This window comes from Oncorhynchus clarkii, chromosome 3 (genome assembly GCF_045791955.1).
Source record: "Oncorhynchus clarkii lewisi isolate Uvic-CL-2024 chromosome 3, UVic_Ocla_1.0, whole genome shotgun sequence".
Classification (NCBI taxonomy): Eukaryota; Metazoa; Chordata; class Actinopteri; order Salmoniformes; family Salmonidae; genus Oncorhynchus; species Oncorhynchus clarkii.
Window position 1 is genome coordinate 72233303 of NC_092149.1, and position 72089 is coordinate 72305391.

Below are 72089 nucleotides of genomic sequence, written 5' to 3' on the forward strand. Positions count from 1 at the left end.
TTAACGAGACGTGGTGTGATCATAACAACAAGTCAAGTCCTTCTGTTCACCTGACTTAGAATTCCTCACAATCAAATGCCGAACGCATTATCTACCTAGAGAATTCTCTTCAATTATATTCACAGCCGCATCCATTTAAAGGGATATCAACCAGATTCCCCATGGTCAACCAGCTTCCCTATGGTGTGGCTTTTATTTGAGCGAGAAAGATCACATTGCGTCATTGTATGCCTGGGTGCCAGCAGCGTTTTGTATGCGCAACAGCTTGGAGCAGCCATTTTCTCTCTCCTATTGAAGAAGCTACATTCCCGGTTGATATATTATCGATTATATATTGTAAAAACAACCTGAGGATTGAATATAAAAAATGAAAATTAAAAATTAAATATTTTTAGTAATTTAATTTGAATTTGGCGCTCTGCAATTCAGAGGTGGTTGACGAAAATGATCCCGCTAACGGGATGGGTGCATCAAGAAGATATTAAACAGCCATCACTAACATTGAGTGGCTGCTGCCAACATACTGACTCAACTCCAGCCACTTTAATAATGGAAAATTGATGTAATAAATGTATCACTAGCCACTTTAAACAATGCCACTTCATATAATGTTTACATACCCTACATTACTCATCTCATATGTATATACTGTACTCTATACCATCTACTGCATCTTGCCATCTTGGTGTAATGTATCACTAGCCACTTTAAACAATGACACTTTTATATGTTTACATACCCTACATTACTCATCTCATATGTATATACTGTACTCTATACCATCCACTGCATCTTGCCTATGCCGTTCTATACCATCACTCATTCATATATTTTTTTATGTACATATTCTTATTCATTCCTTTACACTTGTGTGTATAAGGTAGTTGTTGTGAAATTGTTAGGTTAGATTACTCGTTGGATATTACTGCATTGTCGGAACTAGAAGCACAAGCATTTTCACTACACTCGCATTAACATCTGCTAACCATGTGTATGTGACAAATAAAATTTGATTTGAAATTCACCCAACTTATTGTGGGAAGCTTGTGGAAGGCTACCTGATACGTTTGACCCAAGTTAAACAATTTAATGGCAATGCTACCAAATACTAATTGAGTGTATGTAAACTTCTGACTCACTGGGAATGTGATGATAGAAATAAAAGCTGATAAATCATTCTCTCTACTATTATTCTGACATCTCACATTCTTAAAATGAAGTGGCGATCCTACCTGACCTAGGAATGTTTACTAGGATTACATGTCAGGAATTGTGAAAAACTGAGGTTAAATGTCTTCGTCTAAGGTGCATGTAATCTTCCGACTTCAACTGTATATCTGCGCAGCAGAAATACCCATTATAGTAGGCACATACTAAGCCTGTTACCCTGTTAGTGCTCAAGCCTTCTTCCTTCTCTCTCCTGCCGGCATATCCTGAATCATGATCACTGTACTTGGGCTACTCGTTCATTCACATGAATGGGTTTGGAACCAGGGAGGTTGGATTGCATACCAGAGAACTGTCAGCTCGCTTCTAGTTTTTTTTTTTTACTCGAGTGTGAGTGTTTGTGACCATTGTCAACTCTCTCTTCTCTTGTGTGCGGTAGAACCCTGTGTGTGTATCTTTGTTTTAATGTTTTTTTTTCTCCCACTAGCTGACCTTGGATGATGATATCTTATGTGAATGTTTGTTTGTACTTGAACACACATACCCCCCCTTAAAAAATAACCCTTTTGTGCACTAACACTCACACTTGACTCCCCTTACTAGCTCTGCCTTTGCTACTTTATTGAGGAAACGTACTATGGCTGAGATATGTGTTAGTCCCACCTTCAGAAAGTATTCATACCCATAGACTTATTCCACATTTTGTTGTTACAGCTTGAACTCAAAATGGATTACATTTAGCTCAATTTGGAGTGTCATAGCAAAGGGTGTAAATACTTACAGCACCAGTCAAATGTTGGGACACACCTACTCATTTCAGGATTTTTCTTTATTTTTATTAGTCTTATTTTCTTTACTTTATTTTAAATACATTTTCAAAAAAATCTAAACATGTTTTCACTTTAGTTATGGGGTATTGTGTGTAGATGGGTGAGAAAATACATCTATTTAATCCGTTTTGAATTCAGGCTGGAACACAACAAAATGTAGAATATGTCAAGGGATATGAGAACTTTCTGAATGCGCCTGCTATCTTAAAGGGATAATCCACCCCAAACCACAAATTATTCTGATTAACAGTTAAATAGCACTATGTGAAAAATGTTAAACAAATGTTTCCTTTTGTCGTTATAACAAGGTTGGTACAAACATGTGAAAACTGTTGCAGCTCAGGTCTAATTATTATTTCATTTTTTTAAACCATGCAATGCCCTCCCCCTCTGGGCTGGCTTGCTGGCTAGCTACGTAGAAAACAAAGCTACACACAATAATACCAAAGTCAATATCAGTATGTGAAGTAGCTAGCTAGTTAGCTGTAAAATTGCCTTAACAAACTGCATCAATTTGGGAGTCTTACTCACAGAGTTCAACTTGCAGTCCGTCTCTGCCCAGAGCGAGAGCAGGGAAACGTTGCTTTCCCACAGAGATATTTGGGGAAACTCCATTAGATTCGAATTAACGCCCATTGTGTACATTGCCCATAAGTCATGCATTCTGGGTGATTCTGGGACAAGGAGAGCTTTCCTTCAATGAATGAATGGGAGTCAATTGTACAACGTTGCAAATATTTTCCAAGATGGGAGATAATTAATATACTTAATGTTGTATAGCTTTGGAATCGTGACATTACGTACGTTCAAGGAAAATAAGTAGGCTTCTCAAGTCTTACTTTGAGATGGGATTATGTGACGATTAGCTTAGCATCCGCGTGATGCAGCATGACGATGTGAATGCGATGGGTCGACAGTCAGGTCCAGTGTTTTTCCATTCATTGTCCAATGGGATTCCTCTCTCCTCCTCTGTTTCCCACAGACACAGGGCACATTTCAACAAGGTACTTGAAGCAGAAACGGAGTGGAATAATTTGGTACACTGTTTAGATTGAGCACGTCTAAGCGAAATATATAATTTTAGAAAAAAAAGGAGGAAGGGAAGCGCTGCTAAGGTACACAATAGTCGATTTTGGTTGACAGAAGGTGCTCTTTGGTAAAAGGGGTAAATTGGTTATCAAAAATAAAGAAATCTACCTTTCTGATGCTTCTAGCCTTGAGTTGTATTTTTGATAACATATCTTTAGTATTTCACTTTTGAATGTGTATAGTATTGCTTACTTGGTGTTGTCCAATAAATTCTGTAACCACTCCCTCTTCAAATCAGGGTTCATTGGAAAAAGCTGTTCAAAAGAGGACATTGTATTATCATATCTTTGTTCTCCTGGACTGTCACTGCTGTTGAAGGCTGAGGACCAAGGTGCAGCGTGGTGGGCGTACATTTTCTTTATTTTAAGCAAAATGACACCAAACAAAACAATAAACACTACCCAAAGCTGCGGACTCCGGCCACAAAACCTAAACCTATAGGGGAGGGTCTGGGTGGGCATCTATCCGCAGTGGCGGCTCTGGTGCGGGACGTGGACCCCGCTCCACTTCAGGCTTGGCCCACTTAGGTGCCGACCCCGGACTGGGCACCATCGCAGCGGGCCCCGGACAGGAGGGCGACTCTGGCAGCTCCGGACAGGAGGGCGACTCTGGCAGCTCCGGACAGGAGGGCGACTCTGGCAGCTCCGGACAGGAGGGCGACTCTGGCAGCTCCGGACAGAACTGTGTGCCTCCCCCCAAAATAATTTTGGGGCTGCCTCTCGGGCTTCCTTGCCAGCCGTGTTCCCTCGTAATGTTGCCGCTCAGCCTTAGCTGCCTCCAGTTCCTCCTGTGGATGGAGATACTCCCCTGCCTGCCTCCATGGTCCCTTCCCATCCAGGATCTCCTCCCATGTCCAGGATGTCCATTACACCACGCTGCTTGGTCCTTTGGTGGTGGGATGTTCTGTCACGGCTGTTGAAGGATGAGGACCAAGGTGCAGCGTGGTGAGCGTACATTTTCTTTATTTTAAGAAAAATGACACCAAACAAAACAATAAACACTACAAAAACAAACCGTGAAGCTCACAAGAAAAGTGCTCTAAACAGAGACAACCTCCCACACACACAGGTGGGAAAAGGGTACCTAAGTATGGTTCCCAATCAGAGACAACGATAGACAACTATCCCTGATTGAGAACCATACCCGGCCAAACACAAAGAAATAGAAAACATAGAACACAAAACATAGAATGCCCACCCCAACTCACAACCCTGACCAAACCAAAACAGAGACATATAAAGGATCTCTAAGGTCAGGGCGTGACACTGACGAAGGCCATGCAGCTGAAACGCATCTGAGTTTTAAACTTTATTTCCATTGAACATGACATACAAATAAAGTTATTTTAATGAATTATATGAGGAGTGCCTTGGTCCTTTATTTTTGATAAAATATATACTTTGGCATGATGTAATTGTTTTAAAAGCATTATGAAATGTGATAGTGTGTTATCCTCTATCTCCAGTAACTATAATTATATAGCTTAGAAGTTAAATCATGGGGAATTGTTTTATTTTACCCACTGACAGAACATAGACTTTCACCAAATTGACAGGAGTTTTATGATTTCTATTTCTGGGCCTGGATTATCCCTTTCAAATTAAATAAAACTTTATTAGTCACATGCGCCGAATACAACAGGTGTCGACCTTACAGTAAAATGCTTACTTACGAGCCCCTAACCAACAATGCAGTTTAAAAAAAATACGGATAAGAATAATAAATAAAAGTAACAAGTAATTAAAGGGCAGCAGTAAAATAACAATAGTGAGACTATATACAGGGGGGGGAGGCAATGCAAATAGTCTGGGTAGCCATTTGATTATGTGTTCAGGAGTCTTATGGCTTGGGGGGTAGAAGCTGTTTAGAAGCCTCTTGGACCTAGACTTGGCGCTCCGGTACCGCTTGCCGTGCGGTAGCAGAGAGAACAGTCTATGACTAGGGTGGCTGGAGTCTTTGACAATTTTTAGGGTCTTCCTCTGACACCGCATGGTATAGAGGTCCTGGATGGCAGGAAGCTTGGCCCCAGTGATGTACTGGGCCGTTCGCACTACCCTCTGTAGTGCCTTGCGGTCGGAGGCCGAGTAGTTGCCATACCAGGCAGTGATGCAACCTGTCAGGATGCTCTCGATGGTGCAGATATAGAACCTTTTTGAGGATCTGAGGACCCATGCCAAATCTTTTCAGTCTCCTGAGGGGAATAGGTTTTGTCGTGCCCTCTTCACGACTGTCTTGGTGTGCTTGGACCATGATAGTTTGTTGGTGATGTCGACACCAAGGAACTTGAAGCTCTCAACCTGATCCACTTCAGCCCCGTTGATGAGAATGGGGGCCTGCTCGGTCCTCTTTTTCCTGTAGTCCACAATCATCTCCTTTGTATTGATCACGTTGAGGGAGAGGGTGTTGTCCTGGCACCACACAGCCAGGTCTCTGACCTCCTCCCTATAGGCTGTCTCGTCGTTGTCGGGGATCAGGCCTACCACAATTGTGTCATCGGCAAACTTAATGATGGTGTTGGAGTCGTGCATGGTCGTGCAGTCATGAGTGAACAGGGAGTACGGGAGGGGACTGAGCACGCACCCCTGAGTGGCCCCTATGTTGAGGATCAGCATGGCGGATGTGTTGTTACCTACCATTACCACCTGGGGGCGGCCCGTCAGGAAGTCCAGAATCCAGTTGCAGAGGGAGGTGTTTATTCCCAGGGCCCTTAGCTTATTGATGAGCTTTGAGGGTACTATGGTGTTGAACACCAAGCTGTAGTCAATTAACAGCATTCTCACATAGGTGTTCCTTTTGTTCAGATGGGAAGGGCAGTGTTGAGTGCAATAGAGATTGCATCATCTGTTGGGGCGGTATGCAAATTCAAGTGGGTAAAGTGTTTCTGGGATAGTGATGTTGATGTGAGCCATGACCAGCCTTTCAAAGCACTTCATGGCTACAGAGGTGAGTGCTACGGGTCAGTAGTCGTTTAGACAGGTTACCTTAAGTGTTCTTGGGCACAGGCACTATCGTGGTCTGCTTAAAACATGTTGGTATTACAGACTCGGACAGGGACAGGTTGAAATGTCAGTGAAGACATTTGCCAGTTGGTCAGCGCATGCTCGCACTACACATCCTGGTTATCCTTGTGAATTTTGACCTGTTTAAAGGTCTTACTCACATCAGCTGCGTTGAGCATGACCACACAGTCTTCCAGAACAGCTGGTTCTCTCATGCATGTTTCAGTGTTATTTCCCTCAAAGTGAGCATAGAAGTAGTTTAGCTCGTCTGGTACGCTCGTGTCACTGGGCGTCTCTCGGCTGTGCTTCCCTTTTGTAGTCTGTAATGGTTTGCAAGCCCTGCCACATCCAACGAGGGTCAGAGCCGGTGTAGTACGATTCGATCTTAGTCCTGTATTGAAGCTTTGCCTGCTTGATGATTAGTCTGAGGGCATAGCGGGATTTCTTATAAGCATCCAGGATAGAGTCCCGTTCCTTGAAAGCGGCAGCTCTAGCCTTTAGCTCAGTGTGGTTAAGTTGAATGCTCTGGATAAGATGACTAAAGTGTAATGATTTGAGTCATCATGCATTATGGGATCTTAACCAGATCAATGAATGGCTCAATACTTATTGGAGGAACACAAACACACACCATACGCATGTCACATGTTGCCATTTACAGTCTCAGCTGTACAGCCTCTATCTAAGCTGTATATGTGTAAACGCTCATGTTCTGCCTTGAGTGGATTTATTTGACTCCTACTTTTAATGAACCCACACTGTCAGACATGTCTGGCTTTACCAGGCAGTGTTCACAACACAAGCTGCAGGGTCACCTCATAAATAATGTGAACTCTTACTGGTTCCCCATACCGCCCAAAGGCCCCCTTGTGTGTGTGTGTGTGTGTGTGTGTGTGTGTGTGTGTGTGTGTGTGTGTGTGTGTGTGTGTGTGTGTGTGTGTGTGTGTGTGTGTGTGTGTGTGTGTGTACATGCGACGTGTGTGGGTGCGCTTCAGTATTGTGTTAATCAACAGCTATTCTAGGATTATCTCTTGTCAATGGACAGATTGATCTCTTTATAAAGCACTGCTGAGGTTCTCTGTCACCATTTTATTTAATTTCCAACAGACTTAAACAGACTTACTTGACACATTCTATCTACAGTATTTGTGCGTATGCATTCAGTTTGTGTGTTCCTGTATCAGGCTCTTTGCCTTTGTGTCTGTCTGTGTTATTTGTTGTTAATAACTGTGTGTCTTTATGTTTACGTTGTCTTTCATCACATATGTTGTTTGTCGCCCATGTGAATACAGTACGTATCTTTGTGTTTGTGGTGGTGACTAGGCACATGTGTGTTAAACTGCTAAACAAACAAAAATACCATAACACGTGCTAAATCCCTGGCATAGCATGGCATTTTGCCACCATCAGGGCATTCTGAGGGAGAGGAGGGTGGCTAATAGATTGGGTGAGGAAGGGCACAGTGTGGATGCCATGGGAACCAGGGATCCCTGCAGGATAGGTTAATCTGTGCCACACAGGCTGCTGGCAGGCTGCGTTCAACTGAATGTGTTGGCCTTGCTGATCACACAACGCCCTTCCCCTCTACCCTGTTTATGGGCCAAATGACTCTACAGCTGGGTCAAATGAGTACAAAGAGACATACAGTATACACACACATGTTTTAGGCGACACACACACACACACACACACAGCACATCATTATTGTAGGGAAAAGTTTATACAGAGTGGCCTAACTGACCTTTCATACTGTCTATGTCTCTCTCATGACTGTAATTCTTCCATAGACTTCTCTTTAAGACAAAGTCATGCTTTTAATGTTATTAGTATGGAAGTATGCATCTCTGAGGATGCTATAATAAGCATGTCTATACTCCTGGCTTGACTGGCTCCCTGACCTGAGTCTCGGTTCACATCCTAGATAAACAGCCTAATGAGTGTTTATGTAACGTTAGTTTCACTTACTGATCTCAAGACTGTCTCCCCATTCCACTAAACCACAACAGCATACAGAAATGTCATTATAGAAAATATATTTATCCATATATGGTGTATTTCACACGTATGTACTTCCAGTGTATGCCCTACATACATTTTAAGATGCGTTACTGAATTCTAAGGATGCATATAAAGACAGACAGCTGTCACACTCATTGTTATTTCAGTAGGCTGTATTCATGTTCAGTGTTTAACGCGTTGGTTTGTAACTGATAGTTTGTCTTGCCTATAGGCTGTGATTTTCCACATGACCCGGTTGGCTATACCTCTTTATGTTGACTCTTGGATGACTGGCTGACTTTTCTAAGGGAGATTGCTGCCCCACATACCACTGTGTGCACACGCACGCGCACACACACACACACACACACACACACACACACACATACACACACACACACACACACACACACACACACACACACACACACACACACACACACACACACACACACACACACACACACACACACACACACACACACACACACACACGTGAAGGCAACAGCGCTCCAGGGGTTAAAGCCTTGCATTTGGTGTGTGTGTGACAGAGAGAGAAAGGGGACTATGTGAGAGTGATGAATATGAGAAGGGAGTGCTTATGTACTCTTAAGCCTATGATTCACTCACAGTTCCAACATGCCTTCCTCTGCTTGCTCACGCGCTCTCTCTCTCTCTTACACACATCATTATTATTGCAATCCACAGGGAGCCTTATGCTTCTGTTGTTACCAAGGCAACAGTAGACACTTTAATTCTGGTTGCTCTTTCTCCCTCTCACTGGGGTTAGAATTTGATACTGGAGTAATGTTAGCCCTAGAAGGTGTTTGTCGTTCCTACCCTTTTTCACTCGTTCATGTATTTTACAAAGAATTCCTGGTATGCTTGTGTTTTTATTTAGAAACCCTCACATTTCTTGGGTTACAGGCACAATGCAGATGCTTTCAGCTGCTGTCATTGTATCATATATCTGGAGTCCTTACATTCCTCAGCTAGCCTCATGCTAAAAACATACAGGTAACACTAAATCCTTCAAAATTATTTTTTGAGCTGGACAGTGGGCTTGGCATTGCAACCCATATACAGCAGTCATCATAATATAATGATCACTGTTATACTCAATGAACCAAGAGCAGATATTCACACATATACCATAACACTGGATTTGCATGCACATTTGCTTAGTGTGCTATTTGGGTGTTTGTGTCCTATTGGTCAGGCAGATCATTTATAAGTGTAGTTATATTTGCATAATGCTGAGATGAGGGAGTGGTGATTGGCAGGGGGTCATTGGGGCAACTGCATTGCCTGGAGCATGGATCACACCAGAGTCAGGCATGACGGGGTGTAACGACCCCTGTCTGGAGCATGGATCACACCAGAGCTGAGGATTAGAGGGTTACAGTATGTGGCTAGCTGCTGCCTCCAGTTTTGGGGGGTGAGAATAAGGGGCAATGTATTTTTGTCGGGGTTGATACGTTTTTCATATGGGAAAATCAAGTCTGAAATTACAAGGTTCAGAAGCCTTTTTAAACCTCATGTGAAAGTTATCCTGCAACAGGGTGATCAAATGAAGATCCTATATATGTATGTGTGTGCCTGTGAGACAGTGTGTGTTTCATCACAGAGGATCAAGCTGTCTGGTCTATGATTTGAGGACCTGATGTACCTTCCTTGATGATGGGATTGGGCTTCAGATCATGACTGTGTCACCCTTTACCGTAATCCTCAGATCACCTACTGTAGCTTTTAGAATAATGAAATGGAGAATAACTCACTTAATGTTCTGTCTCCCTGGCAGTCTATCACTGTAACACAGTCGCCTCTAAGTCCAACCGGTACGGCTGGCACATAACTCTTTAGTTTGCCTTACTTTTAGCTTTACCTGCTGTGTACTCTGTGAATAGGCCTCTGGTAGCAAGCGCAGATCTGAGCTGTATATTTAATTGATAACAGACCTGTCTGTCTCTCTTTCTGTCTCTGTTTCTCACAGGTCAATATGTCTACAAAAGGACATCTACAGGTTTGTCAACATAGATCCCTGATGTTTTCAGTCTGCTGCCAGTCTGTTTAGTCAGTTAACCCACCTCTTCTTGGATCAGACCACCCCGCTAATCACCCTGACACCCCCTCAGACACCTGGCCAATCGCTGGCTCTGAACAGAGTTGCCATGGACACTGAGTCTATCCAGTCTGGCTACTCCAGCCACTCCAACAGATCCAACAGACATGGGTAAGACATGATTTCGCCACTCACACTCACTCGCACTCTTACACACACACACACACACACCCCATCAGGGAGAGGCTTATGTCTCAATCTGCTGCAGAGCAAGTGGATGCCTGTTGTCCCCACTGTATTTTGTTTGTCATTTAAGGCTAGCTACATGTCGGTTGTTGGAAAACAAATAACAGGGATTGTTCTGCCATTGTAATCCTTGGGCAGGTCACCTAAGTCCAAACAGTGTAAAAAAAAAATCATATATGTAGTACACTTGTAACAGCGTTCTTCGGTAGAAGGAGAGTCGGACCAAAATGCAGCGTGTAGATTTTGATCCATGTTTAATAACACAACGTAAACATGAATCAATACAAAAACTACAAAACAATAAACGGAACGAAAACCGAAACAGCCTTCTCGTGCTCATAAATACAGACATAAGGACAATCACCCACGACAAACTCAAAGAATATGGCTGCCTAAATATGGTTCCCAATCAGAGACAACGATAAACACCTGCCTCTGATTGAGAACCACTCCAGACAGCCATAGACTTTGCTAGATCACCCCACTAGCTACAATCCCAATACAGACACACCAAAACCCCAAGACAAAACACACCACAATACAAAAACCCCATGCCACACCCTGGCCTGACCCAATACATGAAGATAAACACAAAATACTTCGACCAGGGCGTGACAACACTGAACAGAAATATAAACGCAACATGTAAAGTGTAGGTCCCATGTTTCATGAGCTGAAATTATCCATCCACCTGTCAGGTGTGGCATATCAAGAAGCTGATTAAACAGCATGATCATTACACAGATGCACCTTGTGCTGGGGACAATAAAAGACCACTTTAAAATGTGCAGTTTTGTCACACAATGCCACAGCCGTCTCAAGTTTAGTTTAGAGGGAGCGTGCAATTGGCATGCTGACTGCAGGAATGTCCACCAGAGCTGTTGCCAGAGAATTGAATGTTCATTTCTATCATCATTTTAGAGAATTTGGCAGTACGTCCAACCGGCCTCACAAACTCAGACCACGTGTAACCACACCAGCCCAGGACTTCCACATCCAGCTTCTTCACGTGTGGGGTGGGGAGTATTTCGGTCTCTAATAAAGCCCTTATGTGGGGGAAAACCCCAGTGGGTGGGCATGGCTGCCAAGTGGGTGGCCTATGCCCACCCATGGCTGCACCCCTGCCCAGTCATGTGAAATCCATAGATTAGGGCCTAATTTATTTATTTAAATTGACTAATTTACATATTTGAACTGTAACTTAGTAAAATCGTTGAAATTGTTGCATGTTGTGCAAAGCTGTCATCAAGGCAAAGGGTGGCTACTTTGAAGAATCAAAAAAATAAAATATATTTTGATTTGTTTAACACTTTTTTGGTTACTACATGATTCCATATGTGTTATTTCATAGTTTTGATGTCTTCACTATTATTCTACATGTATAACATAACATAACAAAACCCTTGAATGAGTAGGTGTGTCTTTTGACTGGTACTGTACATGCATGTATCCATACATATTCATTTTCGGGATGGAAAAAATGCTTTAAGTGTAAATTTAAACGACTAAAACCAAATTATAAAGTATGTAGAAAAGATAATGGAACTATATTATCTTTGAGAAGTAGATAACAATCATGAAAATAAAAGCTAGACAGTCAGGGAGAATAAAAAATTCCCAAAACTATCAATTTAGCATGATTTATTTTATTATGTTTGAGCAAAAGAGCACAGCATAATCTATGGCAAATTGCAAGAAACTAGATTCAAACAAATGTTTTCTCTCAGCTCCATGCCATAATATTGTATGCAGAATCTCAGGAAATTAGCTTTAAAGCTGCAAACTTCTCTCTCAGCTGCATGGCAAAATGTGTAGAATTGCAGGAAATTGACTTCTAAAATGTAGCCGTGCCGATGGCCAATCTTGCTCATTGCCACACCCCCTGCCACCCCCACCAACTAAGCCCCTTTTTGATCCCAAAAGAAACCCTGAAATGATGGCGGGAGAGAGATGAGACGGGTGAAGCTAGTGGATTATTGTCGTCACATCCTTCAACCTATTTCTCTGATTCACTCTGACTTGTTCTGTAAATGAGAGAGGGAGTGTGAGAGACTATTAAAGGAATTTGGCATTCTTCTCTTTCATCCCAACACTCATCCGCTTGTCAGTTTCAGTATTCTTAGTGTGTGTGTTCTCTGTAGGGAGCAGAGTCGGCGTGAGCATCGTAAGCTTAGCAGTAAGGACAGTAGCCGGTCGGAGAGGTCTGTCATCAACACCCCCGACGGGCCCACTCAGGCCTCCCCCACCCACAACAATGAGCCCCTGCTGAAAGACCCCATCTCTGTGACTGTAGACGAGGCTCCGAGCCTCCAGGTAAGCTCCAACACATCAGAAGTCACACAAACCATGGTTGAGAGATTCAGAAAGCCCTGCACAGCTACAGTATACTGTACAAAACAGAACCTGCTTACAGTAACCCTGCACACAAGCAATCATCAGCCAACCAATCTCGTTCTGGGTGGCAGGGTAGCCTAGTGGTTAGAGTGGTGGACTAGTAACCAGAAGGTTACAAGTTCAAACCCCTGAGCAATCTGTCGTTCTGCCCCTGAACAGGCAGTTAACAAACTGTTCCTAGGCAGTCATTGAAAATAAGAATTTGTTCTTAAGTGACTTGCAGAGTTAAATAAAGGTAAAATTAAAATTCTCTCAGAGTCAAACAGAACCCTTACAGGGACCCAGCTGGTAGTGTGTCACATGATGCAGGACTGAGGCTTCGGGATGTAGTGGAAGGCGATGGGAATGTCTTTGTCCTTCTGTCCCCTGTGATACACACACACATTTCAACCTCTAGCCATACCAGTGAGGTTCCAGTGAATGGCATTGCTCTTTTGTCTAGTATTCCCATGTGACACACGCACACAGATGTCAGAATGACCTTCAATCATATCAGTGAGGCTCCTTTGTGTGTCGGGTTAGTAGATTACTGTATGTGTCTGAGCAAAGCCTGTTAGTCAGTCTGTGTTAGTGTGTGTTGTTGTGCTTTGTTATAGTGTGTAACAGGACTAACCAGGGCTCTGAATAATCTATATTCACCCTCTGCCAGAAGAGAGGGCTGCCAAGCAGGTATCAAACACCACCCACTCTCTCTCTCTCCCTTTCTCTCTCTCACTCCCTTTCTCTCTCTCCCTTTCTCTCTCTCTCTCCCTTTCTCCCTGTCTCTTTCTCTCTGTCTCTCTCAAATTGTTCAGGGTGAATTTATATTTGTTTCTGACATCTGTTTTTTGGGGGGGGAAATCATGATTTTCATTTAATTTTTTACTGCCAGGGCTCAATTATGGAAATATTGCTGTAGAATATTAAGGTTCTGTTGAATACCTTCTTTGGTTGGTGATCGAAGTACCAAGTCATCAGCATATAGCAGGTATTTTACCTCAGTGTCAAGTAGTGTGAGTCCTGGGGCTGGAGAATGGTCCATGTCTGCTAATTCATTGATATAAATGTTGAAAAGATTTGGACTCAAACTGCAGCCTTGTCTCACACCTCAACGTTATGAAAGGAATTATGTTCTTTGGTTGTTGTTTTTTGTTGCACACTTGTTTTCTGGGTACATACATTTTATGAAGTCATACACCTTACCATCAAGCCCACCTTGGAGAATTTTGGAGAATAGCCCTTCATGCCAAATAGAATCGAATGCTTTTTTAAAGTCAAAAAAGCAAGCAAGGATTTTGCCCTCTTTTTTTTGGAGGACGTGTTTATTAACTAGTATCTGTAAGGTGTGTGTGTGTGTGTGTGTGTGTGTGTGTGTGTGTGTGTGTGTGTGTGTGTGTGTGTGTGTGTGTGTGTGTGTGTGTGTGTGTGTGTGTGTGTGTGTGTGTGTGTGTGTGTGTGTGTGTGTGTGTGTGTGTGTGTGTGTTTTTATTTATTTATTATTTATTTATTTTTTATTTCACCTTTATTTAACCAGGTAGGCAAGTTGAGAACAAGTTCTCATTTACAATTGCGACCTGGCCAAGATAAAGCAAAGCAGTTCGACACATACAACGACACAGAGTTACACATGGAGTAAAACAAACATACAGTCAATAATACAGTATAATCAAGTCTATATACGATGTGAGCAAATTAGGTGAGATAAGGGAGGTAAAGGCAAAAAAGGCCATGGTGGCAAAGTACAATATAGCAAGTAAAACACTGGAATGGGAGATTTGCAATGGGAGAAAGTGCAAAGTAGAAATAAAAATAATGGGGTGCAAAGGAGCAAAATAAATAAATTAATTAAATACAGTAGGGAAAGAGGTAGTTGTTTGGGCTAAATTATAGGTAGGCTATGTACAGGTGCAGTATTCTGTGAGCTGCTCTGACACTTGGTGCTTAAAGCTAGTGAGGGAGATAAGTGTTTCCAGTTTCAGAGATTTTTGTAGTTCGTTCCAGTCATTGGCAGCAGAGAACTGGAAGGAGAGGCGGCCAAAGAAAGAATTGGTTTTGGGGGTGACTAGAGAGATATACCTGCTGGAGCGTGTGCTACAGGTGGGAGATGCAATGGTGACCAGCGAGCTGAGATACGGGGGGACTTTACCTAGCAGGGTCTTGTAGATGACATGGAGCCAGTGGGTTTGGCGACGAGTATGAAGCGAGGGCCAGCCAACGAGAGCGTACAGGTCGCAATGGTGGGTAGTATATGGGGCTTTGGTGACAAAACGGATTGCACTGTGATAGACTGCATCCAATTTGTTGAGTGGGGTATTGGAGGCTATTTTGTAAATGACATCGGCAAAGTCGAGGATTGGTAGGATAGTCAGTTTTACAAGGGTATGTTTGGCAGCATGAGTGAAGGATGCTTTGTTGCGAAATAGGAAGCCAATTCTAGATTTAACTTTGGATTGGAGATGTTTGATATGGGTCTGGAAGGAGAGTTTACAGTCTAACCAGACACCTAAGTCTTTGTAGTTGTCCACGTATTCTAAGTCAGAGCCGTCCAGAGTAGTAATGTTGGACAGGCGGGTAGGTACAGGTAGCGATCGGTTGAAGAGCATGCATTTAGTTTTACTTGTATTTAAGAGCAATTGGAGGCCACGGAAGGAGAGTTGTATGGCATTGAAGCTTGCCTGGAGGGTTGTTAACACAGTGTCCAAAGAAGGGCCAGAAGTATACAGAATGGTGTCGTCTGCGTAGATGTGGATCAGAGACTCACCAGCAACAAGAGCGACCTCATTGATGTATACAGAGAAGAGAGTCGGTCCAAGAATTGAACCCTGTGGCACCCCCATAGAGACTGCCAGAGGTCCGGACAGCAGACCCTCCGATTTGACACACTGAACTCTATCAGAGAAGTAGTTGGTGAACCAGGCGAGGCAATCATTTGAGAAACCAAGGCTGTCGAGTCTGCCGATGAGGATGTGGTGATTGACAGAGTCGAAAGCCTTGGCCAGATCAATGAATACGGCTGCACAGTAATGTTTCTTATCGATGGCGGTTAAGATATCATTTAGGACCTTGAGCGTGGCTGAGGTGCACCCATGACCAGCTCTGAAACCAGATTGCATAGCAGAGAAGGTATGGTGAGATTCGAAATGGTCGGTAATCTGTTTGTTGACTTGGCTTTCGAAGACCTTAGAAAGGCATGGTAGGATAGATATAGGTCTGTAGCAGTTTGGGTCAAGAGTGTCACCCCCTTTGAAGAGGGGGATGACCGCAGCTGCTTTCCAATCTTTGGGAATCTCAGACGACACGAAAGAGAGGTTGAACAGGCTAGTAATAGGGGTGGCAACAATTTCGGCAGATAATTTTAGAAAGAAAGGGTCCAGATTGTCTAGCCCGGCTGATTTGTAGGGGTCCAGATTTTGCAGCTCATTCAGAACATCAGCTGAGCAGATTTGGGAGAAGGAGAAATGGGGAAGGCTTGTGTGTGTGTGTGTGTGTGTGTGTGTGTGTGTGTGTGTGTGTGTGTGTGTGTGTGTGTGGTCAGTAGTGCGATGGTTGGGGAGAAATAAGTACAAGTCTGTCTGTGGCAGGGTCTACAGTCAATCACGGACTACAGGAAGAAACCCAGCCCAGTCACGGACCAGGATGTCTTGCTCCCAGGCAGACTAAATAACTTTTTTGCCCGCTTTGAGGACAATACAGTGCCACTGACACGGCCTGCAACGAAAACATGCGGTCTCTCCTTCACTGCAGCCGAGGTGAGTAAGACATTTAAACGTGTTAACCCTCGCAAGGCTGCAGGCCCAGATGGCATCCCCAGCCGCGCCCTCAGAGCATGCGCAGACCAGCTGGCCGGTGTGTTTACGGACATATTCAATCAATCCCTATACCAGTCTGCTGTTCCCACATGCTTCAAGAGGGCCACCATTGTTCCTGTTCCCAAGAAAGCTAAGGTAACTGAGCTAAACGACTACCGCCCCGTAGCACTCACATCCGTCATCATGAAGTGCTTTGAGAGACTAGTCAAGGACCATATCACCTCCACCCTACCTGACACCCTAGACCCACTCCAATTTGCTTACCGCCCAAATAGGTCTACAGACGATGCAATCTCAACCACACTGCACACTGCCCTAACCCATCTGGACAAGAGGAATACCTATGTGAGAATGCTGTTCATCGACTACAGCTCGGCATTCAACACCATAGTACCCTCCAAGCTCGTCATCAAGCTCGAGACCCTGGGTCTCGACCCCGCCCTGTGCAACTGGGTACTGGACTTCCTGACGGGCCGCCCCCAGGTGGTGAGGGTAGGCAACAACATCTCCTCCCCGCTGATCCTCAACACTGGGGCCCCACAAGGTTGCGTTCTGAGCCCTCTCCTGTACTCCCTGTTCACCCACGACTGCGTGGCCACGCACGCCTCCAACTCAATCATCAAGTTTGCGGACGACACAACAGTGGTAGGCTTGATTACCAACAACGATGAGACGGCCTACAGGGAGGAGGTGAGGGCCCTCGGAGTGTGGTGTCAGGAAAACAACCTCACACTCAACGTCAACAAAACTAAGGAGATGATTGTGGACTTCAGGAAACAGCAGAGGGAACACCCCCCTATCCACATCGATGGAACAGTAGTGGAGAGGGTAGCAAGTTTTAAGTTCCTCGGCATACACATCACAGACAAACTGAATTGGTCCACTCACACAGACAGCATCGTGAAGAAGGCGCAGCAGCGCCTCTTCAACCTCAGGAGGCTGAAGAAATTCGGCTTGTCACCAAAAGCACTCACAAACTTCTACAGATGCACAATCGAGAGCATCCTGGCGGGCTGTATCACCGCCTGGTATGGCAACTGCACCGCCCTCAACCGTAAGGCTCTCCAGAGGGTAGTGAGGTCTGCACAACGCATCACCGGGGGCAAACTACCTGCCCTCCAGGACACCTACACCACCCGATGTCACAGGAAGGCCATAAAGATCATCAAGGACATCAACCACCCGAGCCACTGCTGTTTACCCCGCTATCATCCAGAAGGCGAGGTCAGTACAGGTGCATCAAAGCTGGGACCGAGAGACTGAAAAACAGCTTCTATCTCAAGGCCATCAGACTGTTAAACAGCCACCACTAACACTGAGTGGCTGCTGCCAACACACTGACACTGACTCAACTCCAGCCACTTTAATAATGGGAATTGATGGGAAATTATGTAAATATATCACTAGCCACTTTAAACAATGCTACCTTATATAAATGTTACTTACCCTACATTATTCATCTCATATGCATACGTATATACTGTACTCTATATCATCGACGGTATCCTTATGTAATACATGTATCACTAGCCACTTTATACTATACTATGCCACTTTGTTTACATACTCATCTCATTTGTACATACTGTACCCGATACCATCTACTGTATCTTGCCTATGCTGCTCTGTACCATCACTCATTCATATATCCTTATGTACATATTATTTTTCCCCTTACACTGTGTACAAGACAGTAGTTTTGGAATTGTTAGTTAGATTACTTGTTATTACTGCATTGTCGGAACTAGAAGCACAAGCATTTCGCTACACTCGCATTAACATCTGCTAACCATGTGTATGTGACAAATAAAATTTGATTTGATTTGATTTGATTTGTCTGTGTCTCTGTCTGTCTGTGTCTCTGTCTGTCTGTCTGTCTGTCTGTCTGTCTGTCTGTCTGTCTGTGTCTCTCTGTCTGTGTCTGCGTCTCTCTGTGTCTGTCTGTCTGTCTCTCTGTCTGTCTCTCTGTCTGTGTCTCTCTGTCTGTGTCTGCGTCTGCGTCTCTCTGTGTCTGTCTGTGTCTGTCTCTCTCTCTCTCTCTCTCTCTGTGTGTCTGTCTGTCTGTCTGTCTGTCTGTCTGTCTGTCTGTCTGTCTGTCTGTCTGTGTGTGCCTCTCCCTCTCGCTGTCTGTCTGTCTGTCTGTCTGTCTGTCTGTCTGTCTGTCTGTGTCTCTTTCTGTCGGTCTCTCCCTGTTGATCTCTCCCTGTCGGTCTTTCCCTGTCGGTCTCTCTCTGTCTGTCTGTCTCACACTCTCTCTGCTGTATTCCTTCTCTTTGGAGTCTATTCATGGATGCCAAGGGAAGCCAGGCTTCCCAAAACAATTGACTCCAGAATTATTATTTCGTCCCTGTGTTTCAGAATTATCTTTCAATTCGCAAGAGGCTGAATGTATCTCACTGGAGAAAGTATCCAAGTGAGTGAAACAGCGCCCTTCTCTACCCTCTGTATGTATAGGCCTGATGCTGTCTGGTCCTAAAGAGTATGACATTGTTGCCGCCCATAGCATTGAATGCAAGGGAAGCCAGGGAGCATGTTGGCTCCCTTGATAAAGCAAAGTATAAAATAATAGACAATCAGCGTCGAGCAAAACTGAGTGAGCTCAACTGTGAATTGTCCTGGGAAGCCAGTTTGGATTTGGCGTCACTCCTATCAAATCACATTAAGAGCATACGTCATTGATAGAGACAATTAGAATTTTTGTGTTGTCCTCCAGTGGCTACCTAGCAAAAATTGTCCCTTTCCTTAATGGATGGAGATAGGGATTTGGACTTGGACTTAATGCTTCGTACTGGCCATCGATTATAACGGCGATTCTGATCCAACCATAAATTCATACATTGTGCCCCTGGCCTGAGAGGATGTAAGTTCAATATGTAGCTAGATGTAGTAGGCTAATGTTAACTAGCTGGCTCATCGTTGCCCATGAGAGGAAGTTAGGCTAGCTAGCAAGCATTTTAGCCAGGTAGCCTAGGACAACAATAACTAAAATGATGTACTGTATCAGAGTGATAGACCGTTTCATCAACAGGAAAGAGGAAGATGGCATTGGCGTTTCTCTACAAGTAGGATGAGTCAACATGGTTTTTCTACTTACACACACATCAGTATCATAGACAGCCACATCATATTTAGCTTACATTGATTGGACTAAATCAATTTTTGTATCTTTTAGCTGTCACTGTATTAGACTAAGCATAGGTGATTTGATTATGAAATGTTGATGATGAAATGGTGCTGGAATAGTGGAGGCAGCTCCTGTTTCCTTTGCGACTTGCTGTAACTCTGTGATTCTTAATCAATAGTTGTTTTGTGGTCCTAAAATGTCGGAAACATTAAAGTGCATTCAGAAGGTATTCAGACCACTTGGGGTATTGTGTGTAGATTGATGAGGGGGAAAAAACTATTGAATCCATTTTAGAATAAGGCTGTAACGTAACAGAATGTGGAAAAAGTCAAGGGGTCTGAATACTTTCCGAATGCACTGTAACTTGCTTACAGTACACACAATTCTCTATCTGTCTGTCTCACTTTCCCTCTCTGTCCTTCTCTGTCCCCTCTTCTCTCCCTCTCTTTGCCATTCTGTTTGTATGCCAGGGTGAACTCTTAGTGTTTGGTTAATCTGTCAGTGTAAATGGAGAGGGTTTAGCCTGTATTTGTTCTAGCATTACTACAGAGAGACTCTATAGTTGTATTTACCATGCTTTAAGGAGATGTTGGATTATGTATAGCAGAGTGCCCCAACTGACTGCCCTGGGGACTGACTGCCCAATTTGGCATGCATGTGTTTTTATTTGGCCCAAGACCAATATTTAAAAAATATATATATTTGTTTTTTTATGTGTCATTGTTGGACAAAAACGACTGTAAAAAAGAAATGAGCTCCAGGTGATTTTAGTTGTGAAATCTGTTCCCAAGTATTCCCATACATAATAGAGAGATGTGATCGTTTACAATGTAAGCAAGGTTTGAAATGATTGTGTATAAGTCAAATATTAGATCTGTTTGGGCTTCTTGCGGTCAATTTGCAGTCTATAAATGATTTGTAATTATGTTCTGGCCCCCCCGACCATCTACTCAAGAAAACAATCAGCCCGCAGCTGAATCTAGTTGATGATCCCTGATCTTTATCATTGAGGAGAGTAAGAGCACATTAAGATGTAACAATGGGAGAGGACAGTTATGTGACGACCTAATAGATGAATGGAGATGTGATAGGCTGATTAAGATGATATTGAAAGAGCTGATCCTCCTGTGACATCCCTCTCTCAAATAGGGGTCATTGGGTTAATGTTCCTCTCCACTCTGTCTCTCTCTCTCTATTGCTCTCTTTTTCTAACCTTCTGTGTTTTTCTCTCACCCCTCTCTTTTTCTAACCTTCTGTTTTTCTCTCACCCCTCTCTTTTTCTAACCTTCTGTGTTTTTCTCTCACCCCTCTCTTTTTCTAACCTTCTGTGTTTTTCTCTCACCCCTATCTTTTTCTCCCCCTCTCTCCTCTCCTGTTTGGCATAAATCAATTAAAGGAAGGGGATGAGGGTGTGGAGGCTAGATCAGTGAACCTTGACACAGTTTCCTAGACACACCCACCCACACACACACTGGTTTACCACGCAACCTGCAGCCCTCGGGGGGCGGCATGTCATGCCAAATAGTGTCCCCCTACCAAAAAAGTGTGTCCCCTGTGTCACAATGGGATTCACTAACCTATTAGCATACATTGCTATATCAATGGTGTCATGAGCTAATGTGAAATTTGAGATCATGACAGCCAAAATGAAGTTATCTTAATTCCCGGTATGTATACATACAAAGTTGTTTAAACAAGTTTTGTTTAGCTAATAAAATGAAAACATTACTTTAGCATGTCAATCTTGGTGGGTCAAACTCAAAAAAATGTATCCATGCCAGCAATGCCACTACACAACAGTATACAATACATTAATTGCATTATAACGGCGACAAGCGGTGCCCACAAACTGTTAGGGCCTTCATAAAGATGTCCCAACAACAGAGCATTATTTTCAGCACCATGGAGTGTGACGACAGGCGCAGGAATACATAATAGGGTTTTTTATTTCTCCACCCAAATAAAGTATGTCATGAAAACGACAGGGATGAAGCCCAAAACAAACACGTGTATATAGAGTTGACATTTAATCATGGTCAACATTACCTGTCTTAGGTCAGTTAGGAACACCACTTTATTTTAAGAATGTGAAATGTCGAGCTGACAGTTCTCTGGTATGCAATCCAACCTCCCTGGTTCCAAACCCATTCATGTGAATGAACGAGTAGCCCAAGTACAGTGATCATGATTCAGGATATGCCGGCAGAAGAGAGACGGAAGAAGGCTTGAGCACTAACAGGGTAACAGGCTTAGTATGTGCCTACTATAATGGGTATTTCTGCTGCGCAGATATACAGTTGAAGTCGGAAGATTACATGCACCTTAGACGAAGACATTTAACCTCAGTTTTTCACAATTCCTGACATGTAATCCTAGTAAACATTCCTAGGTCAGGTAGGATCGCCACTTCATTTTAAGAATGTGAGATGTCAGAATAATAGTAGAGAGAATGATTTATTTCAGCTTTAATTTCTTTCATCACATTCCCAGTGGGTCAGAAGTTTACATACACTCAATTAGTATTTGGTAGCATTGCCTTTATATTGTTTAACTTGGGTCAAACTTTTCGGGTAGCCTTCCACAAGCTTCCCACAATAAGTTGGGTGAATTTTGGCCCATTCCTCCTGACAGAGCTGGTGTAACAGAGTCAGGTTTGTAGGCCTCCTTGCTCGCACACGCTTTTTCAGTTCTGCCCACACATTTTCTATGGGATTGAGGTCAGGGCTTTGTGATGGCTTTTTTAAAGTCAATACCTTGGCTTTGTTGTCCTTAAGCCATTTTGCCACAACTTTGGAGTATGCTTGGGGTTATTGTCCATTTGGAAGACCTATTTCTGACCAAGCTTTCAAATCAAATCAAAGTTTGTAAACCTTACAGTGAAATGCTTACTTACAGGCTCTAACCAATAGTGCAGGAAAAAAAGGTATGTGTGTCTGTGTGTGTGTGTGTGTGTGTGTAGGTAGGTAAGTAAAGAAATAAAACAACAGTAAAAAGACATTTAAAAAAAAGAGTAGCAAGGCTATATACAGACACCTGTTAGTCAGGCTTATTGAGGTAGTATGTACATGTAGGTATCGTTAAAGTGACTATGCATATATGATGAACAGAGAGTAGCAGAAGCTTCAATATATCCACATACTTTTCCTGCCTCATGATGCCATATATTTTGTGACGTGCACCAGTCCCTCCTGCAGCAAAGCACCCCCACAACGTGATGCTGCCACCCCCGTGCTTCACTGTTGGGATGGTGTTCTTCGGCTTGCAAGCATCCCCCTATTTCCTCCAAATTTAACGATGGTCATTATGCCCAAACAGTTCTATTTTTGTTTCATCAGACCAGAGGACATTTCTCCAAAAAGTATGATCTTTCTCCATGTGCAGTTGCAACCCGTAGTCTGGCTTTTTAATGATGGGTTTGGAGCAGTGGCTTCTTCCTTGCTGAGCGGCTTTTCGGGTTATGTCAATATAGGACTCGTTTTACTGTGGAAATAGATAGATAGTTTTGTACCTGTTTCCTTCAGCATCTTCACAAGCTCCTTTGCTGTTGTTCTGGGATTTATTTGCACTTTTCGCACCAAAGTACGTTCATCTCTAGGAGACAGAACACCTCTCCTTCCTGAGCAGTGTTGTGTCTTTGGCATCATTAAAACTGAAGACTTATTTATCAAGGAACTCTCTGTAATTATTATTATGTGATTAAACTAATTAATCATGTAACTGTAATTAACTAGGAAGTCGGGGCACCAAGGAAAATATTCGGATTACAAAGTTATAATTTTCCTAATATAACTTTCAGTTATTTTAATATCTGATCAATTAGTCTTCGAATAATGAATTATTATTTACCTCACATTAGTCTCATTCCAAATGTTCTAAATTGTTGGTTATCTGCACAAACCCAGTCTTCACTATAAGTCATCCATACAACAATTGTCTTAAAATAATTGATTTACTAACTAAGTAATTCACAGAAATGCATAACAAACAGTGGATATGGTTACAAGGAAATGATAGGAGAATGTGCCCTAGTGGGCTAAACCGGCATGGCGGCTTGTTAGACAATAGGGAATGGGGGGGTCAGCTGAGGAGACACTACAGAGTTTAATATTATCACAATTGAAATGCTAATCCTTTGCACATGAAGGCTCACTCATTCGGGAACAATTGCAATCGATATACAGTGCCTTGCGAAAGTATTCGGCCCCCTTGAACTTTGCGACCTTTTGCCACATTTCAGGCTTCAAACATAAAGATATAAAACTTTATTTTTTTGTGAAGAATCAACAACAAGTGGGACACAATCATGAAGTGGAACGACATTTATTGGATATTTCAAACTTTTTTAACAGATCAAAAACTGAAAAATTGGGCGTGCAAAATTATTCAGCCCCTTTACTTTCAGTGCAGCAAACTCTCCAGAAGAAACTCAACTCTCTTCTTCACCACGCTGTCTGTGTGGGTGGACCATTTCAGTTTGTCCGTGATGTGTACGCCGAGGAACTTAACTTTCCACCTTCTCCACTACTGTCCCGTCGATGTGGATAGGGGGGTACTCCCTCTGCTCTTTCCTGAAGTCCGCAATCATCTCCTTTGTTTTGCTGATGTTGAGTGTGAGGTTATTTTCCTGACACCACACTCCGAGGGCCCTCACCTCCTCCCTGTAGGCCGTATTGTCGTTGTTGGTAATCAAGCCTACCACTGAAAACTTGATGATTGAGTTGGAGGCGTGCATGGCCACGCAGTCATGGGTGAACAGGGAGTACAGGAGAGGGCTGAGAACGCACCCTTGTGGGGCCCCAGTGTTGAGGATCAGCGGGGTGGAGATGTTGTTTCCTACCCTCACCACCTGGGGGCAGCCCGTCAGAAAGTCCAGGACCCAGTTGCACAGAGCGGAGTCGAGACCCAGGATCTCGAGCTTAATGACGAGTTTGGAGGGTACTATGGTGTTAAATGCTGAGCTGTAATCGATGAACAGCATTCTTACATAGGGTGGGTTAGGGCAGTGTGCAGTGTGATTGCGATTGCGTTGTCTGTGGACCTATTGGGGTGGAAAGCAAATTGGAGTGGGTCTAGGGTTTCAGGTAGGGTGGAGGTGATATGATCCTTGACTAGTCTCTCAAAGCACTTCATGATGACGGAAGTGAGTGCTATGGGGCGATAGTCATTTGGGAACAGCAGACTGGGATAGGGATTGATTGAATATGTCCATAAACACACCAGCCAGCTGGTCTGCGCATGCGCTGAGGACGTGGCTAGGGATGCCATCTGTGCCGACTGCCTTGTGAGGGTTAACACGTTTAAATGTTGTACTCACATTGGCTGCGGTGAAGGAGAGCCCACAGGTTTTGGTAGTGGGCCGTGTGGGTTGCACTGTATTGTCCTCAAAGCGGGCAAAGAAGTTGTTTAGTTTGTCTGGGAGCAAGACATGCTGGTCCGCGACGGGGCAGGTTTTCTTTTTGTAATCCATGATTGACTGTAGACCATGCCACATACCTCTCGTGTCTGAGCCGTTGAATTGCGTCTCTACTTTGTCTCTATACTGACGCTTAGCTTGTTTGATTGCTTTGCGGAGGGAATAGCTACACTGTTTGTATTCGGTCATGTTTCCGGTCGCCTTGCCCTGATTAAAAGCAGTGGTTCGCGCTTTCAGTTTTGAGCGAATGCTGCCATCAATCCACGGTTTCTGGTTGGAGTAGGTTATAATGGTCGCCGTAGGTACAACATCACCGATGCACTTGCTAATAAACTCACTCACCGAATCAGAGTATACATCAATGTTGTTGTTCGACGCTATCCGGAACAGATCCCAGTCCACGTGATCGAAGCAATCTTGAAGTGTGGAATCAGATGGGTCGGCCAAGCGTTGAACAGACCTGAGCAAGGGCGTTTCCTGTTTTAGTTTCTGTCTATATGCTGGGAGCAACAAAATGGAGTCGTGGTCAGATTTGCCGAAAGGAGGGCGAGGAAGGCTTTGTATGCATCGCAGAAGTTAGAGTAACAATGGTCCAGAATTTTGCCAGCCCGGGTCGCGCATTCAATATGCTGATCAAATTTAGGGAGCCTTGTTTTCAGATTAGCCTTGTTAAAATCCCCAGCTACAATAAATGCAGCCTCATGATATGTGGTTCCCAGTTTCCAGAGTCCAATGAAGTTCTTTCAGAGCCGCCAAGGTGTCTGCTTGGGGGGGATATACACGACTGTGATTATAATTGAAGAGAAATCTCTTGGTAGATAATGCGGGCGGCATTTGATTGTAAGGAATTCTAGGTCAGGTGAACAAAATGACTTGAGTTCCCGTATGTTGTTATGATCTCACCACGACTCGTTAATCATTAGGCATACACCTCCGCCCTTCTTCTTACCAGAGAGATGTTTGTTTCTGTCATGCAATGCGTCACGAATCCAGATGGCTGTACCGACTCTGATAACGTATCCCGAGTGAGTCATGCTTCCGTGAAACAGAGAATGTTACAATCTCTGATGTCTCTCTGGAAGGCAACCTTTGCTCGGATTTCGTCTACCTTGTTGTCAAGAGACTGGACATTGGTGAGTAGTATACTCGGGAGCGGTGGGCGATGTGCAGCTTTATAACCCCCCATAGAGGGTTATAATTAAAGCTGATTTTATTCAGCAATCACAATGAGGATTTCTCTCTCCCCCTATTTCTCTCCCTCTCTCTCCCAGTGTAATTTCCTAATGGCATGTCAGGTGGTGTGTCCATCTGGCAAGGGATGACGTTTTAGGGGTGTCGTGTGGGTTAGTGTTTGCTAATTGTGTGTGTGCTGACACAAGAAGAGGGGCTGCGGTATTCAAATCCACACACACACACACTCTGTTCCCAGCTCCTTACCAGACAGACATTGAGAGAACAAAGCTCCGTGCAGCAGGCACAGAAAGAGTGAGTAAGGGAGAAAATGAACAGAGAAATACATAGCTGAATAATTGACAGAGAAATGCTCTCTTCAGCAGACAGGTATTTTAATCAGTGTCTCACTGTGCTCTTTCCTCCTCGGGCACATTTATTATAAACTGTATCCTGAGCTGGGAGACGAGATTTGACTCTAATTTGCAATGATAGGCCTGAATAACATCAGCCGTGTGCGTGTGTCATCCCTACCTGGTCATTATGAGCAGTCTGACTGTGTACTGTCAATGTCATCCTATGTGGATCAGTGGGGAGCTGAAAGCCTGTCACAGTAACACAGAACTCCAGGAAACCAAAGGCCTCTTTTAATAGAATGATGGATGGGATGTTTGCAATAAACCTCAAAGGATTTAGTCAGTGTGTCTCCAATCTGTCTGGCTTTGTATGTACAAGGGACAGAGACTGGAATCACACCAGAATGTCTACCAGTGTGTGTTTGTCACTTTGGCTTGTCTCTCACAGAGTATTTATGTCCTTTTCTATCTTATCTTATCTATCAGTCAGAGATGATCAACCTTATGCTAAGTTTTAATATATTTTAATCTCTCCTCTCTCCCGCTGTCCTCCTCTCTTTCTTTCTTTCTTTCTTTCTTTCTTTCTTTCTTTCTTTCTTTCTTTATTTCTTTCTTTCTTTCTTCTCTCTCCCCCCCTCTCTCAGGATGATAACTGGGGGGAGACCACCACGGCGGTGACCGGCACCTCAGAGCTCAGTCTATCCCAGGAGGAGGTGGTTGGTCTGTGGAAGGTACCGGACGACGGCCAGAGGCAGGGCTGTCAGCTCTACACTCCCCTGATTCTGGGCATCTGTGTGGGGCTAGTGGTCCTGGCCACCCCCCTGGCCTTCCTGGTCCTCCCGGCAGTGTTGTGGCCAGCCAGGCTGCAGTCCTGTGGCTCTGCCTGTGAGGGCCTCTTCCTCTCTGTGTCCTGTAAACTCCTCATTCTCCTGCTTGCTGTATGGGCTATCTTCCTGCGCCAGGCCAGTGCCAGCCTGCCCAGAGTGTGTGTGTATCGAGCCCTCCTGGCCACGCTCACGCTGCTGCTCACACTCTCCTACTGGCTGTTCTATGGGGTCCGCATCCTCGACTCACAGGTGTGTATGCTTCATAATTTTGTGTGTGTGTGTGTGTGTGTGTGTGTGTGTGTGTGTGTGTGTGTGTGTGTGTGTGTGTGTGTGTGTGTGTGTGTGTGTGTGTGTGTGTGTGTGTGTGTGTGTGTGTTGATCCTGTGTTGTGTATTCTCCAGGATGAGGACTACCAAGGTATCGTCCAGTTTGCTGTGTCTCTGGTGGACTCTCTGCTGTTTGTCCACTACCTGGCCATCGTGCTGCTGGAGATCAGACAGATCCAGCCATGCTACAGCCTGTGTGTTATACGCTCCACTGACGGGGAGACAAGCTGCTACAACCTGGGACAGCTCAGGTAATACACACAACAATCTCTTGCTAAAATGTTGCTGCTGACCGTAGTGACATCATTCTTCTACCAGCAATATAAAGATGAAGATCACTTTATTCACATTAAGGTCAGACCGAAATGTTCATTCTGCTTGAACTCAGTCTGTATACAACAAGGAGGGAACTGAATGGTGTGGCCCAGATGAATTGAGAAACCATGTTGTGTCCACTGATGCCAGTAAACAAAAGCCAGTCAGCTGATCACTCAGATAGCAGAAACATTTACAGAAAATCAGACTATTAGAGAATGCCTTTAGAATGCCCTCACCCCAACGCACCCACCCACACCCGACTGCCCTGTTGAACTGTGGGTAATTGAAGACTCGTGTTCAGGGGGAAGCGTAGCAGTAATTTAGTTACTAAATCACCCAGAATGCTCCAGTCCAGTCTTTTTGCTCTAGGGTGCTATTCTGGTAATTAGGTGGGCTGGGCCTGAGAAAGAGGAGCTATGATGCAGTATGATGAACTTACCTTCCAGATACTGATCTACAGTCGGATTTGGCATTTTCTTCATAACTGTTCAGGCTAGGATTTATGGCTAGTAAACTGATCGTAGATCTGTGCCTTAGGAGAACTTAGGACAACCCAGAGCTGTCTCTCTTATCAAAAGCATATGGTTTAAAGGCCCAGCGCAATCAAAAACATGATTTTTCTCTATTTATGTACAGTACCAGTTAAAAGTTTGGACACACCTACTCATTTTTTTTCAAAACTATGAAATAACATATATGGATATTCTCTATTTTATACCATCTATTGCGTCTTGCCTATGCCGCTCTGTCATTGCTCATTCATATATTCATATGTACACTACTGTTCAAAAGTTTAGGGTCACTTAGAAATGTCCTTTCCTTGTTTTTTAAAGAAAAGCAAAAATGTTTGCCCATTTAAAATAACATCAAATTGATCAGAAATACAGTGTAGACATTTTTAATGTTGTAGATGACTATTGTAGCTGGAAAAGCTGCTTTTTAATGGAATATCTACATAGGTGTACAGAGTGAAGAGGTGACTCAGGGATGCTGGCCTTCTAGGCAGATTTGCAAAGAAAAAGCCATATATCGAAACTATAAGCACAAGCGTTTTGCTACACTCACAATAACATCTGCTGACCATGTGTATGTGACATATAAAATTGTATTTTATTTGATATGGAATCATGTAGTAGCACGTTTTTTTAACATATCAAAATATATTTGATGTTTGAGATTCTTCAAAGTAGCCACCCTTTGCCTTGATGACAGCTTTGCACACTCTCAACCAGCTTCATGAGGAATGCTTCTTCAATATCCAATACAAAAGTTCCCACATATGCTGAGCACTTGTTGGCTGCTTTTCCTTTACTCTGCGGTCCAACTCATTCCAATCCATCTCAATTGGGTTGAGGTCGGGTAATTGTGGAGGCCAGGTCATCTGATGCAGCACTCCATCACTCTCCTTGGTCAAATAGCCCTCCTTTGTCAAATAGCCCTTCACAGCCTGGAGGTGTGTTTTGGGTCATTGTCCTGTTAAAAAGCTAATTATAGTCCTACTAAGCGCAAACCCGATGGGATGGTGTATCGCTGCAGAATACTGTGGTAGCAATGCTGGTTAAGTGTGCCTTGAATTCTAAATAAATCATTGACAGTGTCACCAGAAAAGCAGCATCACACCTCTTCCTCCATGCTTCACGGTGGGAACCACACATGCGGAGATCATCCGTTCATCTACTCTGCGTCTCTCAAAGACACGGCGGTTGGAAACAAAAATCTCATTTGGACTCATCAGACCAAAGGACAGATTTCCACCAGTCGAATGTTTTTTGCTTGTATTTCTTGGCCCAAGCAAGTCTCTTCTTATTGGTGTCCTTTAGTAGTGGTTTCTTTGCAGCAATTTGACCATGGAGGCCTGATTCACTTAGTCTCCTCTGAACTGTTGATGTTGAGATGTGTCTGTTACTTGATCTCTGTGAAGCATTTATTTGGGCTGCAATTTATGAGGCTGGTAACTCTAATGAACTTATCCTCTGCCGCAGAGGTAACTCTGGGTCTTCCTTTCCTGCGATCCTCATGAGAGCCAGTTTCATCACAGTGCTTGATGGTTTTTACGACTGCACTTGAAGAAACTTTAAACGTTCTTGAAATTTTCCAGATTGACTGACCTTCATGCCTTAAAGTAATGATGGACTGTTGTTTCTCTTTGCTTATTTGAGCTGTTCTTGCCATAATATGGACTTAGTCTTTTACCAAATAGGGCTTCTGTATACCACCCTTACCTTGTCACAGCGCAATTGATTGGCTGAAATGCTTTAAGAAGAAAAGAAGTTCCACAAATTAACTTTTAACAAGGCACACCTGTTAATTTAAATGCATTCCAGGTGACTCCTCATGAAGCTGGTTGAGAGAATGCCAAGTGTGAAAAGTTGTCATTAAGGCGAAGGATAGCTACTTTGAAGAATCTCAAATATAAAATACATTTTGATTTGTTTAACACTTTCTTGGTTACGACATGATTCCATATGTGTTATTTCATCGTTTTGATGTCTTCACTATTATACTACAATGTAGAAAATAGTACAAATAAAGGTAAACCCTGGAATGAGTAGGTGTCTAAACTTTTGACTGGTACTGTATATTTCCACACTATGGGGGGGAAAAATCACTGTTCGAATGGTATCATACATTTTTGTTGGATATTAAAAAAGCAGATGGACTGAGCGACACCAAGGAAACTCTGCTCCAACCAAGACTAGCTAACTTGTAGCAGCCACAACGTTATTTATCATCCCATATAACAGTGTCTGTCTTGACAAGAGTGTCCTAGAGAAGCTTTTAAGCTAAGCTAGCCAACTATAGCTAGCCAGGCTAATTGAGGCCACATGCTAAGCTTCTCCCCAACCCCATTCAGATAAAACAGCCTACCTGTTGGTTGCTCATTGTAGCCTACTCCTTCTCATTTCGCTAACTTTTAATTCTGTCATTTTATTCCATCTTGCATTGCATTAGTGAACTCTCACTACACATTGAGCCTCTCTGACGCTTTGATTGGCCAACATAAACAAAAAGCTACAGACGTGAAGGCTACTGGTCGGCTACCGCTTCTTTTTATGGGGAGCACTGTGCACTTTGTTTTATTAAATTAATAATTTGAAATGTCATTGTATATCCTTGTATGTAACAATGTCACATGGATATTTACATTTAATTTAGTAAAGGCGTTTTCATTGTTAAGGTAGGCCTGTAATTTTTTATGCTCACAACAATTAATACTCACACAAGTATTTGAATACTAACATCCATTCAGATATTTCAATAACCGTGCTGATCCCTTGCAGAAAGGTTAGCTAAGTGTACGTAGACTTGACATTGATACAGTATATGCATGGTGCTGTCTCTCTATGCTGCCTCACCTCTAAATCAAATCAAATCAAATCAAATGTATTTATATAGCCCTTCGTACATCAGCTGATATCTCAAAGTGCTGTACAGAAACCCAGCCTAAAACCCCAAACAGCAAGCAATGCAGGTGTAGAAGCACGGTGGCTAGAAAAAACTCCCTAGAAAGGCCAAAACCTAGGAAGAAACCTAGAGAGGAACCAGGCTATGTGGGGTGGCCAGTCCTCTTCTGGCTGTGCCGGGTGGAGATTATAACAGAACATGGCCAAGATGTTCAAATGTTCATAAATGACCCGCATGGTCGAATAATAATAAGGCAGAACAGTTGAAACTGGAGCAGCAGCACGGCCAGGTGGACTGGGGACAGCAAGGAGTCATCATGTCAGGTAGTCCTGGGGCATGGTCCTAGGGCTCAGGTCCTCCGAGAGAGAGAAAGAAAGAGAGAATTAGAGAGAGCACATGTGGGGTGGCCAGTCCTCTTCTGGCTGTGCCGGGTGGAGATTATAACAGAACATGGCCAAGATGTTCAAATGTTCATAAATGACCAGCATGGTCGAATAATGATAAGGCAGAACAGTTGAAACTGGAGCAGCAGCACGGCCAGGTGGACTGGGGACAGCAAGGAGTTATCATGTCAGGTAGTCCTGGGGCATGGTCCTAGGGCTCAGGTCAGTTGAAACTGGAGCAGCAGCACTGCCAGGTGGACTGGGGACAGCAAGGAGTCATCATGTCAGGTAGTCCTCTAGCCTCTCTGTCTGATACTGACTGATCTCCTGTAGAAAGGCCTGAGGCTGGAGGACAGTTTAAAGCAGGGAACGCTGTATAACGTGGCCCTGGTCTGCAGTAGTCTGGTCTGGGGGAGTAGTGTAGATATGAGGCATGCTGCTCAGTAAGAGCTATTTTATCAGGTGAATCAAATCAGCAGGGACAATAATGGACTTCATTCCCGACCTTCTTTTATAATACATCCATCTGTTTTCTCTACCTCCTACTACTTTATGGCCTTTTTTCTTACCCTATCTCTCTCTCCCATCGTTCTCTCTCTCCCTCTGCCCCTCTCTCTCTCCCATCGTTCTCTCTCTCCCTCTGCCCCTCTCTCTCTCCCATCGTTCTCTCCCTCCCTCTGTCCCTCTCTCTCTCCCATCGTTCTCTCCCTCCCTCTGTCCCTCTCTCTCTCCCATCGTTCTCTCCCTCCCTCTCTTGCCCCTCTTTTGCTTTTTTTCTCTCTCTCCCTCTGTCTCTGTCTGTGTCAGTATTCAGAGGGCAGCTCTGTCTCTGCTAGAGTTCTACTACAGAGACTTTCCTCTTCATAACCCCGCCCTTCTCTCCGCCTCCAAGCACCGTGCCGCCAAGCACCTGGCTGGCCTCAAGGTCTACTCCGTGGATGGTTAGTATAGCTACAGATTCAGTGGTTCTTCAATGGTTACATTGGATTTGTCTCCCTATATGTGTCGTCCACCTTCCAAGCATCTCTTTTCCTCTTTGTAACTGCATCATAAAGTGAAACTCTTTCTCTTTCTCGCTCTACCTGTCTCTCCATCTGTCAGCTGTCTGTCCAACGTATTTGTCCATGTATGTGCTTCGTTGTGATGCTGTCTCTCCGTATACCTTCCCATGCCACCCTAAGCAACATTTAAAGCTAAACTGAGAGCTTACCTTTTAGACAATGACAGTAAGTAAAGCTGGGTAATAATCTCTTCTGTGTGTCCTCACTCTTTTTACAAGTTTACTCTACTAACCTAGTGTACATTACTAACCTCATTCATCACTTCCCTTCCCTCACCCACAATGTTTGCACTGCTTCGACGCCTTCACACACAGATACATACCAATCTAACCACCCCTTTCATTCACCAGATATTCTACACAGACACACAGGCACCGACTGCCAAAGGAGTACTTGGGCCTTCCCAACTCAGTGCAGATTTTATGGGTTTTCTCTATGGTCTTTGTAGTGGAGTTCGGTAGAGGAGTATGCTGGTACGGTTCCTCACAGAACCCTCCCACCCTCCCCTTGTCAAAGTATGAAATGGGAGGGAGAGAGGGCTTCAGAGGTTTGGCATTTCTGCCTTTCAATAATTCATCACAGTAGCTTTCAGCCTTACACATGCGTGCGCACACACACACACACACACACACACACACACACACACACACACATACACATACACATACACATGCGTGCGCACACACACACAAACACACGCACACACACACACACATACAGTACACACCTTGGTGTTAATGATTCATTGCTTAATCTCTCCTGACCTGTATCTGCCGGGATTACTGTACTGAACTCCCCTCATATCCACATATCCCTCATGAATATGTACCAGATTCCACTACTCCATATTCATATCCCCCAGGAACTAAAATGTATACTTTTACTACTTCTGGGTTAGTTATTGGTATTCACCATAGAGAGATGTGAATTATATGATCAAACTGGTATTGTCTTTTATTTGATGAATATTTACTAGCCTGGTAGCCAGATGTTAGTTTCAACTTTGACTAACTCTGTTTTCATTTGGCAGATGGCTAAACCACATAGTCAGCTGTAGCTACCAGACTGAATATTTCATCAGTCTCATCAGATTTTTAGATTTAGAATCCTCACTGAGATCTGTGTTTTCCCCGGGTTGCTGTTGATATGCTGATTGGGCCACAGTGACCTTCCCATCATGCCTCTGTGATTCCTGTTCAAAGGCCCAGGGAACCCGGCGGAGCCGGTAGAGGGGTCGGGGGGACTGTCGGTGGGGGGCAAGTCTCGGACCATGATCTCTGCAGCAGCCAGGCACAAAAACACATCTCATAACGAGCTATACTACGAAGAGGCAGACAATGACAGACGGGTCTGCAAACACAGAGCCAGGTGAGTGAGTGAGAGAGAGAAAGAACACTCTTGAGTGAATAGGAAGGTGAATATTTGGGTTAAAAAGAAATAAATGAGTGAAGAAAGAAGGATGAAAGATACATAGGTGGCAGTGCCTTCAGAAAGTATTCATACCCCTAGACTTAACCACATTTTGTTGTTACCTGAATTCAAAATGAATTAAATATATTTTCTCACCTATCTTCACAATACCCCATAACAATAAGGTGAAAACATGTTTTTAGGAATCTTAGCAAATGTATTGAAAATGAAAACAGCAATATCTCATTTAGGTAAGTACAAATGTAAAACAAATATATAATAAGTATTTACACCCCTGAGTCAATACTACCATTTGGCAGTGATTACAGTTGTGAGTCTTTCTGGCTAAGATTTTAAGAGCTTTGAACACCTGGATTGGATTGTACAATATTTGCACATAATTTTTTAATTTTATTATTCTAGCTCTGTCAAGTTGGTTGATCATTATTAGACACACATGTTCAAGTCTTGCCATACATTTTCAAGACGATTTAAGTCAAAATTGTAACTAGGCCAGTCAGGAACATTCAATGTCGTTTTGGTAAGCCACTTGGTAAGCCACTATGTATATTTGGCCCTGCATTTTAGGTTATTGTCCTGCTGAAAGGTGAATTTGTCCCTCAGTGTCTGTTGGAAATTCTCTAGGATTTTGTCTGTGCTTAGCTCTATTCTGTTTATTTTTATCCTAAAAAACTCCCTATGACAAGCATACCCATAACATGATGCAGCCACAACCATGCTTGAAGATATGAAGAGTGGCTCTCGGTAACGTGTTCTGTTGGTTTTCCCCAAACAACGCTTTGTATTTAGGACATAAAGTTTTTTGCAGTTTTACTTTAGTACTTGTAGCAAACAGGATGCATTTTTATTCTGTACACCCTTCCTTCTTTTCACTCTGTCATTTAGGTTAAAATTGAGGAGTAACTACAATGTTGTTGATCCGTCCTCAGTTTTCTCCTATCACAGCTATTAAACTCTGTACAGTATCTGTTTTAAAGTCACCATTGGCCTCATGTTGATATCCCTGAGTGATTTCCTTCCTCTCCGGCAACTGAGTTAGGAAGGACACCTGTATCTTTGTAGTGACTGGGTGTATTGATACACCATCTAAAGTGTAATTAATAACTTCAACATGCTCAAAGGGATATTAAATGTCTGCATTTTTTGCTTGTTATTTTATTTTTACCCATCTACCAATAGGTGCCCTCTTTGTGAGGCATTGGAAAATCTCCCTGGTCTTTGTGGTTGAATTTCACTCCTCGACTGACAGACCTTACAATTATCTGTATGTGTTGGGTACAGAGATGAGGTAGTCACTCAAAACTTATTGCACACAGTAAGTCCTTGCAACTTATTATGTGACTTATTTAAGCTTTCCATAACAAATGGGTTGAATATTTGATTCAAGATATTTCAGCTTTTCATTTAATTCATTTGTTAAAGAAATTCTAAAAACATAATTCCACTTTGACATTATGGATATTGTCTGTTGGCCAGTGACAAAAAAATCTCAATTTAATCAATTATACATTTGGTCTGTAAAGACAATAAAATGTGAAAAAAGTCAAGGGCTGTGTGTTCTTTCTGTATGCACTGTATGATGCCTAATGCAAGGATTTAAAATATAGATCAGGATTTACATAAATGGACTTAAGAATAGATACAGTAGGGTACATTGTCTTGTGTTTTTCTAACTTGTAGGATGTAAGAACAGATGTAAGAACAATATACAGTAGTATACTGAATGTTGTGTGTACATTGCTGTAATAGATGTTTTATTGCCACACACCGGATAGGTACAGAGAAATTCCTTGTTTTACAGGGTCAGGCCAAGTATTACGGCTCCCCTAGAGCAAATTAGAGTAAGTGCCTTCCTCAAGGTCACATCGACAGATTTTTCACTTTGTCGGCTCGGATATTCGAACCATCGACCTTTCGGTTACTGGACCAACGTTAGGATAGTAACTTTAGGGTATAAGAAAATATGAATGTACAGTATACTGAATGTTGTGTCTGTGTGTACATTACTTTAACGTTAGGCTAGTGGTGGCTGTGGAGGAGGCCTTCATGCATGTGAGGAGGATGCATCAGGAGGAGCAGAAAGTGTCCTCCGGGGATGTGATGGATGTACGGGAGGCAGCCTCGGCCATCTTCCCCTCCATGGCCCGCGCCCTGCAGAAATACCTCCGAACCACCAGGAGGCAGCACTGCCACAACATGGACAGCATCCAGAGACACCTGGCCTTCTGCCTCACACACAACATGAGCCCCAAGGTAAGCAAGAATGAACCCATTAGCCCTACTCTAGTGCCAAGTCAGTCCCCGTACCCTAACACAATACTCTTTATTATGTCCTTACGATACTGTCAGCAATTCTGAAATATGTTGTGTATTTCCGTGTCTGTCTCTGTCTGTCTGTCTGTCTGTCTGTCTGTCTGTCTGTCTGTGTGTGTGTGTGTTCAGGCATTCCTGGAGGCCTACCTGTCCCCTGGTCCTACGCTGCAGTACGGTCAAGAGCGCTGGATGGCCGATCAGTGGACTTTGGTCAGCGAGGCTGCAGTCACCAGCGGTCTAAAGGACGGCATGGTCTTCTCCCTTAGGTGTCTAGACTTCAGCCTAGTGGTCAAGGTCAAGTCCATCCCCTACATTCGAATGACCGAGGAGTACGTTGACCCCAAGTCACACAAGTTTACCCTGTGTCTCCAATCTGAAACATCAGTCTAACAGACACGGAAAACTGTGGCTATTCTAGAATTACAGTATCTTACCATTTTGGTATGTTTTTTGTGTTATGTTTCTTAAACCCTTTTCTACTTTGATATGCTCGTATTTTGTGTCTCTTAAATTATTTAAATTACTGTTTTTTCTAAAGATTGTTTTGGCTGCTTTGCAATTTTTAAATGTTTAATTGTATGTGTTTTTATGAACAGATGCACATGGGATATTGCAAGAGGAAGTGTTAGCATAGTTAATAAACCCTATGGATCCCCAGCATATAGCTCCTTTGCAGTGAAGATGAGAGACATAGTAAGAGATGGGCAATATGCTCTTGATTTCTATTGTCCTAAGGCAAACTGGAACACTGAATTATGTCAAGTTTTTTTCTATGCACTGTAGATGATCCCTGCAACATTTTTGTTCTCTGTGTGTGTGTGTGTGTGTGTGTGTGTGTGTGTGTGTGTGTGTGTGTGTGTGTGTGTGTGTGTGTGTGTGTGTGTGTGTGTGTGTGTGTGTGTGTGTGTGTGTGTGTGTGTGTGTGTGTGTACAAGCTGCATCTACACACAATCTGGCTCTACATGTACCTGTCTCTGGATCCTCCCTAGGGTTGCTATAGCAACAGTGAGTATTTTCATATCGTCTGCCCTACTAATATGAATGAAATACTACCTAATCACCAACAGTTCAGGTTCAGTTGTCTCATTGTAAAGACTGCTTGTCTTTACCGCCAATGGATTGTACATGTGTTTGTATTTATTTAAACGTGTGGGTTATTTCCATTTAATTGATAAGTGTCTGACTGCCCACAGTTATGTTCAGTCATTGTACTACCCAGGATTCCTAGACATATCTGTAAGAGAATCTGTTGTACTCAAACCCAAAGCGGACTATTGCTAGATACTGTCCTCTAACCATGAACTCACAGTTGAGAAAACAAACAGGGTGGGAGGGAGAGAGAGCATTTATACAGACATATTCTATACTTTTGGCATGTAATGAGAAGACATATGCAATAGATTTGTGTCTTATCTCTAGATGAAATAAATCTATTATTACATTTCTACAGAATTAACCCTTAAAGCTAAGTGAAAAAGGTTGAGGCTCAAGTTTTTCCATCTTCAGATATAAGAGAAAACAAGTAGCTGTGGTAATGTATTTTGTTCCAGACATGACTGACTGATCTGATACCACTAATCAATATCCCATTTTTTATTGGTCACATACACGTATTTAGAATATGTTATAGCGGGTGTCGTGAAATGCTTGTCTATCTCCAGGACTGCATGCACATATGTACATGTCCTGGAACTGATTCCAATAGGCTCAGGTGATACATTTCTATTGTCTTTTTTTTAAACATTTGGATATTGGACACGGTATATTCCTCAGTATTGATGTGCAGACAACAGTCTCCTCATAGTGAGGGATCTCTACATTCACAACAGAAGCTGTAGTGCCATCTAGCCACAACTAGTAGTACTACCACTGCTATGGGATTTTTATACTAATCTGTGGACAGTATTTATTTATTTTTATATTGAATTGTTTTTATCCAAATCTTCCCTATTACATGTGCTTATTTTTCAAGACTATGATAATTCAATTGTTAGCAATTGTATTATCATTGTTGTCACTAAAAAGTTAAATGTTGAGGATTTTATAGTGTTGAAATCATGGTTGTGAATTTTGTTTGAATACTGTTCGAATTCATCCTTTATTCCTTGTTTTCTTGAGGTAATCTCAAGTCATAAGTGTTGGATAGATCAAAGCAAGATTGCCTACCAATGCTTTCCTTCATACAACCAATTCAGATATGCAACTACTTCAAGGAAGGGAGAAAGGAAGTATTTGAATGGGGCCTTTGTCTCCTGTTATGTATCCTTCACTACAAAGGTGCCTATGTTTTGAAACACATATGATGTATGCTCAACTTGTTTGTGTTATTGTATGCAATAATTTTCGTCCAATAGAGAGAGTGTGTGTGTGTGTGTGTGTGTGTGTGTGTGTGCGCGCCAGGCACCCTAGATTTCATACTGACAAATTCAGTCTTAGGTTTTTGCTTTAAGATTACAGATATGGAATTAGAAAAACTGTATCAAGATTCACATTTGTAAAATAAATATTTGTATGAACATTTTCAACATATTCTCATACTGTATGACTTATTTTTGGAACGCAAGTGTGTGTGCGTGTGTGTGCTGCAGTGTATTTGTCTTGTGTACTATACAGTATGTGAGAAGGCGGAGAGAGAGCGAGCGAGAGAGTTAGTGGTTGTAATATGAAGGTTGAGTATAGACATTGAGTTAATATCTGAAGCCCCCTTCCCCCTACTGTGCCCTGGTCCTACAGAACACTGAGAACTCTCTCCTGCCACTACACATCTCCTCTTCTAATAGCCCACGGAAGGAGGGTGAGAACGAGCAATGAGTCAAGGAGGGAAAGAGACAGAAAGATGAAGAGAACGAAACATGGAGAGAGAATATATTAGAGAAATTGAGACTTGAGGAATTTGCATTTAAATAGGCTTTCCTCTCCCATCTGGGTGTGTAATGCTGATATTATCTCACTTTGCAGCTGTTGCATACTCAAACACACATGAATACAGAGATGGAGAGGAGGAGGAGATGAAAGGAGAGAAAGTGTTGTGGAAATTGGAAAGTGTCAATAGTAATAACAAAGATCTAGCCCCTGGGAAAGGGAGAGACAGGTGTGTATTTGCACTGAATCCAGGAAGTAGAACCTAAAATGCAATTATCTACACACAGAGTATATAATAGAGGGCACAGAAAAGCACACAAAGATGCCAACCTTTTCAGTGACTTCAGTGAGGTTTAGGATGGTGTACAGCAGCACTTCATTGATCAAACTAAAGTTAGATTGATGTATTTGTCGTGGTTGCCAGTCATTGTTATAAATTAGTAGAATTAAGGGAAGGATGGAACTGTTTGGGGTTTTCTGAAGTATCTCTGTTGGTCAACATATTGTTACTTCTCTCTTTCAGATAGATTTCAGTTTATCTACAGTATTTTTATCAGATTCTTGAAAAACAAAATCTGTTGATGGGTTTTCTTCTAATGCAGAAAGGTTGATTTTGGCTAGTGATGTACACATTGTACAAAATATTTTATAAAAGCATATAGATCTATTCCTCTCTCCCTGAACTCGTTCACTTTGATGATAGTACAGTGAAGAGACTATACAACAATGTTATGAATTTTGGATTACAAATTTGTAGTTTTTTAATTATTCATCATCGTCATCATCTTCGTCGTCGTCATCATCGTTATCATCTTCGTCATCATCGTTATCATCGTCATCATCTTCGTCATCATCTTCGTCATCATCTTCGTTATCGTCTTCGTCATCTTCGTCATCATCATCGTTGTCATCATCATCATCATCCTCGGTGTTGACCTTGCCAGACAGGACGTCCTCTATCCAATCCTCCAGCTCCTGGGCTGTGGGCAGGTCCTGTTCGTCTATCTCCAGCCAGATGCTGTCAGCCTGTCCAGAGGGAGGGAGCGAGAAAGAGAGGTCAAAGGTCAGGGGCCAACGTGTTCGATCTGAGTTTCACAATTCCGGACAGGTTGCCAGATATTTCTTATGCTGTACTGGAGCTGTTAGGGGACTCACATCAGTAACGTTGACCACTCCGATCTGAGGCTTGAACAGGTCCACGTGGAATGTCTTCTCCCAGTAGGGGATCAGCTGAGGAGGGAGGGAGAACACACTGTGAGACCTGAGAACTGTAGGGACTTGTAGAAGAGTTCCTTTAGCCCTGTCTGTCTGTCTCTGTATGTGTGGCTCACCAGGGGGAAGTCATCAGGGTCGATCCAGATGATGCTGAGACCAGGGTGGTGGGTATTGTCTCTGGCCACCTCCTTCAACAGCTCCAGGAACTCATAACCATCTGAACAACGCATCAAGAAGGTTTGTCTGTGTTTTATCAATCCCTGAGAAGTTTGTTGAATTTCCTGGAAGCTATGATCCATTTCAGTGATTCTCAGGTTCAGATGAGACTGATACAAAGCCTACAGAAAGTATTCACACCCCTTGACTTTTTACACGTTTTGTTGTGTTACAGGCTGAATTTAAAATTACATTTAGAATTTAAGTCAGTGATCTGACATAATGTCAAAGTGGAATTATGTTTTATAATAAAAAATCTAAACCTGAAATGTCTTAAGTCAATAACTATTCAACGCCTTTGTCATGGCAAGCCTAAATAACTTCAAGAGTAAAAATGTGCTTAACAGGTCAGACAATAAGTTGCATGGACTAACTCTGTGCGCAATAATGGTATTTAACATTATTTTTGATTGACTACCCAATCTCTGTACACCACATACAATTATCTGTAAGGTCCATCAGTCGAGCAGTGAATTTCAAGCACAGATTCAACCACAAAGACCAGAGAGGTTTTCCAATGCCTCACAAAGAAGGGCACCTATTGGTAGATGGGTAAAAAAAAAACAGACATTGAATATCCCTTTGAGGATGGTGAAGTTATGAATTACACTTTGCACTTTGGATAGTGTATCAATACACCCAGTCACTACAAAGATATGGGCATCCTTTCTAACTCATTTGAGAGGAAGGAAACCGCTCAGGGATTTCACAATGAGGCCAATGGTGATTTAAAACCAGTTTCAGAGTTAAATGGCTGTGAAAAGTGAGGATGGATTGACAACATTGTACTGACACTAAATGACAGTGAAGAGAAGGAAGCCTGTACAGAATATAAATATTCCAAAACATGCATCCTGTTTCCAATAAAGCGCTAAAGTAATACTGCAAAGAAATGTACTTTAAGTCCTGAATACAAAGCATTATGTTTGGGGCCAACACAACACATCACTGAGTACCACTCTTTATATTTTCAAGCATGGCTGCATCATGTTATGGGTGTGCTTGTCATCAGCAAGGACTAGGGAGTTTTTTTAATAAAAAAAAGAGCTAAGAGCTAGACACTGGCAAAATCCTAGAGGTAAACCTGGTTCAGTCTGCTTTCCAACAGACACTGGGAGATAAATCCACCTTTCAGCAGGACAATAACCTACAACACAAGTCATAAAATATACACTGGAGTTACTTATGAAGAGTGGCTAGTTACAGTTTTGACTTAAATCTGACTTAAATATATGGTAAGACTTGAAAATGGCTGTCAGCAATGATCAACAACCAACTTGACAGAACAAGAAGAGTTTTTTACATGTTTAATGGGCCAGGTTTGCAAAGCTCTTAGCGATTTACCCAGAAACACTCACAGCTGTAATCGCTGCCAAAGGTGATTCTAAGATGTATTGACTCAGGGGGGTTGATTGAATACTTATCTAATTAAAATATATTTAATTAATAAAACATATATTTGTCATAATTTTTCTTTATCCTTGACATTACAGAGTATTTTGTATTGATTGTTGACAAAAAATGACAAATCAATTTTAATCCCACCAATCCCACGTTTAAACACAACACAATATGAAAAAAGTCAAGGGGTGTGAATACATTCTGAAGCAATGTGTATGAGGTTGCTCTTTTAAAAGCTATGTCACGTTCATCTCCTCGGGAACCTGTACTGCAGAGCTAAGTTTATTTATACTAATGTCTGCCTTGCTCAGTGCTAAAATTGGGTAATGATATTGATATAATGGCTTTTACCAGGGTCCTCCTCCTCTGCGAAGGCCACCACATGGATCCCCTCCAAATCGTCCTCCTGAGAATAACAGAAACAACATCATGAGAAGCTGTCCCAGGATTAAGGCAAGTAAAGCAAGATTGCATATCAAATACTTCTATGTATGTTGTCTGGTTAGACTGTAAACTCTCCTTCCAGACTCATATTAAACATCTCCAATCCAAAATCAAATCTACAATCGGCTTTCTATTTTGCAACAAAGCCTCCTTCACTCACGCCGCCAAACTTAACCTAGTAAAACTGACTATCCTACCGATCCTCGACTTTGGCGATGTCATCTACAAAATATCTTCCAATACTCTACTCAGCAAACTGGATGCAGTCTATCACAGTGCCATCCGTTTTGTTACCAAATCACCTTATACCACCCACCACTGCTACCTGTATGCTCTAGTCGGCTGGGCCTCCCTGCATATTCGTCACCAGACCCACTGGCTCCAGGTCATCTATAAGTCTATGCTAGGTAAAGCTCCGCCTTATCCCAGTTCACTGCTCACGATAACAACACCCAACCGTGGCACACGCTCCAGCAGGTATATCTTACTGATCATCCTCAAAGCCAACACCTAATTTGGCCGCCTTTCCTTCCAGTTCTCTGCTGCCAGTGACTGGAACGAATTGCAAAAATCGCTGAAGTTGGAGACTTATTTCCCTCACCAACTTTAAACATCAGCTATCTGAGCAACTAACCGGTCGCTGCAGCTGTACATAGTCCATCTGTAAATAGCCCACCCAATCTACCTACCTCATCCCCATATTGTTTTTATTTACTTTCCTGCTCTTTTGCACACCAGTATCTCTACTTGCACATCATCATCTGCTCATTTATCACTCCAGTGTTAATATGCTAAATTGTAATTATTCACTCCTATGGCCTATTTATTGCCTACCTCCTCATACCTCCTTTTGTACACACTGTCTATAGACTTTCCTTTTTTTTCTACTGTGTCATTGGCTTGTTTATTGTTTATTCCATGTGCAACTTTGTGTTGTTGTCTGTGTCACACTGCTTTGCTTTATCTTGGCCAGGTCGCAGTTGTAAATGAGAACTTGTTCTCAACTAGCCTACCTGGTTAAATAAAGGCGAAATAAATAAAATGTAATGTTACATTGAGTAATTCTCTATTCAGAGGCTTTGAACTGAACTGAAAAATAATACAACTTCTCACCCAGGTCTCAAACATGTCCTCAGCACGCAGTTTTCTCAGTGTTGGTCTGAAAACAAAGACAAACAATCTTACACAACCCTGTCTGTTTGGTGTCACTAATCGCACTGATCAGAGTGAAATAACTGTGTTCTGACAGCCATACTGATCCCTTTCTTACCTCCTGTGTTCAGTGACGAAGGCCACGATCTCCTGCTCAGAGTTAGGCCTGTCAGGGACAGTGACAGGCTCCTCCATGAAGGGCTCGTAGAAATCCACCTCGTTCATCTTCAGGGTCAGCTCCTTGGCCACCTTAAACACCACAAACACCTTGAATCAGGACCCCCTGCCCTGACAGGACCCCTGCTCACAGACCAATTAGGATCCCCTGCCCTGACAGGACCCCTACTCACAGACCAATCAGGACCCCCTGCCCTGACAGGACCCCTACTCACAGACCAATCAGGACCTCATGCCCTGCCCTGCCCTGACAGGACTCCTACTCACAGATCAATCAGGACCCCCTGCCCTGACAGGACTCCTACTCACAGACCAATCAGGACCCCCTGCCCTGCCCTGACAGGACTCCTACTCACAGACCAATCAGGACCCCCTGCCCTGCACTGACAGGACTCCTACTCACATACCAATCAGGACTCCCTGCCCTGACAGGACTGCTACTCACAGACCAAGGAAACAGAATTTCAAGGTATGGATGTCAGTATACTCACAGATTTCTCAAAGGTAGCGAAGAATCTGATGTAGGGCTGGAACTGCTCTGCAGCCTCCTTGAATGCATGGTAGTCTGGAGGAGACCAGAGGTTTATGAAGAAGAGAAAGGAGAGCATTTGGTGGAGTGAGGGATGGAAGAGAGGACACTTAACTTATTTTTAAGTCGCTGTACTACTGTGTAACCACCTGCTACACCATTTATTATCCATTGTGAAGAGATGTAGACCTTCAGCATTAAAGTCTAATTCCCAGATTGGTTCTGTCAATTAGCATAGCCGTTACCAAGCATCTGTTAGCTTGTGTGTGCTAGCTGGGCTATCATTAGCCTTTAAGGAGATGCCGTTGACACATACAGGCACTGAAATAACTGAACTCTGTTTGTTGACCCCTAGTTCTAGGCTCCCACAGTTGGTCATGGGCGAGACAGCCATCGTTGTGCTCATCATGAGTGCGGTGCTGCGTCTTAGGATAAATGGGAAAACATTTGGGCCTCACAGCTGTCTGTGGAGGGAGGGTAAAATAGATCATGAAGCTTGTGTAGCTCAGTTGATAGAGCATGGCACTTGCAGCACCAGGGTTGTGGGTTTGATTCCCATGGCGAACCAGTATGAAAAAAAGTATTAAAATGTCTGCACTCACTACTGCAAGTCGCCCTTGATAAGAGCCTCTGCTAAATGACTGAAATGAAATCCGTGGTTTAAAAATGCTCTGGTCATTATCAAGCCCTGGGGATCATCCAATAGCAGTCCAATCCCTGCCATCACACATAAGCACAGACAGATTGGTAAAAACTCACATTCTGATTCGTCATTTTTGAAGTAGCCAATAAGACGGATGTCTTCCTCCATCCTGTCAAAGGCCCTCAGCTCCAGAGTATTTCCTATCACTTCCACGGGCTCCTCCAACAGCTAGAGAGAGAAGAGAGAGTTTGTTGTACAGGGAAAGGGACACAACAGCAAGCTGATCCTAGATCTGTGCCTAGTATCAACAAGTCACTCACGTCTAGTAGGAACTCCACCAGGGTGTCTGCAGAGAGCAGGCCATCAAACTCAATCATACGGTCTCCCTTGAACACGTACACACTTCCCTCTTCCACCAGGCCTGGGTCATAGTTTAGGGTTCAGGGGGTCACATACAGATCATTATTTACAGCCATTCACTGCAGGCTGTACAAAAGCCTTTTGGTGCTTCATAGTCATGCAGTATCATACTTTTTGGCAACTATAGTGCAGGCTGATGTGTTAATGGTTTTCTTACCCAGCTTCTTGGCAACCTTGACGTCTTCGTGGGAGTCAACCATTCCAAACCCAATCTCCTTTTCCTCCATAACCTGGGCAGCAAGCTGGAGATGACGAAAGACTGTTACTTCAACATCATCATAACACTAAAATTAGAACAGTGTCAAATAGATCTTACATCTGCCCTTACTGGTACAGATGTAAGACCTTCATTTGATCCCTCTTTTGTTGCTGAGACATTTCCTATACAGCAGGCAATGCAAACTTGTAGTGTAATTATGTTTTAAAAAGGCTTCTAAAGTGTGTTATTTCCACTTTAAAACGTCAGACTTGATTTTCCCTAACAAAAAATGTATCAACCCTTACCAAAAAATTCCATTAAATGTAATCCACATAATAATTCACATTTTCTGTTGCTGCATGATTATTTTCCTGCTGTAACAAACTGGTTCAAATTAAGATTCTACATCTGTATGTGCTCACAAACTGTGATCCAGTTTGAAGCATTGACAAAACATTGAAGCTTTTTTAAACTTTAAGCAATCATATCTAGGAAAAAACCCTAGAGAGAGAGAGAGAGACAATGCTGACCGATAATTTAAATAAAATAAAATTGTATTGGTCGTATACAACACAAACATACACAGTCACATGCACAATCTGCGACTGTAAGTCGGCACTGGGACAGACAGGACTGGGATGAGCCTTAATTGGGGTGACGTTATTGAGTAGATAACGGTCCAGAGAACAGAAAAGCCCAAAGGCGACACACACACAGAGGGAGACAGTTCTAGAATGACTAGAAGTGCACAGCTCTACATGTACTGTACATACAAGCCAGAATGCTGCTGCCATTGTGGTCTCAATTAGGTGAGGCTATGTCAGTCAAGGCCTTGAGCTCTGACAGGGGTAAAACTGGGGCTCCTAAGAATACCTGACTGACAGAAATATCAGGAGGGGAACACTGATTTGTCTGTCTTTATCCAGATGATACGGTGACAGCTGATCATTTAGGGCTTTGAACATCATGTTTGAAAAAAAATATATAGAGGCAAAGAATATGCATTAGTTGTAGACAAGAAAAAGGCATTGTATTTTTTGCAGCTCAGCAAAACTGTACACACCTTAAAAGGGATATGCTGTACTGTGTACCTCTCAACTTCTAGCAAACCAAAACCAATGAACACAGACAGAAAACTACAATTTAGAGTACATGCAACATGAAACAAGTAGCCTTTGTCCAAGCATGAGATACATTATGTCAATGCTACATTGACAGAGTGATGAAAAAAGATCAGATAGGTTGTGGACTCTTCAAACAAATCTCACTCTGTAAGCGCCTTATACAGTGCCTTGCGAAAGTATTCGGCCCCCTTGAACTTTGCGACCTTTTGCCACATTTCAGGCTTCAAACAGAAAGATATAAAACTGTATTTTTTTGTGAAGAATCAACAACAAGTGGGACACAATCATGAAGTGGAACGACATTTATTGGACTTTTTTTACTTTTTTAACAAATCAAAAACTGAAAATTGGGCGTGCAAAATTATTCAGCCCCTTTACTTTCAGTGCAGCAAACTCTCTCCAGAAGTTCAGTGAAGATCTCTGAATGATCCAATGTTGACCTAAATGACTAATGATGATAAATACAATCCACCTGTGTGTAATCAAGTCTCCGTATAAATGCACCTGCACTGTGATAGTCTCAGAGGTCCGTTAAAAGCGCAGAGAGCATCATGAAGAACAAGGAACACACCAGGCAGGTCCGAGATACTGTTGTGAAGAATTTTAAAGCCGGATTTGGATACAAAAAGATTTCCCAAGCTTTAAACATCCCAAGGAGCACTGTGCAAGCGATAATATTGAAATGGAAGGAGTATCAGACCACTGCAAATCTACCAAGACCTGGCCGTCCCTCTAAAAACTTTCAGCTCATACAAGGAGAAGACTGATCAGAGATGCAGCCAAGAGGCCCATGATCACTCTGGATGAACTGCAGAGATCTACAGCTGAGGTGGGAGACTCTGTCCATAGGACAACAATCAGTCGTATATTGCACAAATCTGGCCTTTATGGAAGAGTGGCAAGAAGAAAGCCATTTCTTAAAGATATCCATAAAAAGTGTCGTTTAAAGCTTGCCACAAGCCACCTGGAAGACACACCAAACATCTGGTCAGATGAAACCAAAATTGAACTTTTTGGCAACAATGCAAAACGTTATGTTTGGCGTAAAAGCAACACAGCTCATCACCCTGAACACACCATACCCACTGTCAAACATGGTGGTGGCAGCATCATGGTTTGGGCCTGCTTTTCTTCAGCAGGGACAGGGAAGATGGTTAAAATTGATGGGAAGATGGATGGAGCCAAATACAGGACCATTCTGGAAGAAAACCTGATGGAGTCTGCGAAAGACCTGAGACTGGGACGGAGATTTGTCTTCCAACAAGACAATGATCCAAAACATAAAGCAAAATCTACAATGGAATGGTTCAAAAATAAACATATCCAGGTGTTAGAATGGCCAAGTCAAAGTCCAGACCTGAATCCAATCGAGAATCTGTGGAAAGAACTGAAAACTGCTGTTCACAAATGCTCTCCATCCAACCTCACTGAGCTCGAGCTGTTTTGCAAGGAGGAATGGGAAAAAATTTCAGTCTCTCGATGTGCAAAACTGATAGAGACATACCCCAAGCGACTTACAGCTGTAATCGCAGCAAAAGGTGGCGCTACAAAGTATTAACTTAAGGGGGCTGAATAATTTTGCACGCCCAATTTTTCAGTTTTTGATTTGTTAAAAAAGTTTGAAATATCCAATAAATGTCGTTCCACTTCATGATTGTGTCCCACTTGTTGTTGATTCTTCACAAAAAAATACAGTTTTATATCTTTCTGTTTGAAGCCTGAAATGTGGCAAAAGGTCGCAAAGTTCAAGGGGGCCGAATACTTTCGCAAGGCACTGTAAAATAATGCAACATGGATGTAATCTCCGGACCTGGGTTCTAATACATGTGTACTTGATTATTTGTTATGTAGATATTTTCCATGTATTTCAGTATGTTGAAATAATGTGTCCAGAATCAACTACTTATATTGGAAGTATTTGAAAGTATTTTCAAATAATTTCCTATACAAAGACTATTTTTTGTAAGTATTTCCAAAAACATTATTTTCAAATTGCCAACAGACCTGGTTCAAATGCATGGGAGTATTTTAATAGTTGTTATAAATACTGTGTATTTGAGTAATTTGAAATAAATGCCAATATTCAACTATTTACAGTGCCTTGCGAAAGTATTCGGCCCCCTTGAACTTTGCGACCTTTAGCCACATTTCAGGCTTCAAACAGAAAGATATAAAACTGTATTTGTTTGTGAAGAATCAACAACAAGTGGGACACAATCATGAAGTGGAACGACATTTATTGGATATTTCAAACGTTTTTTAACAAATCAAAAACTGAAAAATTGGGCGTGCAAAATTATTCAGCCCCTTTACTTAAGTTAATACTTTGTAGCGCCACCTTTTGCTGCGATTACAGCTGTAAGTCGCTTGGGGTATGTCTCTATCAGTTTTGCACATCGAGAGACTGGAAATTTTTCTCATTCCTCCTTGCGAAACAGCTCGAGCTCAGTGAGGTTGGATGGAGAGCATTTGTGAACAGCAGTTTTCAGTTCAGTTCAACACTTTTTATGGATATCTTTAAGAAATGTCTTTCTTCTTGCCACTCTTCCATAAAGGCCAGATTTGTGCAATATACGACTGATTGCTGTCCTATGGACAGAGTCTCCCACCTCAGCTGTAGATCTCTGCAGTTCATCCAGAGTGATGATGGGCCTCTTGGCTGCATCTCTGATCAGTCTTCTCCTTGTATGAGCTGAAAGTTTAGAGGGACGGCCAGGTCTTGGTAGATTTGCAGTGGTCTGATACTCCTTCCATTTCAATATTATCGCTTGCACAGTGCTCCTTGGGATGTTTAAAGCTTGGGAAATCTTTTTGTATCCAAATCCGGCTTTAAAATTCTTCACAACAGTATCTCGGACCTGCCTGGTGTGTTCCTTGTTCTTCATGATGCTCTCTGCGCTTTTAACGGACCTCTGAGACTATCACAGTGCAGGTGCATTTATACGGAGACTTGATTACACACAGGTGGATTGTATTTATCATCATTAGTCATTTAGGTCAACATTGGATCATTCAGTGATCCTCACTGAACTTCTGGAGAGAGTTTGCTGCACTGAAAGTAAAGGGGCTGAATAATTTTGCACGCCCAATTTTTCAGTTTTTGATTTGTTAAAAAAGTTTGAAATATCCAATAAATGTTGTTCCACTTCATGATTGTGTCCCACTTGTTGTTGATTCTTCACAAAAAAATACAGTTTTATAACTTTATGTTTGAAGCCTGAAATGTGGCAAAAGGTCGCAAAGCTCAAGGGGGCCGAATACTTTCGCAAGGCACTGTATGTTTTCAGCAACAACATACCTAAATACTTACTTCCAAATGTCTTTGAAAGTCATTTAAATACCCTAAATACATTTAGAACCCAGATATGGTAATCTTATACAGATATATTTTAGTGAAGCAAAAGAGCAAGTACAGTTAATTATGATTACCCTGGACCCTAACCCTAGTGCAGTATTTTGGGGTATGTTATTAGGATCTCCATTAGCTTTTGCTATAGCATCAGCTACTCTTCCTGGGGTCCACACAAAACATGAAACATTAAATAATACAGAACATTAATGGACAAGAACATCTCAAGGTCAGAACTGCATAAATGTAAAGTGTCACACACAGCCTACATATCAGCATATACACACAAAATATCTAGGTCAAATAAGGGAGAGTCGTTGTGTGGTGAGATATTGGTTTAGCTGTTTGTTTTTTGAACAGGTTTGATGTACATTTGAGCAGTCAGAGATGGGAGTACCATGCAATCATGGCTCAATATAATACTGTATGTTTTCTTGAATTTGTTCTGGATTTGGGGTCTGTGATAAGACGGCATGTCTGTGGGGTAAGTGTTTGTGTCAGTGCTGTCTGTAAATTGACTATGCTGTGTGTAAGTTTACTATGCAAATATAGTCAACTTACCCACCTGTGGTGAGTTAAAATATCTGGGGCTATTATCAGAAGTGGGAAACTGGTCTCAGATTACCTGCTGCACATCACACTCTAACACAAGCCATGAGGAGCACAGGACAGCTAGGGAGAAGAACATAGGCTAAAGCAGTCCACTGTAGTCCACTGTCACAGCTCAGATATCACACTGTTGCAGTAGGATACTACACTGACACTTTACTTGAAGTAGCTTCTTATGACGTGCTGATTATATTAGAAACATATTCATAGCACATTAGACTGTAGATGCAGTCATAGGGCATCATGAAATGCTATAATCAATTAGCTAACCCTATAGCTATTCAAAAACATTTTAATTGATATAGTATCTTAAATTTCAAAGCAAAACAGGGAGAGAGACAGACACTGCAATGCCCTTCACATGTATAGCTCAATAACATACACTGCATGAGTGCCAGTCCTATTTCTGCCTGTGGCAGAGAGCTAGGGTGAATGACATACATTACAACGGGAGTGAAGTGGAGAATGAATTAACAGAAATAACCTTAACTGAAAGAACTGGGCAGCCTCTCTCTCGCACACGCTCACTCTCATACACTCACTCTCAACAGACAGACAGACAGACAGACAGACAGACAGACAGACAGACGAGAAACCTGTTGAGGGTGGAAAACCCAGCAGCGTTGCCGTTTTTTACACAAACCAGTGCAACTGGCAGCTACTACCATACCGCGTTCAAAGGCACTCAAATCTTTTGTCTTGCCCATTCACCCTCTGAATGGCACACATACACAATCCATGTCTTGATTGTCTCAAGGCTTAAAAATGATTCTAAAACTTGTCTCCTCCCCTTCATTTACACTGATTGAAGTGGATTTAACAACTTACATTAATAAGGGATCACCACATCATCTTTGTCATGGAAAGAGCAGGTGTTCATAATGTTTTGTATACTCAGATTAAAGGAAATCTCCCCTCAAAAACTGTATTTTGGTATTTATTTAATTAGTCCACTGTTGATACAGTCCTAAAATGTTTTGGATGTCAGCGGTCAAGTTTTCAAGATGTTGGAATTTCAAGAAGCAAATGGTTCAACTAATTAGAAAGTCAGAAATGTCAGAGTTGCGACTAGCCTGTGAACGCGGCAATAGTTTTACATGCCACATCATCAGGATGATGCAAAAAAAAACATCATTATGATGATGTGGCAAGTGTCACTTTGCTTCTTGAAAGTCCAAAATCTTGAAAACTTGACTGTTGACATGCAAAACATTTTGGGACTGTGAATAAAAAAATACCAAAATATTGTTTTTTAGTGTATTTTTCCTTTAACTAATCAAAAGATAACCATCGTGCTCTCCCAGAAGCTTGGTTGGTGTGTAAAACCCGCCAATACAGGCAAATAAAGAGGTGTAATGGGTTCGCAAACCAAAATATGTTGCATATTGCTTCATTCATTATTCAATGTTAAATTTGTTTTACTGCATCAGGGATAGCATACACAGATGTTTCGGAATTACAGCCTTCTACAGTGTGTAGGTCTGTAATTGAACACAGCATTTGTAAACAACAACAAACGAGCAGCAGGTGATGTTTTTCATTCACAGTGACATGTAATGAAGTACACTTTATGCAACATGTTTTGGAGTGTGAACCCTTTATACCTCTTTATTTTTCCTTTAACCCCAGTCAGCAAACCCCTCGGTAAGTTGTGAGCTACGTGTCCATTGGAACACTGTAATGTCTTGGTACTGTAAATGATTTATGGAGTAATACTGTAGGTCTAGCTGACCCGGTGACCCCAGACTGTTAAATCACCTCAGTCCAGCCCAGGTGTTCCCCCTCCCTAGTGACTCTCCCCTTTCTCCCCTAACTACCATCTCTTTCTCCTCCTCATCTCTTTCTACTTCTCCTCACCTCTTTCTCTTCCTCCTCCTCCTCCTCATCTCTTTCTCCTCCTCCTCCTCCTCCTCCTCCTCCACCTCATCTCTTTCTCCTCCTCCTACTCCTCCTCCTCCTCCTGCTCCTCCTCTTCATCTCTTTCTCTTTCTCCTCCTCCTTTATCCTCCTCCTCATCTCTTTCTCCTCCTCCTCCTCCTCCTCCTCCACCTCATCTCTTTCTCCTCCTCCTACTCTTCCTCCTCCTCCTCCTCCTCCTCCTCTTCATCTCTTTCTCTTTCTCCTCCTCCTCCTCCTCCTCCTCCTCCACCTCATCTCTTTCTCCTCCTCCTACTCCTCTTTCTCTTTCTCCTCCTCCTCCTCATCTCTTTCGCCTCCTCCTCATCTATTTCTCCTCCTCATCTCCTCCTCCTCATCTCTTTCTCCTCCTCATCTCTTTCTCTTCCTCCTCATCTCTTTCTCCTCATCTCTTTCTCCTCCTCATCTCTTTCTCCGCCTCCTCCTCTTTCATCACCTCCTCATCTCTTTCTACTCCTCCTCCTCATCCTCATATTTTTCTCCTCTCCCACATACTCCTCCCCCACCATCTCCCTTTTCCTCCCCTCCTCCTCTTCTTCCTCTTCCTCATTCTCATCAAGCTTACCTCCAGCACCATCTCAGTCATCTGGTGTTGTTTCTGCAGCTCCTTGCCGTCAGGGATGGGTTTGTGGTACAGCAGACAGAGAATGCTGTACTTCTTCATAGCCTTCTTGTAGTTCTTGTCATTGATGTTGATGACCCTGTCGTTCCCGTCATAGCGAGGGAACTCCAGGCCCTTCTCGGTCTGGACGAGGGGCGCCAGGGACAGGGACAGGCACAGGATCAGAAGCAGCCACAGAGAACGCATGGTCTGAGTTAGGAACGACCAGGCACCCAGAGAATCACAGAGTAACCTTCACCAGTTACGACCTCTACAAGAGCGCTTAGGCTTAGGACAGAAAACAAACTCTCCAAAATGTTAAAATAATTTTTAAAACAACAATAGAAAGACAGGTGGAGAATAACAGGTTGCCCTTCAATTATAGTACAAATCTCCTTGAGTTTCCTTCCAAGCCGCCCTCTGATGCCTAACGCTTGTTCAGGAACCAGAGACCCTTTCTCTCCCCGTTTTGCTCCCTCTCTCCTGCCGAGACAAAGGGAAAGAACAGCCCTGACAGGCCTGAAGCACGCTGGGGGGCTGGATACCGTACATAGCAGCACCCCTCTCCCCCTGCCCACCCCACACAGGCCCATTTTTAGGAGACCAGTTGTTTAGGTGCTAAAAATAAATAGGTGAGAGACCGAAAGAGAGAGAAAGGACGACAGGAGATAGTGGGTTTTTACACTGGGCCTCAGCTCTCTGCTCACACTCTCACACCATGATGTCTCTATTTGGCATGTTGGGAGGAATGAGGAGATTTGGGGTGATAGTAATCTGAGGACTACATGTCTAAAGTTCTAGCTGTCATAGTGTAGATTGGGTTAGTTACCATGAGCATAAAAAGAGCCTCCTGAGCAGTGCCCAGGGGTGTAAACTGGGTATTCCCAACAGGTTAGAATTATGCTAACAGTGTCCCACACCACAATATCCAGTGTTAATAGAAGTTAATAGATGCTAATGTAGTGACAGGCTAATGGACAGCACTAACAGGTTGCCTAATGGCAACTAGAATATCATAGAGATAGCTTTATAGTGGTTACTTTACTTTGGAAATCAGCAGTCTGCTTGCATAAATATTTTGAATGACCGGTATGCGCCCACACCATTCTGTTGTTGGGGTACACCCATACCAATCCAAGATACAGGCATTTTGCTACACCCACAATAACATCTTCTAAATATGTGTAAGTGACCAATACAACTTGATTTGATTTGAAAACATACCTAATTACAATTTTTCTGGAAGGAAAACTATTTCACTCATATTGTAAGTAATTCTAGGTCATATTTTATAGAAATCTGGAAACACTGGGCAGTGACTATTGCTGTGTGTGTTGGTGCAGTTGTCAGAGCATACTGGGGTAGAGGGAGGTGTTGGCTGAGGGGTTACAGAGCATAGTGGGGTAGAGGGAGGTGTTAGCTGAGTGGTTACAGAGCATAGTGGGGTAGAGGGAGGTGTTAGCTGAGGGGTTACAGAGCATAGTGGGGTAGAAGTCATCATGATGAATCAAGTTGACAATCGACTGGCAAATTATTTTCTATCCTTGACATATGAAGACAAATGATTGATAAAACGTATCGGTGCTCATTGGCCATTGGACATAAACAATACACAACAAGTTGAAAATCGCAAATTCAACAATGTGTGGTTTGGAAGGAATCAGTGGCTAACGGCAAGCGTTGCAAAGCAATCACTAGCCTGCTATTGAGTGGAGAGGGTGTGTGGTCCAAGTTTAAGGGTCTATTTTCCAAGATAACAAGGATCAACATTCACATGCAACACCATGGGCCAGAAAAGGTTGAATACATTGGCCATGCTGTCAGTCCATCATGACTTCTGCCATGTTCAAAATAACTGGAAACTCGGAACTGGGAAATCTCAGACCAGTGAGTTCAAGACAACTGGGAACTCTGAAAAAATGTAGCTCTGACTGGGAAAATAAGTTTTGAATGGTCAACCAACTCAGGATTCCAAGTCGGGAACTCGGGCCTCTTTCTAGAGCTCCAACCTGACGATCGCTGAAGTCACGATTCAACCTTGTTTTTTTTCAGAGTTGTCAACCTTGTTGTCCAGTTGTCTTGAAAGCACCATAAATCCAGAGAATGCCAGACTTTGATGACAAAGTTTCATGACAGATTATGCCCGCGAGAGGGACTGCTGTGCCACCGTCCTGTTCAGGTGAGCACAGCACAACAAGGTGAGTCCAAAAATGTATTGTAGGCTGCTGCATAAGTAATGTGGTAGATGCGTCACTACAGATCCTGATTCGATCCCAGCAGCCGGCCGCAAACGGGAGACCCATGTGGCGGCGCACAATTGGCCCAACGTCGTCTGGGTTAGGGGAGGTTTTGTCCTGCCGGGTTGTCCTTGTCCCATCGTGCTCTAGTGACTCCTGTGGCGGTCCGGGTGCAATGCATGCTGACACTGTCGCCAGGTGTACAGTGTTTCCTCCAATACATTGGTGCGGCTGGCTTCCGGGTTAAGGAACAATGTGTCAAGAAGTAGTGCAGCTTGGCGGGGTCGTGTTTCAGAGGATGCACAGCTCTTGACCTTCGCCTCTCCCAAGCCCGGATGGGAGAGAAAATAATTCAAACAAATTAGGTAATATGCCAGGAAGATATGTATACTGTAGCTAAGAAAGTAAAACTAAATGTAAGCTGTTAGTAGCCCATGTGCCTCACCCAAATAATTTAGTCCCTTTTCACCTCATGACTTAGCCTACTGTTCTGACTTGATGGTGCACATAACCTGTTTTAGAGAAATGTCATCATCAGTGTGTAATTAGTAAATCGGGAGGTCCCGTAGTGAGTGTGGGTGTGGGGGAGATTGGGGGAGATTATCCGAGGGGCTCTGAGGTAACGGAACACATTGAGCACATTGAGAAAAAAGTGTCAAACACAACGTAGCAGCCAAGTAGCCTACTCTCAATGGTGGTGAAATGGACAGCACTCTCCAAGTAGCCTACTCTCAATGGTGGTGAAACGGACAGCACTCTCCAAGTAGCCTACTCTCAATGGTGGTGAAATGGACAGCACTCTCCAAGTAGCCTACTCTCTATGGTGGTGAAACGGACAGCACTCTCCAAGTAGCCTACTCTCTATGGTGGTGAAACGGACAGCACTCTCCAAGTAGCCTACTCTCAATGGTGGTGAAATGGACAGCACTCTCCAAGTAGCCTACTCTCTATGGTGGTGAAATGGACAGCACTCTCCAAGTAGCCTACTCTCTATGGAGGTGAAACGGACAGCACTCTCCAAGTAGCCTACTCTCAATGGTGGTGAAATGGACAGCACTCTCCAAGTAGCCTACTCTTTATGGAGGTGAAACGGACAGCACTCTCCAAGTAGCCTACTCTCTATGGTGGTGAAACGGACACCACTCTCCAAGTAGCCTACTCTCTATGGAGGTGAAACGGACAGCACTCTCCAAGTAGCCTACTCTCTATGGTGGTGAAATGGACAGCACTCTCCAAGTAGCCTACTCTCTATGGAGGTGAAACGGACAGCACTCTCCAAGTAGCCTACTCTCTATGGTGGTGAAATGGACAGCACTCTCCAAGTAGCCTACTCTCAATGGTGGTGAAATGGACAGCACTCTCCAAGTAGCCTACTCTCTATGGTGGTGAAACGGACAGCACTCTCCAAGTAGCCTACTCTCAATGGTGGTGAAATGGACAGCACTCTCCAAGTAGCCTACTCTCTATGGAGGTGAAACGGACAGCACTCTCCAAGTAGCCTACTCTCTATGGTGGTGAAACGGACAGCACTCTCCAAGTAGCCTACTCTCTATGGTGGTGAAATGGACAGCACTCTCCAAGTAGCCTACTCTCTATGGTGGTGAAACGGACAGCACTCTCCAAGTAGCCTACTCTTTATGGTGGTGAAACGGACAGCACTCTCCAAGTAGCCTACTCTCTATGGTGGTGAAACGGACAGCACTCTCCAAGTAGCCTACTCTCTATGGTGGTGAAACGGACAGCACTCTCCAAGTAGCCTACTCTCTATGGTGGTGAAACGGACAGCACTCTCCAAGTAGCCTACTCTCAATGGTGGTGAAATGGACAGCACTCTCCAAGTAGCCTACTCTCTATGGAGGTGAAATGGACAGCACTCTCCAAGTAGCCTACTCTCTATGCAGGTGAAACGGACAGCACTCTCCAAGTAGCCTACTCTTTATGGTGGTGAAACGGACAGCACTCTCCAAGTAGCCTACTCTCAATGGTGGTAAAACGGACAGCACTCTCCAAGTAGCCTACTCTCTATGGAGGTGAAACGGACAGCACTCTCCAAGTAGCCTACTCTTTATGGAGGTGAAATGGACAGCACTCTCCAAGTAGCCTACTCTCTATGGAGGTGAAACGGACACCACTCTCCAAGTAGCCTACTCTCTATGGAGGTGAAACGGACAACACTCTCCAAGTAGCCTACTCTCTATGGAGGTGAAACGGACAGCACTCTCCAAGTAGCCTACTCTCTATGGTGGTGAAACGGACAGCACTCTCCAAGTAGCCTACTCTCTATGGTGGTGAAACGGACAGCACTCTCCAAGTAGCCTACTCTCTATGGAGGTGAAACGGACAGCACTCTCCAAGTAGCCTACTCTTTATGGAGGTGAAATGGACAGCACTCTCCAAGTAGCCTACTCTCTATGGAGGTGAAACGGACACCACTCTCCAAGTAGCCTACTCTCTATGGAGGTGAAACGGACAACACTCTCCAAGTAGCCTACTCTCTATGGAGGTGAAACGGACAGCACTCTCCAAGTAGCCTACTCTCTATGGTGGTGAAACGGACAGCACTCTCCAAGTAGCCTACTCTCTATGGTGGTGAAACGGACAGCACTCTCCAAGTAGCCTACTCTCTATGGAGGTGAAATGGACAGCACTCTCCAAGATGCTTATTAATTCAAAGCATTTTAGACGTCACTGCAGTATGCCCACATACTTGAGTATAGCTGCGGGGCTTACACAAGTCCACATTTCTTTTCGCCTAATTTTATAGACATCAATGTACAGCGACAATTTTAGACGTGTCACGTTCTGACCTTAGTTCCTTTGTTTTGTCTTTGTTTTAGTATGGTCAGGGCGTGAGTTGGGTGGGCAGTCTATGTTGTTTTTTCTATGATTTTCTATTTCTGTGTTTGACCTGGTATGGTTCTCAATCAGAGGCAGCTGTCAATCGTTGTCCCTGATTGAGAACCATATTTAAGTAGCCTGTTTTCAATTGTGTTTTGGTGGGTGGTTGTTTTCAGTCTTTGTGTGTCTGCACCAGACAGAACTGTTTCGGGTTGTTTCTTTGTTGTTTTGTTATAAAAACACTTACCACGCTGCACCTTGGTCCTCACCTTCTTCCACCGACAACGGCCGTTACAAGACGACACTGCAGAACACCTGCCACATGCACACATGCCCAGCAGTTGGGCGTACAATACCTGAATTTCATATAATTTTCAAGACATTAATGTAGTAGTAGAACAAATATCACAATGTCGGAATATGACTTCAAATTAAAGAAATCTTTGTAGGCTACAGCAGAACACACATATGAGAATATATAGGCCTCCTGCCGATGTGATAATATGAAGAACATATTCACATTCCAAACTTGTTCTGTGCTGTGAAGGTAAGGAAAAATTATTTCCTACCTTAGTTTTCAAAAACTCCCACAATGACTCTACCAATGTCAAGTCCATTTAACTACTGAGAGTCAACTTCTTGCTCAAAGCCATGACTGGGCATGTGACTGTGATGTTTAGCCCCCTTCTAAGGCTGTTCTGAAGACTCTGGCTGTAGTGTCAGAAGAAAAAAAAATCTGTGTTAACCTGGGTGTCCTATTTAGCTACAACGCTTGCTGCCACCAAATGAGCCTTGGTTCAGGCATGTTCAAAAACCTGAGGGCTCTTTGTTGTAGCTTCTTTTACAATGCATAGGATGTTAGTTTAATCCCTCCGGTCATTTATAGACCGATGCTCCCTACCTTTTTGCATGTTGTACAGCCCAACTTTGAATTCTTGACAAGCCATACAAGCCTTGACAAGTTTGCTTGTTCTTGAACTGAAAATTGCACCTCCGAGCACTTCGTCGGTGTATGCACTGCTCCCCTCCCCCACAGCTCCCCGTCTCCCTCTCCCGCTGAGTCTGACTCACTAGTAGGCCTACTTGCTAGTGGAAGTGCCGCTGGTGATGCTGAACTGGCGGGATTAGCGTCGCCATCAGGAACAGTTTGCCCCTCACTCCTTTCCTCTGGCACTGACAGTTCTCTGGCTCATTCTGGGTTCAATTCACCATCTTTCTCTGGATTTTTGGACTTTAAAAATGTTAAACTTGATTGCCTTTTCTTATCAATATTTTATTTGTCTTTCCCACGATTCAAATTGAGTAGGGAGACGACTAGACTAGGCCATGTGACGTGATTACGTAGGGACCTTTTCAGTAGCTGATCACCACTACCAAGACCTGTGTCAAGATCAGTTACTTACCCCATTGGCCCTCGCCATAACCTTTATGTACAAATAAGAGAGCAGGTCTGGAATCAGTGTGGCAGGATAGGATGATTACAAAGAAGGATCACCACGCTTTTGCATGATGGTCTTTCTGGGGGTGCAGGAGAAATAACGAGGAGGCAACGTGATTTAATGCTGATCGCTTTTATTAGAATGTCTACAGTACGAGAGGTACCGGATCTGGGCAAATAGCTGCCGGAACAAACAAAGTCAAATCTGAGAGGTGCCGGATCCTGTTCCGTCCAGATCCAGCTCAAATTAAACACTTGTCATCATTGAATATTGGAAGAGCCTTCATTGTCTGCTTATATGCCCCCTTTATTTATTCTACGGTTCTGACTTGGTAAACAGGAAGAATATATTAAGAACAGCCCATGTTCTGAATTCTGTCGATGTACATCTTAAAAGTGCTGAACAAATAGTTATGTTGACTACGTCCGTTTTTAGCTTGTTCATTAATCACTTAATCTAAATTACGGATTGCCTCTTATCCACTCATCGTTCCCATATGCCATAGTTTGTATATTTCAATTGTCAGTAGAAACCACATTTGTTTAAGCAAGTCAGCCATATCAGCTATGTTTTTTTTAAAAAGGTGTTACACTAGGCTGAATTAACTGTTTCGCTGTCAGAAAAGGCTCCGCTGATATCCAGGTGTAGCGGTGGTAAGGATTCACTCCATGGTGCTGAAAAGAAAGCTCTGCTGTTGGGACAGCTTTATGTAGGCCCTAACAGTTTGTCACCATTATAGTGCTATTAATGTATTGTTCAGTGTTGTGTTTTGTAGTGGCTTTGCTGGCATGCACCTAAAAAAGTTTTGGGGAGTTTGTCCCACCAAGATTTACATGCTAAAATCGCCACTGAGACAGATAGGAAGGGAGGCAGACAGGTGGAGAAGAGAGATTAATGTGATTGAAATAACCAGATTTTTCATCAGGATATTCTTTTCTTGTTTTTATTAGTTGGCTTTGGTCCTATGTATTTTACTTAGTTGATGATGGAAGTTATAGGCCTATTGGCTATTTCTGAGTTCTATGCTCTCACTGTTCACTAACATAGTACCTCATTTTGTTAATCTGTCGGCCCCCGCCTCGAATTCAGGTCCTGTGTGTACCTAACTGACCCTCTCTGGCCAGTCATCGCCATTTACCCATCGTTGTCTTAGCTCTCCCTATCAACACCTGTGATTGCTTTATGCCTCTCTAATGTCAATATACCTTGTCTACTGCTGTTTTGGTTAGTTCTTATTGTTTTATTTTCACTGTCCTGCTGAACATGCCTTAGATAGCTCTTTTGTCCCACTCCCTCTTTTGTCCCAGACCTCATCTGGCTTAACTGGTGCATCCAGAGATGCAACCTCTCTCATTGTCACTTAATGCCTAGGTTTACCTCCACTGTACCCACATCCTACCATACCCTTGTCTGTACATTGTGCCCTGAATCTATTCTACCAAGCGCAGAAATCTGCTCCTTTTATTCTCTGTACCCAATGCACTAGACGACCAGTTCTTATAGCCTTTAGTCGTACCCTTATCCTACTCCTCCTCTGTTCCTCATGTAGAGGTTAACCCAGTCCCTGTAGCCCCCGGTACTACACATATTCTCCAGGTACTCTCATTTGTTGTCTTCTGTAACCGTAAAAGCCTTGGTTTCATGCATGTTAACATCAGAAGCCTCCTCCCTAAGTTTGTTTTGTTCACTGCTTTAGCACACTCCGCCAACCCTGATGTCCTAGCCGTGTCTGAATCCTGGCTTGGGAAGGCCAACAAAAATTCAGAAATGTCCATCCCCAACTACAACATTTTTCATCAAGATAGAACTGGCAAACGGGGCAGAGTTGCAATCTACTGCAGAGATAGCCTGCAGAGTTCTGTCATACTATCCAGGTCTGTGCCCAAACGGTTCGAGCTCCTACTTTTAAAAATCCACCTTTCCAGAAAGAAGTCTCTTACCGTTGCCGCTTGTTATAGACCCCCTTCAGACCCTAGCTGTGCCCTGGACACCCTATGGGAATTGATTGCCCACCATCTATGTTCAGAGTTCGTTCTGTTAAGTGACTTAAACTGGGATATGCTTAACACCCTGGCCGTCCTAAAATCTAAACTAGATGCCCTCAATCTCACACAAATTATCAAGGAACCTACCAGGTACAACCCTAAATCCGTAAACAGGGGCACCCTCATAGACATCATCCTGACCAACTTGCCCTCTAAATACACCTCTGCTGTCTTCAACCAGGATCTCAGCGATCACTGCCTCATTGCCTGTGTCCGCGGTCAAACGACCACCCCTCATAACTGTCAAACGCTCTCTAAAACACTTCAGTGAGTAGGCCTTTCTAATCGACCTGGCCCGCGTATTCTGGAAGGACATTGACATCATCCCGTCAGTAGAGGATGCCTGGTTGTTCTTTAAAAGTGATATCCTCACCATCTTAAATAAGCATGCACAATACAAACAACATAGAACTAAGAACAGATATAGCCCTTGGTTCACTCCAGACTTGACTGCCCTTGACCAGCACAAAAACATCCTGTGGCGTACTGCATTAGCATTGAATAGCCCCCACGATATGCAACTTTTCAGGGAATTCGGGAACCAATATGCACAGTCAGTTAGGAAAGCAAAGGCTAGCTTTTTCAAACAGAAATTTGCATCCTGTAGCACTAACTCCAAAAAGTTTTGGGACACTAAAGTCCATGGAGAAAAAGAGTAACTCCTCCCAGCTGCCCTCTGCACTGAGGCTAGGAAACACTGTCACCACCAATAAATCTACGATAATTGAGAATTTCAGTAAGCATTTTTCTACGGCTGGCCATGCTTTCCACTTGGCTAGCCCTATCTCGGCCAACAGCTCTGCAGCCCCCGCAGTAACTTGCTCAAGCCCCCCCCCCAGCTTCTCCTTCACCCAAATCCAGATAGCTGATGTTCTGAAAGAGCTGCAAAATCTGGACCCCTACAAATCAGCTGTGCTAGACAATCTGTACCCTATCTTTCTAAAATTATCCACCAAAATTGTTGCAATCCCTATTACTAGCCTGTTCAACCTCTCTTTTGTATCGTCTGAGATCCCTAAAGATTGAAAAGCTGCTGCGGTCATCCCCCTCTTCAAAGGGGGAGGCACTCTAGACACAAACTGTTACAGACCTATATCCAGCCTGCCCTGCCTTTCTAAAGTCTTCGAAAGCCAAGTTAACAAACAGATCACCAACCATTTTAAATCCCACCGTACCTTCTCCGCTGTGCAATCTGGTTTCCGAGCTGGTCATGGGTGCACTTCAGCCACACTCAAGGTACTAAACGATATCATAACAGCCATCGATAAAAGACAGTACTGTGCAGCCGTCTTCATCGACCTGGCCAAGGGTTTCGACTCAATCACTGCATTCTTATCGGCAGACTCAATAGCCTTGGTTCCTCATATGACTGCATTGCCTGGTTCACCAACTTCTTCTCAGATGGAGTTCAGTGTCAAATCGGAGGGCCTGTTGTCCAGACCTCTGGCGGTCTCTATGGGGGTGTTAGAGGGTTCAATTCTTGGGCCGACTCTTTTCTCTGTATATATCAATGATGTCGCTCTTGTTTCTGGTGATTCTCTGATCCACCTCTACACAGAAGACACCATTATGTATACATTTGGCCCTTCGTTGGACACTGTGTTAAAAAACCTCCAAATGAGCTTCAATCCCATACAACACTCCTTCCGCGGCCTCCAACTGCTCTTAGATGCTAGTAAAATGAAATGCATGCTCTTCAACTGATTTCTGCCCGCACGCACCCGCCCGCCCAGCATCACTACTCTGGACGGTTCTGACTTGGAATATGTGGACAACTACAAATACCTAAGTGTCTGGTTAGACTGTAAACTCTCTTTCCAGACTCACATTAAGCATCTCCAATCCAAAATGTAATCTAGTATTGGCTTTCTATTTCACAACAAAGCCTCCTTCACTCATGCTGCCAAACATACCCTCGTAAAACTGACTATCCTACCGATCCTTGACTTTGGCGATGTCATTTACAAAATAGCCTCCAACACTCTACTCAGCAAATTGGATGTAGTCTATCACAGTGCCATCCGTTTTGTCACCAAAGCCCCATATACTACCCACCACTGTGACCTGTACGCTCTAGTTGGCTGGCCCTCTTTACGTATTTGTTGTCAAACCCACTGGCTCCAGGTCATTTATAAGTCTTTGCTAGGTAAAGCCCCGCCTTATTTCAGCTCACTGGTCACCATAGCAACACCCACCCGTAGCACGCGCTCCAGCAGGTATATTTCACTGGTCATCCCCAAAGCTAACACCTCTTTGGCCGCCTTTCCTTCCAGTTCTCTGCTGCTAATGACTGGAACGAATTGCAAAAATCACTAAAGCTGGAGACTTATATCTCCCTCACTAACTTTAAGCATCAGCGTACCGATCAGTGCACTTGTACTCAAGTGCCGGGTTGAGATTATAACAGAACATGGCCAAGATGTTAAAATGTTCATAGATGACCCGCAGGGTCAAATAATAATAATCACAGTGGTTGTCGAGGGTGCAACAGGTCAGCACCTGGACAGCAGTAAATGTCAGTTGGCTTTTCATAGCCGATCATTCAGAGTATCTCTACCGTTCCTGCTGTCTCTAGAGAGTTGAAAACAGAAGGTCTGGGACAGGTCAGGGTTCCATAGCCGCAGGCAGAACAGTTGAAACTGGAGCAGCAGCACGGCCAGGTGGGCTGGGGACAGCAAGGAGTCATCAGGCCAGGTAGTCCTGAGACATGTTCCTAAGGCTCAGGTCCTCCAAAAGAGAAAGAAAGAAAGAAAGAATGAGGGAAAAAGAGAGAAAGAGAGAGAGAATTAGAAAGAGCATACTTAAATTCACACAGGACACCGGATAAGACAGGAGAAATACTCCAGATATAACAGACTGACCCTAGCCCCCGACACATAAACTACTGCAGCATAAATACTGGCGGCTGAGACAGGAGGGGTCGGGAGACACTGTGGCCCCATCCGATGATACCCCCGGACTGGGCCAAATAGGCAGGATATAACCCTACCCACTTTGCAAAAGCACAGCACCCACACCACAAGAATGATATCTTCAACCACCAACTTACCATCCCGAGACAAGGCCGAGTATAGCCCACAAAGTTCTCCGCCACGGCACAACCCAAGGGTAGGAGTACCAGGACAGGAAGATCACGTCAGTGACGCAAGTGACCCTTCCTAGGGACGGCATGGAAAAGCACCAGTAAGCCAGTGACTCAGCCCCTGTAATAGGGTTGGAGGCAGAGAATCCCATTGCCTTACCTCCCTAATCTTACTACATCTGTACATAGATTTTTTTATTCTGTTATTGACTGTAGGTTTGTTTATTCCATGTGTAACTCTGTGTTGTTGTCTTTGTCGCACTGCTTTCCTTTATCTTGGCCAGGTCACAGTTGTAAATGAGAACTGGCCTACCTGGTTAAATAAAGGTGAAATGAAAAATAATAATAAGAAATGTCCAATGGATCACTGTGTATCAGTGTGTCCATATGGCAGAGGCTAGCGCTCTTGCCATAGTTTCATTTTATCTTTTAGATTTTATCATTTTACTTCAGATTTTTTAAAACAAAAACGTTATTATTGAAATTAAACTGTTCCACCGAAAACTGGCACGCAGATCGGTAAAAATGGTAGGAGAAATTGTTAGCTTCTCCAATCTTGAAACTTATAAGCTGCCTATGGTCTTTACTATTACACCTATTTAAAATATGTGTGCAAGCGCGTGCACAAATAGGTTCTGTAAAAAATGGGCCCACCTATGAAAATCAAATGCCTTTCCAACTGATTCGTTCTGGCGCCTGGTCTGTTGGGTTCAGACCAATTATTTGCGGTAGCTGGTGGGAGTTGGACAAAAAGCCAGCTTGGGATCGATAAGTCAGTCCCGCTCAGACCTCTACACTGAGGCGTTTCTGTCAATTCTGTCAAGGTTTGTTTTTAGCCGACAGAGGAAGTAACCTGATATCTCTGCTCTCTCAATGTCACTGGGGCTGAAATGGATCAGCCTGCATATACAGTACATTGTATTGCTCAGAGTCTCAGTTGAAGTAGTAACCTGCTAGCAAGCCATGCTTGCTTCAATGTACTGTGATGTACTGTGATTAGGGATTATGCCTACTATTGCTAAGGTTTATACCGGCAAAAAAGAAAGGTTGTGTGTTTGTTGGGTTCACATGCAGAGATTGTCACAGAGCCAACTCCAGACTTCACCATCCTGCTGTCTGTATAAAGAGAAGAATTGCAACTTGTCTTCATACAATAGGAGTTGCTCTCTCTCTCCCTCGCACACACACACATCCATGCAGTCTCATGAGAGCAGTCAGAGCAGGAAAAGTGTCATAGGGTAGCAGCTGCACCTCTATTTTTACAGCTGTTAAGAATCTTTTTTTCATCTCTCTCTCACTCTCTCTCTCTCGCCTTCAGTTTTTCTTTTTTAGGCCTTACAACCCACTAAGTTCGATGTCCGAGGAATTCCAATTAGCATAATACAAAAATCCCAATGGAAATCTGTCAGTTTAAGCCAGAGATATTTGGGGGTTTTTGCATTGGGAGCATCTCTCTACCACATCCCGAAAATCGGTCCTCTCAAAACATTTGTATGGAGCATCCAAACGGTTTGGCCTACAAACTATTATGACCCCTCGATGGAAAGATGAGACTCTCATGAACATGGTGTTGTTCTCCATTTTGCTCTGCGACTGAAGTCGATACAGCCAATCTGCCAACTTCTGTCTGCAGCCTCCAAACAGTTTGGGCTATACACTAACTCTGTACATGTCGGTTGTTTTGCTCTAGGAAGCCCACAGGCCTCACAAGACTTGTCTGAAGGTCCCCCGTGATCAGTCAAAACAGTTAATGGAAGTAAGGTGCATTCAGAAAGTATTCAGACCCCTTAAATTTTTCCACATTTTGTTACGTTACAGCCTTATTCTAAAATTGATTAAATTGCATGTTTTCCTCATCAATCTACAAAAAACGAAATACCTTATTTACAGAAGTATTCAGACCCTTTGCAATGAGTCTCGAAATTGAACTCAGGTGCATCCTGTTTCCATTGATCATCTATGAGATATTTCTACAACTTGATTGGAGTCCAACTGTTGTAAATTCAATTCATTGGACATGATTTGGAAGGCACACACGTCTATATAAGGTCCTACAGTTGACAGTGCTTGTCAGAGCAAAAACCAAGCCATGAGTTTGAAGGAATTGTCCTTAGAGCTCCGAGACAGGATTGTGCCGAGGCACAGATCTCGGGAAGGATACCACAATATTTCTGCAGCATTGAAGGTCCCCAAAAACACAGTGGCCTCCATCATTATTAAATGGAATACGTTTGGAACCATCAGTACTCTTTCTAGAGCTGGTCACCTGGCCAAACTGAGCAATCAGGGGGGAGAAGGGCCTTGGTCAGGAAGGTGACTCTGACAGAGCTCCAGAGATCCTCTGTGGAGATGAGAGAACCTTCCAGAAGGACAACCATCTCTGCAGCACTGCACCAATCAGGACTTTATGGTAGAGTGGCCAGACCGAAGCCACTCCTCAGTAAAAGGCACGACAGCCCACTTGGAGTTTGCCAAAAGGCACCTAAAGGACTCTCAGACCATAAGAAACAAGATTATCTGGTCTGATGAAGCAAACATTGAACTCTTTGGCCTGACTGTCAAGTGTCACGTCTGGAGGAAACCTGGCACAATTCCTACAGTGAAGCATGGTGGTGGCAGCATCGAGCTGTGGGGATGTTTTCAGCGACAGGGACTGGGAGACAGGATTGACGGAAAGATGAACGGAGCAAAGTACAGAGTGATCCTTCATGAAAACCTGCTCCAGAGCGGACCTCAGACTAGCTTTGGGACAAGTCTATGAATGCCCTTGATTGGCCCAGCCCAAGCTTGAACCGGACTTGAACCCAATCGAACATCTCTGGCGAAACCTGAAAATAGCTGTGCAGTGACGCTCCCCATCCAACCTGACAGAGCTTGAGAGGATCTGCAGAGAATAATGGGAGAAACTCCCCAAATACAGAGGTGCCAATCTTGTAGCGTCATACCCAAGAAGACAGGAGGCTGAAATCGCTGCCAAAGGTGCTTCAACAAAGGACTGAGTAACGGGTCTGAATACTTACTTTTACGTACAGTGGGGCAAAAGCTTATTTAGTCAGCCACCAATTGTGCAAGTTCTCCCACTTAAAAAGATGAGAGAGGCCTGTAATTTTCATCATAGGTACACTTAAACTACGACAGACAAAATGAGAAAAAAAATCCAGAAAATCACATTGTAGGATTTTTAATTAATTTATTTGCAAATTATGGTGGAAAATAAGTATTTGGTCACCTACAAACAAGCAAGATTTCTGGCTCTCACAGACCTGTAACTTCTTCTTTAACAGGCTCCTCTGTCCTCCACTCGTTACCTGTATTAATGGCACCTGTTTGAACTTGTACAATTCGTGGCTGACTAAATACTTTTTTGCCCCACTGTATCATATACAGTGGGGAGAACAAGTATTTGATACACTGCCGATTTTGTAGGTTTTCCTACTTACAAAGCATGTAGTGGTCTGTAATTTTTATCATAGGTACACTTCAACTGTGAGAGACGGAATCTAAGCAGCCTGGTGACCTAGAGGCCGGAGAGGGATCATAGGTGACAGTACCCCCTCCCCGACTCGCGGCACAACCGCAGGACGCCGACCGAAATTACGATCCCGGGGATCATGAGCGGACTGGTCACCTCTGCTAAGGTGCGGGATCCTGTCAATCCGGCTGAGGCGTGGGAGCATGACGACCTAGAGCGCCAGAGAGAGATCATACGTGACAGTACCCCGTCCCCAACGCACGGCTCCAGCCGCAGGACGCCAACCACAGGGATGATCCCTGGTATCAGGAGCGGACCGGAGCATCTCGATCATAGATATGGTAGGATAATTTTTTGGGGAGAGAAATGCAAGAGAAAGGTCCTATTGAAAATTTGCTCCCTGGATGCAATTGCTATGGCTTCCACAGGGTGGCATCAGTCTATGTTGAAGGTTTCAGGCTTGTAACTTCAAAAACGAATAAGAAATATCAGTTTCAGTAGAAGGGCACAAATTCATGTTTATGCGCGCCGTGAAGACATCACGCACCTGCTAAAATCAGTTTCCTATTGAACATACTTCTTTCCGAAATAAATATTATAGTTTGATTACATTTTAGGGTATCTGAGGAGTAAAAAGAACAAAGGGGTAGATTTTCGGATTCCTTTCTCTGTATGTTGAACGAGTGGATTACTCAAATCGATGGCGCCAACTAAACTGACTTTTTGGGATATAAAGAAGGATTTTATCTAACAAAACGACACTACGTGTTATAGCTGGGACCCTTTGGATGACAAATCAGAGGAAGATTTTCAAAAAGTAAGTGAATATTTAATCGTTATATGTGAATTTATGAAACCTGTGCCGGTGGAAAAATATTTTGATGTGGGGCGCCGTCCTCAAACAATCACATGGCATGTTTTCGCTGTAATATCTACTGTAAATCGGACAGTGCAGTTAGATTAACAAGAAGTTAAGCTTTCAACCGACATAAGACACTTATATGTACATAAATGTTTAAAATCCATAATACTTATTATTATTTATTTGAATTGCGTGCCCTCCAGTTTCCCCGGACGTTGTCCCGCTAGCGGGACACCGATCCTTAGGAAGTTTTTAAGGGTCTAAGAGAGACCCAGGTAGAGCTGAGCTCCAGCACCTTAAGGGTTCACAGAGGAGTAGGATAGAAAGTAGGATACAATTCCTAACCCTAACCCTAGCTTAATGACCACACCCCCGTTCAACCCAAACCCTAGCCATAACCCTAAACCTAGTTTAATGTTCACACCCTCGTTCAACCCAAACCCTCGTCATAACCCTAAACCTAGCTTAATGTCCACACCCCCATTCAACCCAAACCCTAGCCATAACCCTAACCCTAGCTTAATGTCCACACCCCGTCCAACCCTAACCCTGGCCATAACCTTAACCCTAAACCTAATCCTTACCCTAACTTCATGTCCACACCCCAGTTCAACCCAAGCCATAACCCTAGCTTCATGTTCAACCCTAACCCTTGCTTTGTCCCGCAACGAGACATTGATTACAGATGGCTCATTGCGGAAGCTTCTGTAGCCTGGCATCCTTGATCAACCAAACCTAAAATATTTGGTTTCACTAAACCTTAACCCCTCCAAATAGGGCTGCCTCACCTCCGAATTCCCAATTAACCCCTGAGGAACACGTGGTGTCATTACACCAGGATAAGTTCTCTGTTATCTAGTGGCAAATGTGGGTACTGCTATGGAATTTCACAAGCACGAACAACGTCAGTACTACAGACAATAATTGGCAGTGGGGTATACTAAAGAAGAGCTCCACCACTAACGTCAAATTATATCTATACACTTTTGCAAAGATTATTACACTTAATTTACACTATTGTCTTGAATGCTAGCATGTTTGTTGTGTCCTTTTGCTCAGGGATAAGATTGTATCTATTTTTTGAGATCCTCTTTGAGTGCATGAAACTTGATACTTTGTATCGTGGTACTGCCTGCCCCCATGTGGACTTCTTAAGTATTAGAACACATTCCACAATTGATAGCAGTGCTGCTGTTAAAAATTCAAACGTAGGCTACAGTGTGTTTGTGTGTGTGTGTGGCAGGGTGAGAGTGACCCTCAACACTGCTCCCCTTTTCATTTCAGCTGTTTCTCAAGGTCATCAGAAACACACACACAGGCAAACACTGTACATAAAATATGAGTATTGTTTTTTTTTGTAACTGGCTCTGTCCTAGGCTGAGGTTGACTGGTTAGTTGGTTGGTTGTGTGGTAGGATATTTGTATCTTTCTCATGGTACTTCCCCTCTCCGCTTCCCTGCCTCTATATCGACGCCTGTGAATGTAACCTCTCTTCAACCTCCCTGGAAACCCTGAACAGGTCAGATTTCTTTTTTAAAGTCACAACCTGACGGTATGAAGCTTCACTGTTTGTCTGATTGAAGCGGCGCAATCATTCGGACGACCCCTACCACAAATACATTGAAGAGGACTGGACTGCCCAACTTCAAGAGCAGAGCGCCATCATAAACAACCCCACAGCCAACTAACCTAATTTCTACGCACACACGCCATACCCAACACACACATATACCATGTACAAACACACAGGCACACAAACACTCACGTACAGACACGCAATGGTTCTAAAGTCAAATAATCTTATGGTATTAGTAACAAAAGTGTTGTAGTGACTGTATAACTAATATGTTGATCATGGATAGTAATCAAAATAAAGTAGTGGCTCTGTCATTACTGATGTGGTTATCTGACCTCTGACTAGGAGTCTAATTGTCTGTGCTAAAGAGGTAGGTACTGTAATTGGGCTGTCAAACCACGAGTGCCCAGTAGAGGGCAGCCCACACACACAGTCCTACCAAAAAATATATGAAATAAGAGTCTAAACCCAATCTAAGCCAGGGGAGGGTTCTACTAAGCAATATGGAATTGTTTTAAGGTCATACCAAGAATCGTTTTGCTATTTTATTTAGAATTTTAAGACCCCTTAAAGTATAACATATATGTATGTATTTGGCCTTACTGCTACTAGCCCATACAAACACATTAAATAGCATATTCACTACATGGAACCACAGATAGCCCAGCCCAAAACAAAATCTAAAAGAAGTTTGTTCTGAAGTGTCTGTCCTATATTTGAGATGTATTTAACCCCATTTTGTTGGCACTAAGCAGTCTCCATACAGTGCATTCGGAAAGTATTCAGACCCCTTGACTTTTTCACATTTCGTTACGTCACAGCCTTATTCTAAAACGTATTTAAATGTTTTTTTTCCCTCATCAATCTACACACAATACATATATATAATATATAATTTCTAAAAACCTGTTAATGCTTTGTCATTATGGGGTATTGTGTGTAGATTGATTAGGGGGAGAAAGAAAAACATTTTAATACGT

At 43.2% G+C, this 72089-nt stretch overlaps 2 protein-coding genes across 3 annotated transcripts; one reads left to right on the forward strand and one right to left on the reverse strand.

The window, feature by feature from the left end:
* The first annotated feature begins 10215 nt into the window (after positions 1 to 10215).
* On the forward strand, positions 10216 to 37737 carry LOC139406125 (vang-like protein 1). The gene is made up of 8 exons (XM_071148603.1): positions 10216 to 10316; positions 12533 to 12704; positions 27281 to 27712; positions 27865 to 28040; positions 32703 to 32836; positions 34186 to 34324; positions 36406 to 36640; positions 36830 to 37737. The coding sequence occupies exons 1-8, from the start codon at positions 10255 to 10257 to the stop codon at positions 37088 to 37090; spliced, it is 1611 nt and encodes a 536-aa protein (XP_071004704.1). The 5' UTR covers positions 10216 to 10254; the 3' UTR covers positions 37091 to 37737.
* Positions 37738 to 37817: 80 nt separating this feature from the next.
* On the reverse strand, positions 37818 to 54143 carry LOC139403280 (calsequestrin-2-like). Of its 2 annotated transcripts, XR_011633367.1 has the most exons (12): positions 53523 to 54143; positions 45917 to 46001; positions 45660 to 45760; positions 45456 to 45567; positions 44659 to 44732; positions 44109 to 44239; positions 43952 to 43997; positions 42746 to 42800; positions 40894 to 40994; positions 40718 to 40792; positions 39260 to 40588; positions 38606 to 39105 (listed from the first exon to the last, which is right to left on the reverse strand). XR_011633367.1 is itself a non-coding variant. In XM_071146935.1 (11 exons), exons 1-11 carry the CDS (start codon positions 53763 to 53765, stop codon positions 40328 to 40330), a joined length of 1284 nt encoding a protein of 427 aa, XP_071003036.1. In that variant the 5' UTR covers positions 53766 to 54143; the 3' UTR covers positions 37818 to 40327. The 2 variants fall into 2 exon arrangements, 1 of the variants encoding a protein (XP_071003036.1); XM_071146935.1 differs by having other exon boundaries at positions 37818 to 40588.
* Between the last annotated feature and the right edge of the window lie 17946 nt (positions 54144 to 72089).

Bases quoted from the DNA above. Each gene is read 5' to 3' on its own strand.
- LOC139406125 (XM_071148603.1), top strand. From the start codon at position 10,255: ATGGACACTGAGTCTATCCAGTCTGGCTACTCCAGCCACTCCAACAGA. The intron at 32,837-34,185 runs GTTAGTATAGCT...CGGAGCCGGTAG, and splicing joins CAAGGTCTACTCCGTGGATG to AGGGGTCGGGGGGACTGTCG. The intron at 36,641-36,829 runs GTAAGCAAGAAT...GTGTGTGTTCAG, and splicing joins CACACAACATGAGCCCCAAG to GCATTCCTGGAGGCCTACCT.
- LOC139403280 (XM_071146935.1), bottom strand. From the start codon at position 53,765: ATGCGTTCTCTGTGGCTGCTTCTGATCCTGTGCCTGTCCCTGTCCCTG. The intron at 44,240-44,658 runs GTGAGTATACTG...GTGGTGTTTAAG, and splicing joins TCGCTACCTTTGAGAAATCT to GTGGCCAAGGAGCTGACCCT. The intron at 40,589-40,717 runs GTGAGTCCCCTA...CCCTCTGGACAG, and splicing joins GAGTGGTCAACGTTACTGAT to GCTGACAGCATCTGGCTGGA.